Raw genomic sequence first — 72,089 nt, 5'->3', positions numbered from 1 at the left:
GGAAGCAGGAGAGGTGATCTGCACAGCTGGGGCCGATCTCACCTGTGCACCTGGCAGGAGCTGCTTACTGACTGGGGAGCTACAAGACTTCACATTCAGCTGGTTTCCATCACTCACAGACACATTGCCTTCTGGCTTCTTTGCTGGAACTGGAGAAGGTTTTCCTCCCAAAACTTTACTCACAACTGTTTCTTTCTTCATAGAACTGCTGCAGCTTTGACTCGCTGCATTCACTGGACTCACAGCGGCTTTGGGATTAACATTCCCATTAGTAGAAGCCTGAGAGGCTTGTCCCAGTGTAGGCCGGGAAGCCTGGGCCTTGCCAGGGGAGCTTCCCCGCCCAGGGTGGCCCCTCCCTGGGCTTGCTCCAGACATCAGGAGAACCACTGACACACAACCTCACAGCTAGGAGGCAGTATTATAGTAGTTATATTCTTGTACATAGGGGGCAGTGTTATAGTAGTTATATTCTTGTACATAGGGGGCAGTGTTATAGTAGTTATATTCTTGTACATAGGGGGCAGTATTATAGTAGTTATATTCTTGTACATAGGGGCAGTATTATAGTAGTTATATTCTTGTACATAGGAGCAGTATTATTGTAGTTATATTCTTGTATATAGGAGCAGTATTATAGTAGTTATATTCTTGTACATAGGGGGCAGTATTATAGTAGTAATATTCTTGTACATAGGGGGCAGTATTATAGTAGTTATATTCTTGTACATAGGGGGCAGTATTATAGTAGTTTTATAGTAGTTATATTCTTGTACACAGGGGGCAGTATTATAGTAGTTATATTCTTGTACATAGGGGGCAGTATTATAGTAGTTATATTCTTGTACATAGGGGGCAGTATTATAGTAGTTATATTCTTGTACATAGGGGGCAGTGTTATAGTAGTTATATTCTTGTACATAGGGGGCAGTATTATAGTAGTTATATTCTTGTACATAGGGGCAGTATTATAGTAGTTATATTCTTGTACATAGGGGAAGTATTATAGTAGTTATATTCTTGTACATAGGAGCAGTACTATAGTAGTTATATTCTTGCATATAGGAGCAGTATTATAGTAGTTATATTCTTGTACATAGGGGCAGTATTATAGTTATATTCTTGTATATAGGAGCAGTATTATAGTAGTTATATTCTTGTATATAGGAGCAGTATTATAGTAGTTATATTCCTGTATATAGGGGCAGTATTATAGTAGTTATATTCTTGTATATAGGGGCAGTATTATAGTAGTTATATTCTTGTATATAGGAGCAGTATTATAGTAGTTATATTCTTGTACATAGGGGGCAGTATTATAGTAGTAATATTCTTGTACATAGGGGGCAGTATTATAGTAATTATATTCTTGTACATAGGGGGCAGTATTATAGTAGTTTTATAGTAGTTATATTCTTGTACATAGTGGGCAGTATTATAGTAGTTATAGTCTTTTATATAGGGGTAGTATTATAGTAGTTATATTCTTGTATATAGGAGCAGTATTATAGTAGTTATATTCATGTATATAGGAGCAGTATCATAGGAGTTATATTCTTGTACATAGGGGCAGTATTATAGTAGTTATATTCTTGTACATAGGAGCAGTATTATAGCAGTTATATTCTTGTACATAGGGGCAGTATTATAGTAGTTATTTTCTTGTACATAGGGGGCAGTATTATAGTAGTTATCTTCTTGTACATAGGGGGCAGTATTATAGTAGTTATAGTCTTGTACATAGGGGGCATTATTATAGTAGTTATATTCTTGTACATATGGGGCAGTATTATAGTAGTTGTATTCTTGTACATAGGGGCAGTATTATAGTAATTATGTTCTTGTACATTGGGGCAGTATTATAGTAGTTATATTCTTGTATATAGGAGCAGTATTATAGTAGTTATAATCCTGTATATAGGGGCAGTATTATAGTAGTTATATTCTTGTACATAGGGGGCAGTATTATAGTAGTTATATTCTTGTACATAGGAGCGGTATTATAGTAGTTATATTCTTGTACATAGGGGCAGTATTATAGTAGTTATATTCTTGTATATAGGGGCAGTATTATAGTAGCTATATTCTTGTACATAGGGGGCAGTATTATAGTAGTTATAGTCTTGTACATAGGGGCAGTATTATAGTAGTTATGTTCTTGTACATAGGGGGCAGTATTATAGTAGTTCTGTTCTTGTACATAGGAGCAGTATTATAGTAGTTCTATTCTTGTACATAGGGGGCAATATTATAGTAGTTATATTTTTGTATATAGGAGCAGTATTATAGTAGTTATATTCTTGTACATAGGGGCAGTATTATAGTAGTAATATTCTTGAACATAGGAGCAGTATTATGGTAGTTATATTCTTGTACATAGGGAGGCAGTATTATAGTAGTTATATTCTTGAACATAGGAGCAGTATTATGGTAGTTATATTCTTGAACATAGGAGCAGTATTATAGTAGTTATATTCTTGTATATAGGAGCAGTATTATAGTAGTTATACTCTTGTACATAGGAGCAGTATTATAGTAGTTATATTCTTGTACATAGGGAGGCAGTATTATAGTAGTTATATTCTTGAACATAGGAGCAGTATTATGGTAGTTATATTCTTGAACATAGGAGCAGTATTATAGTAGTTATATTCTTGTATATAGGAGCAGTATTATAGTAGTTATACTCTTGTACATAGGAGCAGTATTATAGTAGTTACATTCTTGTACATAGGAGCAGCATTATAGTAGGTATATTCTTGTATATAGGAGCAGTATTATAGTATTTATATTCTTGTACATAGGGGCAGTATTATAGTAGTTATATTCTTGTATATAGGGGGCAGTATTTTAGTAGTTATATATATTCTTGTATATAGGAGCAGTATTATAGTAGTTATATTCTTGTACATAGGGGGCAGTATTATAGTAGTAATATTCTTGTACATAGGGGGCAGTATTATAGTAGTTATATTCTTGTACATAGGGGGCAGTATTATAGTAGTTTTATAGTAGTTATATTCTTGTACACAGGGGGCAGTATTATAGTAGTTATATTCTTGTACATAGGGGGCAGCATTATAGTAGTTATATTCTTGTACATAGGGGGCAGTATTATAGTAGTTATATTCTTGTACATAGGGGGCAGTGTTATAGTAGTTATATTCTTGTACATAGGGGGCAGTATTATAGTAGTTATATTCTTGTACATAGGGGCAGTATTATAGTAGTTATATTCTTGTACATAGGGGAAGTATTATAGTAGTTATATTTTTGTACATAGGAGCAGTATTATAGTAGTTATATTCTTGTACATAGGAGCAGTATTATTGTAGTTATATTCTTGTATATAGGAGCAGTATTATAGTAGTTATATTCTTGTACATAGGGGGCAGTATTATAGTAGTAATATTCTTGTACATAGGGGGCAGTATTATAGTAGTTATATTCTTGTACATAGGGGCAGTATTATAGTAGTTTTATAGTAGTTATATTCTTGTACACAGGGGGCAGTATTATAGTAGTTATATTCTTATACATAGGGGGCAGTATTATGGTAGTTATATTCTTGTACATAGGGGGCAGTATTATAGTAGTTATATTCTTGTACATAGGGGGCAGTATTATAGTAGTTATATTCTTGTACATAGGGGGCAGTGTTAAAGTAGTTATATTCTTGTACATAGGGGGCAGTATTATAGTAGTTATATTCTTGTACATAGGGGCAGTATTATAGTAGTTATATTCTTGTACATAGGGGAAGTATTATAGTAGTTATATTCTTGTACATAGGAGCAGTACTATAGTAGTTATATTCTTGCATATAGGGGCAGTATTATAGTAGTTATATTCTTGTATATAGGAGCAGTATTATAGTAGTTATATTCTTGTACATAGGGGGCAGTATTATAGTAGTAATATTCTTGTACATAGGGGGCAGTATTATAGTAGTTATATTTTTGTACATAGGGGGCAGTATTATAGTAGTTTTATAGTAGTTATATTCTTGTACATAGTGGGCAGTATTATAGTAGTTATAGTCTTTTATATAGGGGTAGTATTATAGTAGTTATATTCTTGTATATAGGAGCAGTATTATAGTAGTTATATTCTTGTATATAGGAGCAGTATCATAGGAGTTATATTCTTGTACATAGGGGCAGTATTATAGTAGTTATATTCTTGTACATAGGAGCAGTATTATAGTAGTTATATTCTTGTACATAGGGGGCAGTATTATAGTAGTTATTTTCTTGTACATAGGGGGCAGTATTATAGTAGTTATCTTCTTGTACATAGGGGGCAGTATTATAGTAGTTATAGTCTTGTACATAGGGGGCATTATTATAGTAGTTATATTCTTGTACATATGGGGCAGTATTATAGTAGTTGTATTCTTGTACATAGGGGCAGTATTATAGTAATTATGTTCTTGTACATTGGGGCAGTATTATAGTATATTCTTGTATATAGGAGCAGTATTATAGTAGTTATAATCCTGTATATAGGGGCAGTATTATAGTAGTTATATTCTTGTACATAGGGGCAGTATTATAGTAGTTATATTCTTGTACATAGGAGCGGTATTATAGTAGTTATATTCTTGTACATAGGGGCAGTATTATAGTAGTTATATTTTTGTATATAGGGGCAGTATTATAGTAGCTATATTCTTGTACATAGGGGGCAGTATTATAGTAGTTATAGTCTTGTACATAGGGGCAGTATTATAGTAGTTATGTTCTTGTACATAGGGGGCAGTATTATAGTAGTTCTATTCTTGTACATAGGAGCAGTATTATAGTAGTTCTATTCTTGTACATAGGGGCAATATTATAATAGTTGTATTTTTGTATATAGGAGCAGTATTATAGTAGTTATATTCTTGTACATAGGGGCAGTATTATAGTAGTTATATTCTTGTTTATAGGAGCAGTATTATAGTAGTTATATTCTTGTACATAGGAGCAGTATTATAGTAGTTATATTCTTGTACATAGGGGGCAGTATTATAATAGTTATACTCTTGTACATAGGGGGTAGTATTATAGTAGTTATATTCTTGTACATAGGGGGAAGTATTATAGTAGTTTTATAGTAGTTATATTCTTGTACACAGGGGGCAGTATTATAGTAGTTATATTCTTGTACATAGGGGGCAGTATTATAGTAGGTATATTCTTGTACATAGGGGGCAGTATTATAATAGTTATACTCTTGTACATAGGGGGCAGTATTATAGTAGTTATATTCTTGTACATAGGGGGCAGTATTATAGTAGTTTTATAGTAGTTATATTCTTGTACACAGGGGGCAGTATTATAGTAGTTATATTCTTGTACATAGGGGGCAATTTTTTTATAAAACCAAACATAAATACAATTATAATAAAACAAAAATCATCCAGCATTACAAAACACAAATCACTTAGGTAATATATACACAAGCACTAAATAAATTAAAGTGTCCACACCTGGGGATGGAAAAAGAAAGTTAGAGAGAGAAAAAAAAAACAAAAAAAAACATATTTCCTAACTGAATTTTACGTTCCTCCATAACGTTATGTTTCCTGGACTCCTTCCAACTTCTTGTGATTTTATCCACCGGAGTTCTGACATAACCTGATTGGCGGCAGTGGTGTGATCGAACTGCTCATTGTGCAGTGACACCCGGGTTCTCATATGCCAGTGATAGTATTTGATGACACTGATTATAATGTACATAGTCTCTCTGTCGATGTTACTACCAGTGGAGGGGACACCATAGATTATGTCTGGATACTTTAGGGTCCGCAGTCTGGGGATTTTTAGATTAGCTGACACTTCCTCCCAGATCTTCCTCCCTCCCCACCAATCACATATAAAGTGCTCCATAGTCTCCTCCTGCTGACAACCAAGGGGACAATTCCGATCAGAGACACACAGATGTTTCAGGTTCCCCCTGACAAAGAGCTGACTATGTAGTGAAAGCCAAGTGATATCGAACAGTTTAGGAGGAAGCCGTTTCCCGTTTAGGAACCTAAATCTGGAGTCACACATAGCGACTCACCAGCGATCCCGACAACGATATCAACGTGTCAGGATCGCTGGTGAGTTGCTATGTGATTTGTTGTGAGCTCATCTGTTCATTCACCTTTAGTGTCCGAGGATCTCCCTCTTCTGGTGAAGGAAGGTAGTGAGGCTGATTTGGATGAAAGAAACCAAACACCTGATTAGGTGGATTGTGACTGGGTAACAGGAACTTCAGACTGGATATAAGGCAGCCGACGCCCTTCTGAGTGGCTGGTGATTTCTCTGCTCGATTCTTGGAGACCAATCTGATTCCTGCTTCCTAAAGATAAGTTTTTGCTCTGCTATTGAACTTATTAGTTTTGGTGTTGTTTACCTTGTTTTGGAGTTCAACCATCCCCGGGCGGGGGTGTGCTGGATTCTTATTCCTTGATCAGTGTTCTCTTTTGCTCTGCTTTCAGAATATTCTGAGTGCTGATATAGGGTTTGAAGTCTAGTGACTTAAGGGTCCTTTTTGCTTATCAGTTGTGTTGGTAATATTTTTAGCAGGGTTTTTTCGGATTGCAGACAGCAGCTTTTCTGTCCTGTCCTTTTTAGTTAGCTTGGGCCCCATCGTTTGCTCATCCTATCTTTCTATCTGTGTTAGTGTTTTCATCTTACTTCACCGTTATTATATGTTGGGGGCTGCCTATTGCTTTGGGGTCTGCTCTGGGGCAGTCAGTTTTTCCCTTTTCTCTCTTTAGGCTTATTTAGATCTCCGGTTGTGACGAGGTGTCTAGGATCGCCATAGGAACACTCCATGGCTATTGCTAGTTGTGTGATAGGGTTAGCGGTCTGCAATCCGCTAGTTTCCAACCTCTCTGATTTTCTGGGCTGAGCTTGCATTTTTGTTTTTTCCTCCTCGGTGACTCAATCATAACAGAATCACCAGCCATACCGCAGATTCTAGGGTACTCAATAGCAGGAAAGAATTGTAAAAAAAAAAAAAAAGTGTCAGAATTTTTTTTTGTGTGTATATTTTTTCCTCTTTTTCTCTGAGGCCGTAGGAGGAATATTTTTTTTTTCTGATGGAGTTTAAGCAATTGTCTGATCATGTGGAGCAGCTTGCTGCTGAAGTGCGAGGAATTTCCGCCTATCTTGCTCATTCACACACTGCTGAACCAAAAATCCCCACTCCTGATGTGTTTTTTGGGGATCGGTCTAAATTTTTGAATTTTAAGAATAATTGTAAATTATTTCTTGCCTTGAAGCCTAACTCAGCGCAGCAGGTTAAAATTGTTATCTCCTTGCTGCGCGGCGATCCCCAGGATTGGGCGTTTTCTTTAGTACCAGATGATCCTATTCTAACAAATGTGGACGCATTTTTTCAGGCCTTGGGGTTGTTGTATGATGAACCTAATGCGATTGATCAAGCTAAAAAGACCCTGTTGGCATTGAGCCAGGGTCAAGATTCTGCAGAACTGTACTGTCAAAAATTCCAAAAGTGGGCGGTCCTCACCACTTGGAATGATGGTGACTTGGCAGCTCTCTTTCGGAAGGGTTTGTCAGAAACCGTAAAAGATACTATGGTGGGATTTCCTGTTCCCTCTGGTCTTGATGATTCTATGTCATTAGCCATTCAGGTTCATCGGCGTTTACGTGAACGTAAAATTACACGGGAAATGCTGCCACCTGTTGAACAAATGTCTAAACCTATGCAATGTGATAGAGTTTTGTCAAGGGCGCAACGTCAGGAGTTTTGAAGACGTAACAAGCTGTGTTTTTTCTGTGGAGATGCCTCTCATGATATTTCTGTCTGCCCTAAACGAGAGAAACATTTTGCACACACATTTGCTGTAGGTGGTGTTCAACCTAAGTTTCTTCTGGCAATTACTCTGATTTGCTCCCTGTCCACATTTTCCGCTAAAGCCTTTGTGGATTCAGGAGCGACCTTGAACCTAATGGATTTGGATTTTGCTAAACGTTGTGGTTTCCCTATGACACCCCTGCGGACGCCTATTCCTTTGAGGGGTATTGATGCTACTCCGTTGGCGAAGAATAAACCTCAGTTTTGGACCCAGGTGGTAATGTGGGTCCCCCCAGACCATCAAGAAAATTGCAGATTTTTGGTGTTGCATAATTTGCATGATACCATCGTTCTGGGGTTTCCCTGGTTGCAAATCCATAATCCAGTTTTGGATTGGAAATCTGTGTCTTTGGTGAGTTGGGGTTGTCGGTGTGCCCTTAATGACGCTCCTGTTTTCTCCACCTCTCCCCAGTCGCATGAGGTTCCTGACTATTTGGCTGATTTTTATGATGTGTTTAGTGAGAGTAAGTCTGCGTCTTTGCCTCCTCATAGAAGTTATGACTGTGCAATTGAGCTGAGTCCGGGGTGTAAATTTCCCAAGGGTCGACTTTTTAATTTATCTGTACCCGAACATGAGGCTATGCGTTCTTATATTAAGGAGTCGTTGGAGAAGGGTCATATTAGACCATCCTCTTCACCCTTGGGTGCTGGATTTTTTTTGTGGCCAAGAAGGATGGTTCATTAAGGCCTTGTATTGACTATCGCTCCCTTAACAAAATTACTGTTAAATATCAGTATCCGTTACCCGTGATTTCTGACCTATTTTCTAGAGTTGAAGGTGCTTGCTGGTTTACCAAGCTTGACCTCAGGGGGCGTATAATCTTATTCGCATTAAGCATGGGGATGAATGGAAGACGGCGTTTAATACTCCGGAGGGACATTTTGAGTACCTGGTGATGCCTTTTGGGCTCACTAACGCCCCTTCTGTCTTCCAGTGCTTCATGAATGATATTTTCCGGGACTTTGTGGATAAGTTTCTGTTCATCTATTTGGATGATATTTTGATCTTTTCCAGGGATTGGGACTCTCATGTGGAACATGTTCGGACTGTGTTCCGGATTTTGAGGGAAAACTCCCTGTATGTTAAGGGATCGAAATGTCTTTTTGGTGTACAGAGGATTTCATTTTTGGGATTTATTTTGTCTCAGTCAACTATTGAAATGGACCCAGCCACGGTATAGGCCATTTATGATTGGGTTCAGCCCACTTCTTTGAAGGCTCTCCAGAAGTTTTTGGGTTTGCTAATTTTTATCGTAAGTTTATAGCCAATTTTTCTGTTATTGCCAAACCATTGACTGATTTGACTAAGAAGGGCGCTGATTTGCTGAATTGGTCTCCAGAGGCTGTTTCTTCTTTTCAGGAGCTGAAGCGGAGGTTCACTTCTCCGGTTTTGCGACAACCCGATGTCTCACTTCCATTTCAGGTGGAGGTGGGTGCTTCAGAGACTGGTGCAGGAACTGTTTTGTCCCAAAAGGATCCTGTAACATCTAAAATGAACCCCTGTGCCTTCTTTTCCCGAAAGTTCTCTCCTTCGGAACGCAACTATGATGTGGGGAATCGAGAACTGTTGGTCATGAAGTGGGCATTTGAGGAGTGGAGACATTGGTTGGAGGGAGCTAGACATCAAGTTGTGGTCCTCACTGACCACAAGAATTTGATCTACCTTGAGTCGGCTAAACGCTTGAATCTGAGACAGGCCAGGTGGGCCTTGTTTTTCACGCGTTTTGATTTTGTGGTCTCCTTTCTTCTGGGCACTAAGAACGTTAAGGCTGATGCCCTCTCGAGGAGTTTTTTGGCTGATTCTCCTATTGTGACCAAGCCTACTACCATCTTAGGTGAGGGGGTGGTTCTTTCTGCCATCTCGCCCAATTTGAGACGTGCTCTGGAGAAGTTTCATGAGGATAAGCCTGAGCGTTGTCCCAGTGGTAGGTTGTATGTTCCTGACCAGTGGAGAAGGAAAGTGATGTCTGAGGTTCATTGCTCCGCGTTGGCAGGTCATCCAGGTATTGGTACTAGAGATTTGGTGAGTTGGTCTTTTTGATGGCCTGCCTTGTCTCGTGATGTCAGAAATTTTGTGCAGTCCTGTGGGACTTGCTCCCGATCTAAGCCTTGTTCTCGTTCTAGTGGGTTGTTGATACCCTTGCCGGTGTCCAGGAGGCCATGGACCCATATTTCAATGGATTTTATTTCTGATCTGCCTGTCTCTCAGAGGATGACTGTTATCTGGGTGATTTGTGATAGATTCTCTAAGATGGTCTGTCTTGTACCACTCCCTAAGTTGCCATCTTCCTCAGAGTTGGTGCCCTTGTTTTTGCAACACGTGGTTCGCTTGCACAGGATTCCTGAGAACATTGTATCGGACAGAGGAGTTCAGTTTGTCTCTAGATTCTGGAGGACCTTTTGTTCCAAGTTGGGAATTCAGTTGTCCTTCTCCTCTGCATTTCACCCTCAGACCAATGGGCAGAAGGAGAGAACAAACCAGACTTTGGAGGCTTATTTGAGATGTGTTATATCTGCTGATCAGGATGATTGGGTCTCATTTTTACCCTTGGCCGAATTTGTTTTAAATAATGGAGCTAGTTCTGCCACTTTGATGTCACCCTTTTTCTGTAACTTTGGGTTTCATCCTCGATTTTCTTCAGGGCAGGTGGAGTCTTCTGCCTGTCCAGGGGTTGACACTGTGGTGGAAAGAATGCAGCAGATTTGGGACCAAGTGGTGGATAAGTTGTCTCTTTCCCAGGAAAAGGCCCAGCGGTTTTCTAACCGGCATAGGACCATTGGTCCCCCGTTTAAGGTGGGTGATATGGTCTGGTTGTCATCAAAGAATATCTCTATGAAGGTGGCTTCTCCAAAGTTTAAATCTAGATTTATTGGACCTTACAAGATTTTGGAGATTATTAATCCGGCCTCTTTTCGGTTGGCTCTTCCTGTCACATTTAAGATTCATAATGTGTTTCATAAGTCCTTGTTGAAGAGGTTTGTTGAACCAGTGGTTCCTATGGCGGCACCTCCTGACACTGTGTTGGTTGAAGGTAACATGGAATATGAGGTAGAGAAGATACTGGATTCCCGTCTGGCTAGACGGAGACTCCAGTATTTGGTTAAGTGGAAGGGTTATAGTCAGGAGGATAATTCCTGGGTCTCTGCCTCTGATATTCATGCCGAAAGATTGGTGCGTGCTTTTCATCGGGCTCATCCTGATCGGCCTGGTGGCTTGGAGGAGGGTTCGGTGACCCCTCCTCAACGGGGAGGTACTGTTGTGAGCTCATCTGTTCATTCACCTTTGTGTCTGAGGATCTCCCTCTTCTGGTGAAGGAAGGTAGTGAGGCTGATTTGGATGAAAGAAACCAAACACCTGATCAGGTGGATTGTGACTGGGTGACAGGAAATTCAGACTGGATATAAGGCAGCCGACTCCCTTCTGAGTGGCTGGTGATTTCTCTGCTGGATTCTTGGAGACCAGTCTGATTCCTGCTTCCCAAAGATAAGTTTTTGCTCTGCTATTGAACTTATTAGTTTTGGTTTTGTTTACCTTGTTTTGGAGTTCAGCCATCCCCGGGCGGGGGTGTGCTGGATTCTTATTCCTTGATCAGTATTCTCTTTTGCTCTGCTTTCAGAATATTCTGAGTGCTGATATAGGGTTTGAAGTCTAGTGACTTCAGGGTCCTTTTTGCTTATCAGTTGTGTTGGTAATATTTTTAGCAGGGTTTTCTCGGATTGCAGACAGCAGCTTTTCTGTCCTGTCCTTTTTAGTTAGCTTGGGCCCCATCGTTTGCTCATTCTATCTTTCTATCTGTGTTAGTGTTTTCATCTTACTTCACCATCATTATATGTTGGGGGCTGCCTATTGCTTTGGGGTTCTGCTCTGGGGCAGTCAGTTTTTCCCTTTTCTCTCTTTAGGCTTATTTAGATCTCCGGTTGTGACGAGGTGTCTAGGATCACCGTAGGAACACTCCACGGCTACTGCTAGATGTGTGATAGGATTAGGGGTCTGCAATCCGCTAGTTTCCAACCTCTCTGATTTTCTGGGCTGAGCTTGCATTTTTGTTTTTTCCGCCTCGGTGACTCAATCATAACAGTGATTGCTGGTGAGCTGTCACACAGACAGCTTCACCAGTGATCAGCACAGCGACGCCGAGCTCGCGGCGTCGCTGTGTTCATTAGTTACCAGCGCGCTGATGCAGGGAACTGGTAACTAACGTACACATCGGGTATCCAAGGGACGTGCGTCCCTTGGATGCCCGATGTGTACGTTAGTTACCAGCAGATCGCTGATCTCCCGCCTGTCACATGCAGCGATGCGTGCTGGCCAGCGGGAGACCAGCGACAAAAGAAATGTCCAGTGGTTTCCTACAGCGATCAGCGATACTGGCAGGGGGGTCGGTCGCTGATCGCTGTCACACACAGCGATCTCGCTGATGAGATCGCTGTTGTGTCACAAAACTTGTGACTCAGCAGCGATCTCGCTAGCGAGATCGCTATATGTGACGGGGCCTTAAGGCTTTCCTGCGGGGGGTGGTGACACAATCTCTCAGGGCCAGGGTAGAGTAGAAAAAAGTCCTACATACACAAGCATACTGGTCTCTTCTCGTACTGCTCTCAATGTAAGACTTCTCCAGTCCCCACCTCCTAACACACTTCAGACCATAGTCCAGATACTGGGGGAGGTGGTCACCTGTCCATCTCCTCCTCTTGAGACTGCCGCCTCGCACCCAAGATTCTGCAAAAGGCAATATCCAATACCTGATACTATTCGCCCACATGGAGCTACTGTTGGAGTCCATGTTTCCAAAATTCACCTTTAGAAACAAGGAGTCAAAGAAAACCCTTGGATTCAACATATCCAGCCCACCCTCTCTCCGCCGTAGGTACGTTATTCCCCTCTTTTTTGGGTTCAACCTATTCCCCAACAAGAGCTGGAATAACAGGCTGAAGAGCCTCACTGAGAAAGATTCTGGCAAAGGGAAAATGACAGAGACATACAAGAAAACGGGGACCAGGTAAGTCTTCAACATTGTGACCATTTCTCTGTAGGTCAGCCTCCAGTTCTTCCATCACTGAACCTTTGCATTTCCGGTTTCCAATTTCTCCTCCCAATTTAGCTTGGCATTATCATCCCTCCCAAATTTAACCCCTAGGATCTAAATATAGGTGGAGGCTTTGGAAAACTGTGGCAGATCAAAGCTGGGCTCAGTATCTGATGTCCACAGAGCTTGACTCTTTTCAAGGTTGACCAGAGACCTGGAGGCCTCTGAGTAGCTTCTGATGGACGCAGATAACATCTGCACCTCTCGAGGATTGGAGATCACCAATGTCACATCATCTGCATAGGCAACAACATTCAGAGGCAGGCAGTGGGGGACCGGCACCCCCTGAAAATTGCACTCCTGCAGTGACCTCAGAATCGGGTCTAGGGCAAAAACATACAGGGGCGGACTCAGTGGGCCAGCCCTGCCTCACCCCCGCCTCAACTCCAAAAGTGTCACCCTGCCAACCATTAATCAGAGGAAAGCTCACCGCTTCTTTGTACAATGTCTTCAGCCAATCCACAAATTGTCCCGGAATACCGTACTTTGACAAAGTGGCCCACAGATAGTCGTGATCAACCCTGTCAAAGGCTTTAGCCTTGTCCAGACTAACAACATATCTCCCACACCGCAGAGCTTTACATCTCTCAAACATCTCCCGTATCGAGATGACCGCTCTAGAGATGTTCCGCCCTTTTACTGTGCCAAACTGAGAGCCTGCCAACAGTGCCGGGGACAAACAGACTAATCTAGAAAATAGGATCTTTGCTAGAATCTTCTTGTCCACATTCAAGAGGGAAATCGGCCTCCAGTTCTTGATGTCGCTCGGTTCTTTACCTTTAGACAGCAGAATTAATGAGGACACTCTCATGGATGGAGGCATCAGGTGATTTTCTAGACAATTTCTATACACATCCACGAGGATTGGAGCCAGGTGGTCTCTGAATTTCTTATAAAATTCTGCCGTTATACCATCTGGACCTGGTGCCTTCTTCAGATATAATTTATCAATAGCCTCCTTAACTTCCTCCACCGTTAATTCTGCTGTCAAAGGAGAGAAGTCCAGATCATTAGTATCAGGCACTGGAGTTTCCTCCAAGAATTGAGCCATCTTATCTTTATCCAAAACTTTCCTCTGAAACAAGTCAGCATAGTAAGATCTCACCACCTCCAGGATACCCTCCCGTGAATCCTGCAATACATCCTGGGAGTCAATGAGACCTGTGACCATTTTTCTGGCCACCCTCTCCCTGCAATTCTCAAAGGGATCAGGGGCCCCTAAGGACCCATAATCCCGTTCAAGAACCAGGGAAGTATACCTGCTGTACTGATACTGCCTTATCTCAGATTTCAGCCGGTCGATCTTCACTTTGTCATCCCCGCCCGCCGAATACAGTGACTCCAATTCTTTGCGCAGTTTTAGGTACTGGCTGTACGTATGCCTCCCTTTATTAACTAACGGTCTCTTTAAGAGGGATCTGATATCCTCCTTGACGTCCTCCCACCAGTCGGTCATGTTGTCATAGAGGTCAACGCTGTCTAGATGAAGCTGGATAAGGGAGTGAACACGGCTCTGAACATAGGCATCATCCAGGAGACTGGAATTGAGCTTCCACAACCCTCTACCAATGTCCGGACGGTTAGAGGTCCCCAAAGAAGCACAAGGCCAGGTGATCAGAGTAAGGGACGACCTTCTCACCCAGGGCGCCGACAGCCTCAGTAGGACTGACAAAAGCAAAATCTATCCTACTGCTCCTGTTGCAACATGAAAATGTGAATTTTGGCTGTCGCCCACCCTGTGTGAAAACGTCAGTCAGTCCTGCCTGCATTATGACGTTATGTAGGACCTTACCGTCCCTGGTCACTGTCCTGCCTGAGGAGCTGTCACCTGATGTCAGAATGGCATTAAAGTCCTCCGCCATCACCACTGGAAGAGAAGTGAAGAGGTAAGGCTTGACGTCATTAAACAGCTGGATCCTGTCAGTCACCGTCTGTGGCCCATAGATGCTAATAAGTCGGAGTCGCCTCCCATGGATAGTGACTTCCAGGACCAGACAACTTCCCATGACCACCTCCGTCATCCTATGCACAGTCACATCATTGGTGTTTAACAGGACAGTGACCCCGGCGCAAGGCTCCACTGCCAGTGACCAGAAAGAAGGACCTGACCGCCATTCCCTCTCAGCCTCTCTCATAAGCCCCAGAGATGTCAGTCGTGTCTCCTGCAGGAAGATGACATCTGTGTCCAGATATGTGAGATGTTCATGCACCGCGTGTCTCGTCCTCCTCAGTTTAATGCTATTCACATTACTCGAGGTCACTGTCAATGAGAACCCCGCCATCACAACACAATATAGATGGAGCAAAGTAACAGCCATCATCATGAGTCAGAGATGTTCTGTCCACCACTGGTGTCCATGTCAGACTCAACCTGAAGGTCCACAGATAAGGGCTTCCGCTTTGGCGGGGGATGGTCCCCTATGTCCCTGTCACACTCAGCATCAACTTTCCTCAACTCTTTCATCATTAGACTCAGATAAAACTCCATACTTGTTGGACACGACCATCACTCCTGCTGAATCCTGAACCTTCTTACTAGCAATCTAGTGTCATATTCTGCCTCAGGTTTACGGGAGGATGTGTTCTTTTTCTTCCTTTTATTATTATTAATGCTCCAGTCATCAGATACAGACAGCGATGCTGAAAGGGGGGCTATCTGAGGCTGATGGACGACCTCCATGTTCCCCTCTGCACCCTGCTTCTCTGGTGCTACCTGAGTGGACTCCTGGTGGGCATCTGAGCTGGTCAACATCTCTCCTGACATTAAATACTCCTCCTCCCCATGTGTCCCTGCCACCACATCCTCATCCTCCTGAGCCTCTGCCCCTGCCATCACTAGCTCATCAGGGAAGACTCTGCAGATATTGTGCCAGGCGTCTGGACAATCCCTGTGAGGGTGGCCCATCCTACCACAGAGGTTGCACCTGACGTCACGGCAGTCTGCAGCGACATGGCCGATTGCCCCACACAGACTGCACTTCACCACAGTACAGGCGTTAGCCAGATGACCTTTCCCACCACATTTGAAGCACTTTCTGGGTTGCCCGGGATAATAACACCTTCCCTTCTCCCTCCCAATTAAGTGGTCAGTGATGTTATCATATTGCCGCAGTTTCACCAAGATCCTCCACCCCATTGTCCAGATACCATCCTCATCTCTGACCTTGGTGAGTCCAGAGACGAGGTCACAGTGTCTCCGCAGCCACACCTCGATGTCCTGTGGAGGAACGGCCTCATTCCAGAAGGTGATATTCACTTTGACTGTGTCCGGCCTGGAAATAGGAACCAACACAAACTTATTCCAGCCCTCAACATCTCTGAACTTGGGGTAATTGGCCCAGAATCTATCCAGGTCAGACATGAGCTTGAAGCTGACCTCGTAGCCCTGCCTGTCCTGAAGATTAGACACTGCCAGTATCTCATTTGCCACAAACCCCATCTGGCCGCAGAGCAGCTCTCTCACCACATACCTGCGTTGTGGCAGATCCTCCTTGGCACCTATGTATTTAAACCGCACCACATTAATGCGCTTGAATGTCTGGCCGGTATACCTGGCGCTGGAAGTGAAGGATGGGGCGCCGCGGCTCCAGGCATTCCTGGGGGGCACCTGCCGGGTCACACTGGGCTGACTGACAGTGAGAGGGCCTGCAGCAGGGGGGGCTGTCACACCTTGTGGACTAGATGGCAAAGGGGGATAATCACACATATCATGCACATTATCATAAGCAGCATCATTATCAGACAGTGCGACGTCCAATACAGAGTGTGAAACCCCTCCAACCCCCGACCCCATGGGCACAGCATCCCCAGCCACAGTCTGTGCTTCAGCCTCAGCCTCGGCCTCATCAGCACAAACAGTCTCACATACACTGTCCTGCTCCTGTGTGGGGCACTCTGGGACCTGTAGTGCCTCAGATGGAGTCTGAAGTGTGTGCTCCTGTTCACACTCGGCTGCCTCAGCCTCATCAGCATGGTCTCACATACACTGTCCTGCTCCTGTGTGGGACATTCTGGGACCTGTGGTGCCTCTGCTGCAGTCTGAAGTGTATGTTCCTGTTCACACTGAGCTGCCTGCTGCTGCAGCTGTTTTCCCTCCTGGATGCAGAAGCGGGCAGCCTGTTAGGCTGTGTTCACACGTTGCGTTTTCTTTCGCGTTTTTCCCACCGATTTACCAAAAAATCCGCTCAAAAAATGCCTAAAAGAAGCTTCCCATTCATTTTAATGCATTTTGCACTTTTTGTGCATATTGATGCGTTTTTTACCGCGAAAAAAAACGCTTTGCGGTAAAAAACGCAGCATGCTCATTAATTTCGTGGTAAATTTCGCATTTCTGGCTATCTTCTATGTGTCTGGGGACTCTCCGGAAAAAATCGCAGCAACAATCATGGTAAAAACGCACAAAAATCTCGGAAAAAACGCACGTTTTCTGGGAAGGAGTTGGGGTTTTATGCAGAAATTTTCTGCATACGTGTGCACATAGCCTAACACTGGTCGTGTCCGCTGCTGGGGGGTCCCGTCCTGAACATCAGTGGTCCTGGCCTCTACAGCACAGTCCTGCTTATAGGAGGCGAACCGCTCGCGGTTCCTGTAGGTCTCTGCCAGGGGCCCCATGCTCTCCAGCACAGACTCAGTGTCCTGCACAACACTCGCCAGCTGTACACCCAGTGTGTTCAGTCTCAGGTCATAGGCCTCATTACTGGCAGGATTAGTGGTCTTTAGGCTATAGATGAAGTCTACCTCCATTTGCAGCACTTTTTTTTGCTGCTGTAACTCACCCAGTTTTCGGACAAGTCCCGGTATCTCATCCGCTAGCTGCAGCTCGGGTGCACGCGCCGGCCCCATAGGTTTAGTCTTGACCACGGGTACAGGGGTTTTGAAGACAGTCTTGTGCGGGTCCACCACGGATGGTTTTGTGGCTCCTTGGCTGAATGCAGGCTCCACAGCAGGTTTATCGCTGCCACCTGATTGCGACCGTGTGCGTCCTGACCGCGCCATACTGCCATGCTGCTGTAGGTTCTCCTGCATTGTTTGTCTTTCCAAAGGCGTCCGTCTCTGCCTGGAAGCAGGAGAGCTGATCTGCCCAGCTGGGGCAAATCTCACCTGTGCACCAGGCAGGAGCTGCTTACTGACTGGGGAGCTACATGACTTCACATTCAGCTGGTTTCCATCACTCACCGACACTTTTCCTTCTTGCTTCTTTGCTGGAACAGGAGGTTTTCCTCCCAAAACTTTACTCAGAGCTTTTTCCTCCTTCATAGAACTGCTGCAGCTTTGACTCACTGCATTCACTGGTCTCACAGTGGCTTTGGGATTAACATTTCCATTGGTAGAAGCCTGGGAGGCTTGTCCCAGTGTAGGCCAGGAAGCCTGGGCCTTGCCTGGGGAGCTTCCCCGCCCAGGGTGGCCCCTCCCCGGGCTTGCTCCAGACATGAGGAGATCCACAAAACACAACCTCACAGCTAGGAGGCAGTATTATAGTAGTTATATTCTTGTACATAGGAGCAGTAGTATAGTAGTTATATTCTTGTACATAGGGGCAGTATTATAGTAGTTATATTCTTGTACATAGGGAGCAGTATTATAGTAGTTATATTCTTGTACATAGGGAGCAGTATTATAGTAGTTATATTCTTGTACATAGGGGCAGTATTATAGTAGTTATATTCTTGTACATAGGGAGCAGTATTATAGTAGTTGTATTCCTGGACATAGGAGCAGTATTATAGTAGTTATATTCTTGTACATAGGGGCAGTATTATAGTAGTTATATTCTTGTACATAGGGGGCAGTATTATAGTAGTTATATTATTGTACATAGGGGGCACTATTATAGTAGTTATATTCCTGGACATAGGAGCAGTATTATAGTAGTTATATTCTTGTACATAGGGTGCAGTATTATAGTAGTTATATTCTTGTACATAGGGGGCAGTATTATAGTAGTTATATTATTGTACATAGGAGCAGTATTATAGTAGTTATATTCCTGGACATAGGAGCAGTATTATAGTAGTTATATTCTTGTACATAGACGCAGTATTATAGTAGTTATATTCTTGTACATAGGGGGCAGTATTATAGTAGTTATATTCTTGCACATAGGAGCAGTATTATAGTAGTTATATTCTTGTACACAGGAGCAGTATTATAGTAGTTATATTCTTGTACATAGGGGGCAGTATTATAGCATTTGGGGGTGCACGCATCACAGAAGCAAAGCGTCACGAAGATAAGCGTTGTGATACAGCAGTTATTACATGGCAGTTAGTCAGGGCAGGAGTCAGGTAACCCACACTCTGCTGTCCCTTCTATCCATGTGTTTTATTCCTATCCTCCTATGTTCTCTTGCAATCCACTTTCACCGACCAATCCCCCCTCCATCACGACTCATATACATCAGCTCCTCTCTCTTTCCTTCTCCCATGTACAGCTCCCATGCACTTCTCACCTTCTTGAAAAACCTCAACCCATCTTGCCCAAACACACTGCACAAACAATCTTCATACAATTCCAAAAACTACTTGCTCTTTATCTTCCTGCTCCTACTAATTTCAGGGAACATCTCCCCCAACCCCGGTCCACCATCCCCCAACCTCAACCCCTACCCTACCTCACATCGAAACCTTAATAATCTTACTAATATTATTTGCACTCCTTCATCTCCTTCTTTTAATTGTGCCCTTTGGAATCCACGGTCTGTATGCAACAAGCTTCCTTTCCTACACAATTACTTTCTGAAAAACTCTATGAATCTGTTGGCCCTCACGGAAACCTGGATTCAGGATTCTGACACTGTCTCTCCTGCTGCCATTTCCCATGGTGGCTTACAATTCTCCCATTCCCCGAGACCGACAAACAGACCTGGTGGTGGAGTCGGCATACTCCTGTCCCCACAATGCACTTTCCAGGTCATCCCCCCAGTTCCATCACTCTCATTCCCTTCTTTTGAAGTCCACACCATCAGGCTCTTTCGTCCCCTCTCCCTCAGAGTAGCGGTCATATACCGGCCCACAGGCTCACCCACCCACTTCCTTGACCACTTTTCAGCCTGGCTGCCGCACTTCATGTCCTCAGAACTACCAACCCTTATTCTGGGAGACTTCAACATCCCCATTAATAGCCCCACTTCCACATCTGCATCCCAGCTTCTATCACTAACCACTTCTCTAGGCCTCTCACAGCTCTCAACCTCTGAAACACACAAAGACGGTAACACCCTGGACCTGGTTTTCGCCCGGCTCTGCTCAATCTCCTACCTAGATGACTCACTGCTTCCCCTCTCTGACCACAACATTCTCTCCTTTACACTCACAAATCCTCGCTCACCCCAGCACCCTCCTACCTACCATTCAGTCAGAAATCTACAAGCCATTAACCCTCACACACTTTCAGACTCCCTACACTCATCATTGTCCCCAATCTCTTCTTTGTCCTGTCCTGATCTAGCTGTACATCACTTCAATGACACTCTTAGAAGCACCCTTGACCAAGTAGCTCCCCTCTCCCTCAGAACCTCCAAACACAGAGTGAAACAGCCCTGGCTCACATCACAAACCCGATTTCTCCAGCGATGCTCTAGGTGTGCTGAACGCTTATGGAGGAAAACACGCACACCAGAAGACTTCATACACTTCAAATTCATGTTAAGGACATATAACTCTGCCCTTCACCTCGCCAAACAGACCTACTTCACCACCCTGATCTCCTCACAATTCAACAACCCCAAGAAACTTTTTGACACCTTTCACTCCCTCCTCAGGCCAAAAGCACAAGCCCCTATCACAGACATTTGTGCTGATGACCTGGCCTCCAACTTTATAGAGAAAATAGACAATATCCGCCAGGAAATCCGCTCCCAATCACCAAGTTCAGTGACTCCCATCCCTCCCTGCATTTCCCCTGGCTCACTCTCCACATTCGATCCCATCACAGAAGAAGAAGTCTCCAGGCTCCTCTCCTCTTCTCATCCGACTACATGCACAACCGACCCTATTCCCTCACATCTCCTCCAGTCTCTCTCTCCAGTCATCACAACTCACCTAACTACAATCTTTAATCTCTTCCTCTCCTCTGGCATTTTCCCCTTCTCCTTCAAACACTATCATTACTCCATTACTAAAGAAACCCACCCTCGACCCATCCTGCACAAACAACTACAGACCAGTCTCCAATCTCCCCTTCATCTCTAAACTCTTGGAGCGCCTGATATACTCCCGCCTTACCCGTTACCTCTCCACTCACTCCCTCCTAGTCCCTTCACAGTCCGGTTTCCGCCCCCTACATTCGACAGAAACTGCACTCATCAAAGTGACCAATGACCTTCTGACAGCAAAACGTAACGGTGACAACTCTCTGCTCATTCTTCTCGACCTTTCTGCAGCTTTCGACACTGTTGACCACCGTCTCCTACTCTCTAGGCTCCAGTCACTAGGCATTAAGGACACTGCTCTCTCCTGGTTCTCCTCCTATCTTTCTGACTGCTCCTTCAGTGTTCTGTTCTCTGGCTCCACTTCATCTCCTCTTCCTCTCACTGTCGGGGTACCTCAGGGCTCAGTCCTTAGCCCCCTTCTCTTCTCTCTCTACACGGCCCCAATTGGACAGACCATCAGAAGATTTGGCTTTCAGTACCATCTTTATGCTGATGACACACAACTATACACATCATCCCCTGACCTTACCCCCGCTGTACTACAGAACGCCACTGACTGTCTGTCTGCAGTCTCCAACATCATGTCTGCTCTCTATCTGAAAGTCAACCTTTCCAAAACTGAACTTCTTCTGCTCCCGCCATCTACTAACCTCCCTAAATCTGACATTTCCCTCTCCGTGGGTGGCACCATAACACCCCGACAGCAGGCGCGCTGTCTGGGCGTTATGTTTGACTCCGATCTCTCCTTCACCTCCCATATACAATCTCTTGCCCGCTCGTGCCGCTTACACCTAAAGAACATCTCTAGAATCCGCCCTTTTCTCACCATGAAAACAACAAAAACCCTCACTGTCTCCCTGATCCACTCCTGCCTGGACTACTGTAACGCTCTATTAATTGGCCTCCCCCTCACTCGACTCTCCCCTCTCCAGTCCATCCTTAATGCAGCAGCCAGGGTTGTCCATCTGGCTAATCATTTCTCTGATGCGTCCACTCTTCGCCAGTCGTTACACTGGCTGCCCATTCATTATAGGATACAATTCAAAGTACTTGTTCTCACCCACAAAGCTATCCACAGTGCGGCACCCCCTTACATCTCCTCCCTCATTTCTGTCTATCGGCCTAACCGACCACTGCGCTCTGCAAATGACTTTCGACTAACCTCTGCCCTAATCCGTACCTCCCACTCCCGACTCCAAGACTTCTCCCGTGCTGCGCCAATCCTCTGGAATGCTTTACCCCAAGATATTAGGACCATCCACAATTTGCATAGTTTTAGGCGCTCACTCAAAACACATTTGTTCAGAGCGGCCTATCACATTCAGTAATCAAAGTCATTTTATGCTTGTGTGTGTGTAGCCCATAAATACATCATTGTAAATACAAACCTGTGCTTTGTATTGCCCCCACCTCATTGTAGATTGTAAGCTCCCACGAGCAGGGTCGTCTTATTTTGCTTTAATTATTGTATTGTTAACGTTATTACTTATGACTGTTGTGTTTGAAACTGTTCAACTGTAAAGCGCTGCGGAATATGTTGGCGCTATATAAATAAAGATTATTATTAAGTAAAGATTATTATTAGTAGTAGTAGTTATAGTCTTGTACATAGGGGGCAGTATTATAGTAGTTATATTCTTGTATATAGGGGGCAGTATTATAGTAGTTATATTCTTGTACATAGGAGCAGTATTATAGTAGATATAATCTTGCACATAGGGGACAGTATTATAGTAGTTATATTCTTGTACATAGGGGCAGTATTATAGTAGTTATATTCTTGTACATAGGGGCAGTATTATAGTAGTTATATTCTTGTACATAGGGGGCAGTATTATAGTATATTCTTGTACATAAGGGGCAGTATTATAGTAGTCATATTCTTGTACATAGGGGGCAGTATTATAGTAGTTATATTCTTGTACATGGGGGGCAGTATTATAGTAGTTATATTCTTGTACATAGGGGCAGTATTATAGTATATTCTTGTACATTGGGACAGTATTATAGTAGTTATATTTGTGTACATAGGGGCAGTATTATAGTAGTTATATTCTTGTACATGGGAGGCAGTATTATAGTAGTTATATTCTTGTACATGGGGGCAGTATTATAGTAGTTATATTCTTGTACATAGGGGCAGTATTATAGTATATTCTTGTACATTGGGACAGTATTATAATAGTTATATTCTTGTACATGGGGGGCAGTATTATAGTAGTTATATTCTTGTACATGGGGGGCAGTATTATGGTAGTTATATTCTTGTACATAGGTGGCAGTATTATAGTAGTTATATTCTTGTACATGGGGGGCAGTATTATAGTAGTTATATTCTTGTACATAGGGGGCAGTATTATAGTATATTCTTGTACATTGGGACAGTATTATAGTAGTTATATTGTACATAGGGGGCAGTATTATAGTAGTTATATTCTTGTACATGGGGGGCAGTATTATAGTAGTTATATTCTTGTACATAGGGGCAGTATTATAGTAGTTATATTCTTGTACATAGGAGCAGTATTATAGTAGTTATATTCTTGTATATAGGGGCAATATTATAGTAGTTATATTCTTGTACATAGGAGCAGTATTATAGTAGTTATATTCTTGTACATGGGGGGCAGTATTATGGTAGTTATATTCTTGTACATAGGTGGCAGTATTATAGTAGTTATATTCTTGTACATGGGGGGCAGTATTATAGTAGTTATATTCTTGTACATAGGGGGCAGTATTATAGTATATTCTTGTACATTGGGACAGTATTATAGTAGTTATATTGTACATAGGGGGCAGTATTATAGTAGCTATATTCTTGTACATAGGGGCAGTATTATAGTAGTTATATTCTTGTACATAGGAGCAGTATTATAGTAGTTATATTCTTGTATATAGGAGCAGTATTATAGTAGTTTTATTCTTGTACATAGGGGCAGTATTATAGTAGTTATATTCTTGTATATAGGAGCAGTATTATAGTAGTTATATTCTTGTACATAGGGGCAGTATTATAGTAGTTATAGTCTTGTACATAACATTACAACTCTTTGAAAAATCTCTTTACTTTTATTTATCTTTTTATTATGGTGTCACATTTATTAGGAGTTGTCTGAGTTTCACTCTTGTGGTAAAACCTGCTGCTCCTGAAGAACTGTTATCCATCCGCAGCTTTCTCATCATTGCATCACGTCACTTGGGAGCCATGTTCTTGAAGTTGGGTTATTAGTAGAAAGTTCGAAACTTATTCCCATATAGGAAAAAAAAAGTGCAGTCGTCAGTAAAATGTCTCATGCATCATATGAAGGATCCGTCACTTATCAAGAACTTGCAATATTTCCAGTTTCTCCAGATTGCTCCTGCCTGACCCAAGCTGCCACCACCTCCACCACCAGACCACGTCACTGCCTACAGATGGGTCCGTGTCGCTCAGAAGGCCCTTGACGTCCACTCTCAGAGCCATTTCTTAGGGAGAACTAAAACCCAAATCTGGTATTATTTCCAGAAAACCACGTTCCACAGTTGTAGCCAGCAGGGGTACACAAAGAGGGAAAAGAAGGGGAAAAGTAGTGATCCGTAGAGGTAGTGGTCCAGCATGGCCCCCGCGATGGCCTGGAGGAAGATCTTGCCAGCATTCCAAGAGAGTCACTGGGTATTCGATCGGCCCCCGGTACAGGAAGATGGTGGCCGGCGTGACCAGGACCAGCAGCCCCGCGTAAAGGAGCCTGGAAACAGAACAGACAAGACCAGGAAAAAAAAGCTGGCAATGTGAAGCGGGTCAGAAGTCTCCTACCCCAGACACCTCCAGAGCTGCACTCACAATTCTGCCGTTAGCCTTTTTTTTACGCTTACATCAGATTTCAGTACTGCAGCTATAACAGTGTAACGACAAAAATACATTAAAAAAAGTGTACAGGAAGCAAAAAAATAAGGATGTGCAGGCTCAGGCAATCCCAGGAGAACAGCAGATGTGTGAATGCAGCTCTGGGTGCAATTGGATCAGGACATTTGGAGATTTATTATTTGCAGCAAGTACTTACTTGGGTCCGACGGGCCGGACGATGGTGAACATTGGCACAATGGTGACGGCCAGGATGAACCCCAGGGAGAAGTTAATGACGGCGATACAGCCAGCTGGACGGCCAGATACAGGAGGGAGATGAAGCTTCAGCGTCATCCAGCCGTGGTCCGAGCCGGCCCCCATCAGGAACCTGCGGACAGAGACAGGGCCGGCTTTATTAGGGAGCGGTACATTTGTCACCAGATTGCTGCTCGGACTCGCTTGTGTAGTAAAATCGCTCCGTGAGATCGAAGGTCCGACAACTAATTTATATGTTGCTTTTATGTTTTACAGGTTTGGAAAAATATGTAAAAATAAATCTATTGAAAGGACTAAAAAGTGGCTTGGTGTCGCCATAGCGCACATATAATTATATATATTTATATATTTTTTATTGCTATTTATTCTATTTTTTGTGCGATGGATGAACAATTTTATTTTTGAAGATCTCCATGTGAGATGAATAATCCTTTACAGGGGTATTCCCATCTCCAAGATCCCATCCCTATATGGAGTAGATGTAATAATGTTAGCAAATACCTCCAATTAGAAATGTAGTATAGTTCTTCTTATGAGCCAAGTCGCTTATCCTATGTGCAGGGCATTGTAGTAGCTTAGGTATCCATGGTTACGACCACTCATATAGTGACAGTTAGCTCTTAGTGGTCGTAACCATGGATACCTAAGCTACTACAATGCCCTGCACATGGGGAAAGCGACAAGGTTTATCAGAAGAACTATACTACATTTCTAATTGGAGGTATTTTGCTAATATTATTACTACACCTACTACATATTGAAGTAGGATCTTGGAGATGGGAATACTCCTTTAAGTTCGGACATTTCCGAGCCTGCTCCGTACATTGGGACCCGGACGGAGCACCAAAGGGTCCCACAGCATCACTGTCTCCAGCTCCGTCCTCGCTCGTCTATATCCGGCTACGCTTAATCCACAGATCCAGAGCGTGAGGACAAAGTCAAGGAACAGATTAAATCCATCATACTCCAAAGCTGCCTTTACAGTTCTGATGGTTCCTTGTAAGCTCTGGATGTGACTGGAGGATGATAACTCAGGATCCATTGGAGAGAAGTACATGATGTAAATTTTGGATAAAACCTGTAAAATGTTGGGGGTAGGAGCTGGCTCCAGTTGCAGCTGGAAGAGATTGGTGCTGGGTATTTTTCCTTGTCATCGATTGTTTTCTTTTCCATTTTCTTCCCATTGTTACCACTAGGGGGCACCATCTACATACTAATGTGCAAAATTTCTGTGGAAGTCAATGCTGTATACATGTGAGCACACCAGCTCCCTCTAGTGGTGGCTAATTATCATTGCACTTTTCTGTTGAAGGGCAAGAGTAGATTCAGTGACTGCAGCCGTCGCCCCGGTAATGTCCGAGCTCAGCGTCAGAGCAATACGGGGGGGGGGGGAGTAAACCAACCATTACCGTACACTCGGCACTGCAGTTTAGGATATTCTGAAGATGAGGATGATGAAGCCGATGGCCGGCATGTAAATCCTGATATATAGAAGTAGGACAGGTGCAGCCGCTCCGACAGGTTGTTCAGTTTGCGGAACATCCCTTCAATAGTCCTGGGAATAAAATGAAAGGAAACAGGTCAGGTCCAGGATTGTTCGGCTTCCCCTAGTGGACGCCTGATGGAGTGCACCGTCACCGCCGCAGTAGAAGAAGCGGGACGTTACTGACCCCCCCATGTGCAGTACTAGAAGCGTGGCGTTACTGACACCCCCATGTGCAGTACTGGAAGCGTGATGTTACTGACCCCCCACGTGTGCAGTACTAGAAGCGTGACGTTACTGACCCCCGTGAGCAGTACTAGAAGCGTGGCGTCACTGACCCGCCTGTGTGCAGTACTGGAAGCGTGACGTTACTGACCCCCCGCGTGTGCAGTACTAGAAGCGTGGCGTCACTGACCCGCCTGTGTGCAGTACTGGAAGCGTGACGTTACTGACCCCCCGCGTGTGCAGTACTAGAAGCGTGGCATCACTGACCCGCCTGTGTGCAGTAGTAGAAGCGTGACGTTACTGACCCCCCGCGTGTGCAGCACTAAAAGCGTGACGTTACTGACCCCTGTGAGCAGTACTAGAAGCGTGGCATCACTGACCCGCCCGTGTGCAGTACTGGAAGTGTGACGTTACTGACCCCCCGCATGTGCAGTACTAGAAGCGTGGCATCACTGACCCGCTCGTGTGCAGTACTGGAAGTGTGACGTTACTGACCCCCCGCATGTGCAGTACTAGAAGCGTGACGTTACTGACCCGTATGCAGTACTAGAAACGTGATTTTACTGATCCCCCCGTGTGCAGTACTAGAAACGTGATTTTACTGATCCCCCCGTGTGCAGTACTAGAAGCATGACGTTACTGACGCCCAGTGTGCAGTACTAGATGTGTTACGTTACTGACCCCCTGTGTGCAGTCACGGACCTCACAGTGATAGGGAGAGGGTTAAATTAACCCTTCACGGTTGATCCAGTTATTTCCAAATTAATCCACAGGGCGTTGCTAGCAACTGGGAATGACCACACGGAGACGGGGTATCTGTATGGGAGGATCGAGACGGATCACTAGTCCCCTTTATTTTAGTCACTACTTTTATAATCTTTTGCTTAATTATGCAAAGTTCTCAACTACCAATAGCATCATTTCACTTTATAAGCCAATAATATTGCAAGAAAACCGGAAACTGCATATATGTCCGTATCCAAACAGCATAGAAAGTAGTATAATGGCATATTCTTCAGAGTTCTACACCCCCGGTTCCATTATCTTGCACCTGATGGGAACAGTCTGGTTTCATGACAGCCTGAACTTTTTCATCCTATTTACAAAAATTTATCTTACAGCAACAAAAATGGAGAAACGAAACCTTCAGAGAAATGGAGAAATGAAACTTCAGCTCTGATTTTAGTTTTAACCCTTCACAACAGGACCACACTGTCCGTCACTTACTCTCCGATGGCGACCATCTCGTATTTGTACTGGCGGAAGCTGTTGATGCCGCGCAGGGTGATGGCTTCGATGTGGTAGCGGAGGAATAGGCCGTGGTTTCCCTGAGGTCGGCCGGAGCTTCAGGACCATGAGCAGCATTGTGTGCAGGTATCCAGGGAAGGTGTCGTAGTCACTGATCAACGAGAGAAGGAACCGGTGTCAGCAGGAGGAAAAGTAAGGAACGCCGCACTCCACCCACACGCCGGGAGGGCGTGGGCCGCACTCTACCCGTACGCCGGGAGAGGGTGGGGTGGGCCGTGGTGTATGTGTTAGTGATGCCTAGAAAGTAGCGCTACATGTGACACTAACGCTGACTGCTGTGTGGTGCACAGCAGCTGGTTCTTCTGGCAGAACGCTAGGAACAGGTTGACCATATCCAGGCTGGGCAGCTGCCAGTTCAGCCCTTCCACGACCACATCAAAGCAGGTGTTGACGTCGCTGCTGATCTCTAGGGAGAAGGCGGCCTGGATGGCTCCCGCTCGTCCCATCATCATCGATGACTATGTCTGTAAGGTGCAGAGAACACACAGTGCGATACTCAGGACAGCCACTAGATGGCAGCAGACGCCAGAAGAATGCAGGGAGCCCACCCAGCACTAGAGGGGCATTCACACTGTCAGACAGGCGCCCCTGCTCTAGAGAGAGGCTCAGGTACACGACAGCTCCTCATACATGACGGGGAATTCAGCATTTACATGTGGACCTGCAGCACTACAGGACCCAGCCAGCCAGATATAAGAGGAAACAATACACAGGGAATGATGGGCTGATTGCTGCGGGTCCATAATAACTAATGTAGGAATGGATCGGGACGCCCGCCCCCATCACATCCCGGGATCAGCGGGGATCGGGGCGAGGTGGCCTCTGCTCCGGGTTTATAAGAAGAGATAACAGTTCTGTAGCTTTCTCCCATATACAGTTGTGGCCAAAAGTATTGACACCCCTGCAATTCTGTCCGATAATACTCAGTTTCTTCCTGAAAATGATTGCAAACACAACTTCTTTGGTATTATCTTCATTTAATTTGTCTTAAATGAAAAAACACAAAAGAGAATGAAGCAAAAAGCAAAACATTGATCATTTCACACAAAACTCCAAAAATGGGCCAGACAAAAGTATTGGCACCCTCAGCCTAATACTTGGTTGCACAACCTTTAGCCAAAATAACTGCGACCAACCGCTACCGGTAACCATCAATGAGTTTCTTACAATGCTCTGCTGGAATTTTAGACCATTCTTCATTGGCAACCTGCTTCAGGTCCCTGATATTTGAAGGGTGCCTTCTCCAAACTGCCATTTTTAGATCTCTCCACAGGTGTTCTATGGGATTCAGGTCTGGACTCATTGCTGGCCACCTTAGAAGTCTCCAGTGCTTTCTCTCAAACCATTTTCTAGTGCTTTTTGAAGTGTGTTTTGGGTCATTGTCCTGCTGGAAGACCCATGACCTCTGAGGGAGACCCAGCTTTCTCACACTGGGCCCTACATTATGCTGCAAAATTTGTTGGTAGTCTTCAGACTTCATAATGCCATGCACACGGTCAAGCAGTCCAGTGCCAGAGGCAGCAATGCAACCCCAAAACATCAGGGAACCTCCGCCATGTTTGACTGTAGGGACCGTGTTCTTTTTTTTGAATGCCTCTTTTTTTCTCCTGTAAACTCTATGTTGATACGTTTGCCCAAAAAGCTCTACTTTTGTCTCATCTGACCAGAGAACATTCTTCCAAAATGTTTTAGGCTTTTTCAGGTAAGTTTTGGCAAACTCTAGCCTGGCTTTTTTATGTCTCGGGGTAAGAATTGGGGTCTTCCTGTGTCTCCTACCATACAGTCCCTTTTCATTCAGATGCCGACGGATAGTACGGGTTGACACTGTTGTACCCTCGGACTGCAGGGCAGCTTGAACTTGTTTGGATGTTAGTCGAGGTTCTTTATCCAACATCCGCACAATCTTGCGTTGGAATCTCTTGTCAGTTTTTCTTTTCGGTCCACATCTAGGGAGGTTAGCCACAGTGCCATGGGCTTTACACTTCTTGATGACAATGCGCACGGTAGACACAGGAACATTCAGGTCTTTGGAGATGGACTTGTAGCCTTGAGATTGCTCATGCTTCCTCACAATTTGGTTTCTCAAGTCCTTAGACAGTTCTTTGGCCTTCTTTCTTTTCTCCATGCTCAATGTGGTACACACAAGGACACAGGACAGAGGTTGAGTCAACTTTAATCCATGTCAACTGGCTGCAAGTGTGATTTAGTTATTGCCAACACCTGTTAGGTGCCACAGGTAAGTTACAGGTGCTGTTAATTACACAAATTAGAGAAGCATCACATGATTTTTTGAACAGTGCCAAAACTTTTGTCCATCCTCTTTTTTATGTTTGGTGTGGAATTATATCCAATTTGGCTTTAGGACAATTCTTTTTGTGTTTTTTCATTTAAGACAAATTAAATGAAGATAATAATACCAAAGAATTTGTGTTTGCAATCATTTTCAGGAAGAAACTGAGTATTATCTGACAGAATTGCAGGGGTGTCAATATTTTTGGCCACAACTGTAAATGTTCTGCGCCATCATCTCCCACTGGTAAGATCTCAGTGCTGTCAGTGAGTGAAAACATTCTGGCTAAAAAGAAAAAAATCCATCCAGACGAGACACCGGTCACAGCTGAGGGTTCGTGACATTGGGTAAACTCTCTGGAGAAGATATTGAGGGGCAGCGGGGGGGGGGCAAGAGGGTCTCCAAAAATGGTCTATGAGTTATAAGAGTCGCATAGGAACATTAGGAACGTCGGGGGACCTCTGTGATTGATCAGGGGTCTCAGAAGACCCCCGGGGCTGCCAGGCATTATAACGCAGCCCCTCTACGGTGGTCTCACCTCAGCCCCACCGCCTGCAGGGGGCGCTGAGCACCAGGGACTCTGTACTGGCGGTGTGGGGGGCCCGATACTGGCGGTGCGGAAGCCCGGTACTGGCGGTGCAGGGGACCCGATACTGGCGGTGCGGGGGGCCCGATACTGGCGGTGCGGAGGGCTCGGTACTGGCGGTGCACTCAGTACTGGCGGTGCAGGGGGCCCGGTACTGGCGGTGCAGGGGGTGCGGGGGGCCCGGTGCTGGCGGTGCGGGGGGCTCGGTGCTGGCGGTGCGGGGGGCTCGGTGCTGGCGGTGTGGGGGGCTCGGTACTGGTGGTGTGGGGGGCTCGGTACTGGCGGTGCAGGGGGTCCGGTACTGGCGGTGCAGGGGGCTCGGTGCTGGCGGTGCGGGGGGCTCGGTACTGGCGGTGTGGGGGGTCCGGTACTGGCGGTGCAGGGGGCTCGGTGCTGGCGGTGCGGGGGGCTCGGTACTGGCGGTGCAGGGGGTCTGGTACTGGCGGTGCGGGGGGTTCGGTACTGGCGGTGCGGGGGGCTCGGTACTGGCGGTGTGGGGGGCTCTGTGCTGGCGGTGCGGGGGGCCTCGGTAGTGGCGGTGCAGGGGGCTCAGTACTAGCGGTGTGGGGGGCTCGGTACTGGCGGTGTGAGGGGCTCGGTACTGGCGGTGCGGGGGGCCTCAGTAGTGGCGGTGCGGGGGGGCTCAGTACTAGCAGCATGGGGGGCTCGATACTGATGATGCGGGGGGCTCGGGAGTGGCGGTGCGGGGGGCCCGCAGGTGCCGGACATGTTGGTGCCTTTCACCATCTGATAACAGAAGTGCAGGATGAGGTTATTCCAGGCGCCGTCCCCTCCGGCCGAACGCAGCCGTATCCCCCCGTATGCACATACGTGGCGCTTCGTGGACTCGTCAGGGAACCGCAGGCTCCGGACAAAGCTCTGGGTGTAACCTCCAGCCCGATCCTGCGCATCGTCCTCTCCAGCCAGGAGACGGGAGAACCCCTGCGAAGAAAGCAGACGAGCGTCAGCGGTCACCCTGCTCCAAGCACTGATGGTTTGTTACAATGTGTCAGTGCAGGTAACAGCCGGGACTGCAGCCCAGGGGGACTGGATGTGACTGGAACAAACCCTCAGCTGTGACTGTCAGCAAGAAGAGATATCGAAAATATAGCAGAGAACATTACATTATGTATTCTCTGTAAACAGCCGGGATGGGAGTCCACTCTGATCTCCCCCAGTCCACACTCTGATCTCCCCCCGGTCCACGCTCTGATCCTCTCCCCCCACAGTCCACACTCTGATCTCCCCCAGTCCACACTCTGATCTCCCCCGGCCCACACTCTGATCTCCCCAGGTCCACACTCTGATCTCCCCCAGCCCAGGCTCTGATCCCTGAGTCGCAGCAGGATGTCGGTGTGTGCTGTGGGCGCAGCTCTGATGCGGTGACCTGTGCGCTGTCAGCAGAGGATCTGGTCACTCACCCGGCTGACTTCTTGTGTGCGGAGAATTCTCGGGCGTAGGACGGCGCTTTCTCCCCGTACACGAACTTCTCGTCCGCCATGGTGGAGCCCATGGAGTTCTCTGATATGTAGGAGCGCAGCGTGAACGGCTGGAAACCCAGGAACCATCCGACCCCGATCAGGGAGCTGATGATGCTGGGGGGAAGCACAGAATTATGAGTGACCCCTGATATAACGAGGACCCTTCATAGAAGGAGACCCCCGACAGACCATCATAGGAAGAGCGGAAAAGCACAATGCTCTGCTCGTCCTCTCTCTCCCCCAGCGCTTCGCTCTCTCTCCCTCCCGAGTTTCGCTCGCGCACTCACCTGAGCGGGGAGTTAGGCCGTGTGATGAGATGTGCCAGCCGCGGTTGCCGGGTCGGAGAGGATGCCCATTGTGCCAGTCTGCTCCCTGTAATAAAACACAAAACTGAAAGAAGCGGAAAAACAATAAGTCCAGAGGAGGCTGGAGAATGACTGCACCATTATAACCGCACATTATAGCACTCAGCGTGCTGGAGTCAAGAGACGCCGATATTACAGCCAGGAGGGATAATAGGAGTATAATACACCAGAGTGGAGGCCGCACATTATAGCACCCAGCGTGCTGGAGTCAGGAGACGCCGGATATTACAGCCAGGAGGGATAATAGTAGTATAATACACCGGAGTGGAGGCCGCACATTATAGCACCCAGCGTGCTGGAGTCAGGAGACGCCGGATATTACAGCCGGGAGGGATAATAGGAGTATAATACACCGGAGTGGAGGCCTCACATTATAGCACCCAGCGTGCTGGAGTCAGGAGACGCCGGATATTACAGCCAGGAGGGATAATAGGAGTATAATACACCGGAGTGGAGGCCGCACATTATAGCACCCAGCGTGCTGGAGTCAGGAGACGCCGGATATTACAGCCAGGAGGGATAATAGATGTATAATACAGAGGAGTGGAGGCCGCACATTATAGCACCCAGCGTGCTGGAGTCAGGAGACGCCGGATATTACAGCCAGGAGGGATAATAGGAGTATAACACACCGGGGTGGAGGCCGCACATTATAGCACCCAGCGTGCTGGAGTCAGGAGACGCCGGATATTACAGCCAGGAGGGATAATAGGAGTATAATACACCGGGGTGGAGGCCGCACATTATAGCACCCAGCGTGCTGGAGTCAGGAGACGCCGGATATTACAGCCAGGAGGGATAATAGGAGTATAATACACCGGAGTGGAGGCCGCACATTATAGCACCCAGCGAGCTGGAGTCAGGAAGAGGAGGAGCCGTGGTCTACTGTGTGCCAGAGGCTAAGCATTTGCAAGCTAAGCTCCTGGGAAAGGAGGACTTTCCTATAAGGACCTTTTCATCTACCCCCTTCCCAGGCAAGAGAGCCCTTCCCTGGGACAGAGTGCCGAGGCTGTGCCCCTGGCTCCCACCCCCCGGCAAGCCAGCTGGGGGTGGGGGGCCTCAACACCATCCGGAGGCCAGGGTGCAGCCAGTCAGTCCCAGGGAGATGGGGAAGAGACGGAGCCAGGAGAGAGGGGGGTCGCAGGACCCAGGAGCCCCAGAACACCGGGCCCCCAGAAGCCGGTACCGTGGCGGCTCCAGAGCAGAGGTGCAGTGGCAGAGCCCCCCAACATCTGGGGCTCCAAAGTTGAGGGAGAGCCATCTACCATCTACGCCTCCCGCATCCATGCGCACCTCTGCGAATATGAGGAGGCTGCCAAACAGCTGAGAAGACTCCGGGAGGAGTTAAGGGGAGCACGAGCGGTGGCTAAGAACCAGCTCCCCGCCTCGAGACGAGCTGAGGTCTCAGCCACGGTGGAGAGGCTGAAGGGGGCTATCAGGGCCTTGGAGGAGATACGAGCGGCTATCCTGAGTGGGAGCGGACCCTTCACAGAGAAACTGAAAAACGAGGACGGATTTAGAGCCATGACCGGTTGGGTCTCCTGGGGGGTCAGGAGGCCTCTGCCAGGTGGAGGATGAAGAGGAGGAGGAGGATGGCGGAACATCTACGCCTTCCCCACCTGAAGGCCTGGTGAGCAACAACACCCAGGTAACATGCAGCGGGGTTGCCCCTGAGCAAGTGGCTCTCCCACCGGACTCCAGTTACTCAGAGGAAAGTGGGAGCGAGGGGGAGGTTGGTGGAAGTGGGGACAGTAGTAGTGAGGGGGGCTGCCTCGTCCTACAACAGGTGAGGCAGATCGAGTCCCCAGAGCGGTTTGGCACACTGCTCTTTGGGGATGAGGTCTGCCCTGAGGACGGGGCAACCGGAAAGAGGAAAAAGAAAAAAAACAAGCGCAAGCCAAAAAACACCGTGGCTGACAAACTTATATTTGTCCCTCTTTCCAGGGCCCCTCTGTCCCGCTGTATAGAGCCCTCTGCCCACCCCGTCTCGGGCCCTGTGGTGGGTCCACAGCGGGGGTGCGGGCAGAGTGATGTGTGCCTGGATCTTACCGTCACATCTGGTGGTGGTGGTGGCGGTGAGGGTTCAGGCAGCGACATGGAGGTCGGTGCTGGTGCCAGTGGTGTAACAGCCACTGGCGATATTGGCAGTAGTGGTGTCCGGGCTCAGTCCCCGGTGGCAGGGAGGGCTGGCCTGGCACTCAGCACGGGTACAGCCAGGGCCGCACCTCCGGCGGTGAGTGCTGGGGTCTCTGGATCCCCCACGCATGGGTCCGTTAAGTCTGGTCCACTTATGGGGGTCCAGAGACCTAGAAAGGGCGTAGAGGCTGCGGTGAAGCAGCAGCTAAAAAAGTGCAAGGGGCTGGTAGCTCCTCTGGCGGCGCCCGTGGCAAGAGCGGGGTCCCCGGCACGTAGACACAAAAAGGGGTCCGTGCTGGGGGCACCGCCGCCGCTGGGCGACGAGGGGGAGTGGCCAGCCCTGCCAGCATCAAGTGGTGGTTTCAGGAAGGCGGTGACTGTCCGCGAGGGGGGCGTGGCCTCCCCAAGTGTTGCCCGGCCTGCAAAGGCTGCGGCATGCGGGGGGCGTGCCCTCCTCGGCCGCTGTCCCGCCCGCTGTGCCCGCATCACCCGGGGGGCGTGGCCTCACAAGGGGTCACTGCTCTGCCCGGGGTGGCTGTGACCGGTGGGGGGGGCGTGGCCTCGGTGGTCGCGGCCCCGCCTGCTGTGCCCGCGTCACCAGGGGGGGGCGTTTCCTCGCAAGGGGTCACTGCTCTGCCCGGGGTGGCTGCGGCTGGCGGGGGGGCGTGGCCTCGGCGGCCCCGCTGCCTCCTGTCCCGCTTACCCCCTCAAGCAGCATGGTGCCCCCAAAAGTCGGTAGGGAGTTGTCGGGGTCCCCAGCCCGCTTACCTCCATCTGGTGGTGCGGGTGGCTCTGGCACTCCCTGGGAAGCCGGCGGGGGCGAACAGCAGAGGGCAGGGTGCGGTGGCAGTGGCCGTCCCTGCCCTCAGTGCAAAGACACCGCTAAAAGGAAAAAAAATAGAGCCAGAGAACCCAGGAGCTGCTGCTGCTCCCAGGCTTGGGCAGGGCGTACTGAGTGCGCTCTGCTCAGAGGTACTTAAAGGGGCAGCAGCACTCCTGGACAAGAGGTGGAGCAGTGCCAGCAGCTCCAAGGAGCAGAGCATTGGCCAGTCAGGGCCCCCAGCAGGAAGGCAGGGGTATTGCAACACCAAGTCTGCTAATGTAAATACTGGTTAATCTGCTTATGTAAATATTGGTTTATCTGGAAGTGAGAGTGGGAGTGAGATAGAAGACATATTTGAGGAGCTGTTTGAGGATAAAAATTGAGATGTGAGCGATATGGATGAGGGAGTGAGTGCGAATGTGGCAGTAAATGCTGGAGTGAGTGCCGGAGAGAGTGGAAATAATAAAAGAGTAAATGGGAGAGTGAATGAGGGTGCGAGCACGAGTGGTGGTGGTGGAGGGAGGGCTGGCCCATCTGGTGGTGGTTCCGGGGGGGACTCCTCGCCTCCGGGCTCCGGGGACGGCGGTTTGCACCCCCGGTTCCTGGAGGCCCTCCAAAGGGGAGAAAGATCGATCATGGTAGAGTGGAGGACAGTGGACTTGTCTTTCTGGATAGAGAGACATGGCCTAGCAGCCTTCCAAAATCAAAGGGAGGGAGGAACTGTCTGGTCTCTCCCCACAGCCGGGCAGGGGCCGCCAAGAAGGAATGTGGTCCGTCTTAGGTGGGGGGGGGGCAATGATGCCATCCACCCAGGAGCAAGGTGGTGGAGCTGCTCCTAAAGATGGGCTTTGGGGCTAATGACATCTTCCCCCTAATACATCCTTCGATGTCAGCTTCGTGCGGCCAGAGGGGCTTGAGCTCTTCTGGTCCAATTACGAGCTGGTGCGAGAAGAGCCCTGGATGGCGAGGCTTCGTCGTTCAGGCGGTGTCTCGCCAAAATGCCATCAAACGAGTGACCGTAATCACATGTAATGTGACACATTACATAATGTGGACATTATGACGTGGCTTTCCCGTTATGGGGAAGTCACCGAGGTCCCAAAAAAGAACAGGGACGAATTCGGTATCTGGTCGGGGGGCTGGACCTTCATGGTAAAGTTGAAGGTTTCCGGCGGCACGGTCACCCACATCCCTTCCTCGGCGTTCCTGGGAAGGGACAGGATCCTGGTCTTCTACCAGGGGCAGCCGAGGGTCTGCCACAAGTGCGGCGACCCCACCCACTTCAGCGCCAACTGCAAAGTGCAGAAGTGCGTGTTGTGTGGTGAGGTAGGTCACCTTGCCGCCTTGTGCAAGGACATTCGCTGCCACCTGTGTGGTGACCTAGGTCACCCGCTCAGCCGCTGCCCTCGCTCTTTCTCCAATGCCGCTACAGGCCCGGTGGGGGGAGACCGTGAGGGGGCAACCCCTGGCGGCGCTTCTTCTGCTGTGGCAGGTGGCGGCGGAGGGGGAAGGGCTGAGGGGTCGGTGAGGAAGGGCAACACTGCTAGGTGCCCCGCGTATCAGCGGAGGCAGGTAAGACGCCATGATGGTAAGGGGCGGGTGGAGCCTCGGGCAACCGGGGTGATGCCCGCACCCCCCCTCTAGGCCGGCGACTAAAGCCTCTGAGGCCCTGGGGGAGAAAACGGTGAGTGAGGAGATCAGGAGTTTGGAGATGGAGGACAAAGCGGCTGACTCAGACAATTCCTCACAATATGAAAGTGTTGATGAGGAGGTCAAAGAGCAGACTACAACATCAGGTGGCAAAAACAAGCGTGCCAACCGTAAATCGAGGGGGAAGAAGGCTGGCAAGTCTTCAAGGTCTCCCCTGCCCCCGACCGTGAGGGTACATACGGAAAGGCCCGCTGACCCCCCTCTGATCAAACTCACCAACCGGTTCAGCGCCCTCGGAGACTCAGATAATGAGCCGCAAGATGAGGATGCTGGGCCGGGGGCAGCATCGGAGGGTCCTTCAGGGTAGGGCGGTGTCCATGATGGCTGAACTCGCCCCGTTGACGCTGGCGTCCATTAACGTCGCCAGCATTAAGTCAGATGCGGCTCGATTCACGGCCTTCGATTTTTTTCTCCCGAATTGAGGCAGAAATTTTGTTTTTGCAAGAGACCAGACTAACGGACATGGGGGCCATACATAAAGCACGGAGGGAGTGGAGGTAACATAGTAACATAGTAACATAGTTATTAAGGTTGAAGGGAGACTTTAAGTGCATCTAGTTCAACCCATATCCTATCCTAACTTGCCCTAACATGTTGATCCAGAGGAAGGCAAAAAAAACCCATGTGGCAACAGTAAGCTTCACATTGGGGAAAAAAATTCCTTCCCGACTCCACATACGGCAATCAGACTAGCTCCCTGGATCAACGCAATATTAAGGAGACTAGTGTATATACCCTGTAATATTATACTTTTCAAGAAAGGCATCCAGTCCCTTCTTAAATTTTAGTAGTGAATCACTCATTACAACATCATATGGCAGAGAGTTCCATAGTCTCACTGCTCTTACAGTAAAGAATCCGCGTCTGTGAGTATGCTTAAACCTTCTTTCCTCCAGACGTAGAGGATGCCCCCTTGTCCCTGTCACAGGTCTAAGAGTAAAAAGATCATTAGAAAGGTCTTTGTATTGTCCCCGCATATATTTATACATTGTAATAAGATCACCCCTAAGCCTTCGATTCTCCAAACTAAATAACCCCAAGTGTAATAACCTGTCTTGGTATTGCAGACCCCCTAGTTCCCTAATAACCTTGGTCGCTCTTCTCTGCACCCGCTCCAGTTCAGCTATGTCTTTCTTATACACCGGAGACCAGAACTGTACACAGTATTCTAAGTGTGGTCGCACTAGTGACTTATATAGAGGTAAAATTATGTTTTCCTCATGAGCATCTATGCCTCTTTTAATGCATCCCATTATTTTATTTGCCTTTGCAGCAGCTGCCTGACACTGGCCACTAAATGTGAGCTTGTCGTCCACCCATACACCCAGGTCTTTTTCAGTGACTGTTTTGCCCAGTGTTTTACAATTAAGCACATAATTATACAACTTGTTCGTTCTACCCAAGTGCATGACCTTACATTTATCCCCATTAAAGCTCATTTGCCATTTATCAGCCCAAGCTTCTAGTTTACATAAATCCTCCTGTAATATAAAATTGTCCTCTTCTGTATTAATTACCCTGCAGAGTTTAGTGTCATCTGCAAGTATTGAAATTCTACTCTCTATGCCCCCTACAAGGTCATTAATAAATATGTTAAAAAGAAGCGGGCCCAAAACTGACCCCTGTGGTACCCCACTGCTAACCGTGACCCAGTCCGAGTGTGCTCCATTAATAACCACCCTTTGTTTCCTATCCCTGAGCCAGCTCTTAAGCCACCTACACATATTTTCCCCTATCCCCATTGTTCTCATTTTATGTATCAACCTTTTGTGTGGCACCGTATCAAAAGCTTTTGAAAAGTCCATGTACACCACGTCCACTGCATTCCCTTGGTCCAGTCCGGAACTTACCTCTTCATAAAAGCTTATCAGATTAGTCTGACAGGAACGGTCTCTTGTAAACCCATGTTGATATTGGGTCATAAGGTTATTCTTCTCCAGATACTCCAGTATAGTATCTCTTAGGAAACCCTCCAGGATTTTACCCATAGTTGAGGTTAAACTTACTGGCCTATAATTTCCAAGTTCAGTTTTTGTCCCCTTTTTGAATATTGGCACCACATTTGCTATACGCCAGTCCTGTGGTACAGACCCTGTTATTATGGAATCTTTAAAGATTAAAAATAGTGGTCTATCTATGACTGTGCTTAATTCCTGCAGTACTCGGGGGTGTATCCCATCCGGGCCCGGGGATTTGTCAATTTTAGTGATTTGTAGACGCCGCCGTACTTCCTGCTGGGTTAAGCAGGTGACATTTAATGGAGAATTTTATCCCTGATCATGTTATCCGTCATGGGATTTTCTTGTGTAAATACTGTTGAAAAAAAGTTATTTAGCATATTGGCTTTTTCCTCATCCTCATCCACCATTTCACCCAGACTATTTTTAAGGGGACCAACACTATCATTTTTTAGTTTCTTACTATTTATGTAGTTAAAGAATATTTTGGGATTATTTTTACTTTCTCTGGCAATGAGTCTCTCTGTCTCAATCTTTGCTGCCTTGATTTGCTTTTTACAGAATTTATTTAATCTTCTGTATTTAGTTAATGTCTCATCACTACCTACTTGCTTTAATTCTCTAAATGCTTTATTTTTATCTCTTATTGCACCCCTTACAGCTCTATTTAGCCATAGTGGTTTCCTCCTATTTCTCGCATGTTTATTCCCATACGGTATATATTGTGCACAGGTCCTATTCAGGAGGATAATAAACGTCTCCCATTTTCTTTGTGTATTTTTATGTCTCAGGATATCGTCCCAGTTAATTGCACCAAGATCATCTCTCATCCATTGGAAATTTGCCTTCCTGAAGTTTAGTGTCCTTGTAACCCCTCTACTACACATCTTATTAAAGGATACATGAAAACTTATTAATTTGTGATCACTATTACCCAAGTGACCCCCAACCCTTACATTTGATATGCGGTCTGGCCTGTTGGTTAATATTAGGTCTAGCAGTGCCCCCCCTCTTGTTGGGTCCTGAACCAGTTGTGAAAGGTAATTGTCTCTCATCGCTGTCAGAAACCTATTACCTTTGCTGGAACTGCAGGTTTCGGTTCCCCAATGTATTTCAGGGTAGTTGAAGTCCCCCATAATAATGACTTCTCCTTGAGTCGCTGCTTCATCTATTTGCTTTATGAGGATATTCTCTGTAGCTTCCATTATTTTTGGAGATTTATAACAAACCCCTATCAGTAATTTATTATTTTTCCCCCCTCCCCTTATCTCTACCCACAGGGACTCTACATTTTCATTAGATTCATACATATTATCACGAAGGATGGGTTTTAAGGATGATTTTACATATAAACACACGCCTCCCCCTCGCTTATTTGTTCGGTCATTTCTGAACAGACTATAGCCCTGTAAATTAACCGCCCAGTCACGGCTCTCATCCAGCCATGTCTCAGATATCCCCACCATGTCATAATTATGTTCCAACAACACTAACTCCAATTCCTCCATTTTGTTGGCGAGACTTCTGGCATTAGTATACATGCACTTTATGTATCTCTCTGTACCTCTATTCTTTCTTAAATTATTAACTGTTCTAACCCCACCCCCCATGCCACCCCCACCCCCAATGTCATTATTTATGCCCAGGTCTCTATCTGCACTGTCTTCCCCTCCTATAAAAGGAATACCCTTCCCCCCCATCCCTAGTTTAAACACTCCTCCAACCTTCTAGCCATTTTCTCCCCCAGCACAGCTGCACCCTCCCCATTGAGGTGCAGCCCGTCCCTAGCGTAGAACCTGTAGCCAACTGAGAAGTCGGCCCAGTTCTGCAGGAACCCAAACCCCTCCTTCCTACACCAATTCCTGAGCCACTTGTTAACCTCCCTAATCTCCTGTTGCCTCTCTGGCGTGGCACGTGGTACAGGAAGTATTTCCGAAAATACCACCTTGGATGTCCTTGCTTTAAGCTTACAGCCTAATTCCCTGAAATCATCTTTAAGGACCTTCCACCTACCTCTAACTTTGTCATTTGTGCCAATGTGCACCATGACCGCTGGATCCTCTCCAGCCCCTCCCAGTAATCTGTCAACCCGATCAGCGATGTGTCGGACGCGAGCGCCAGGTAGGCAGCACACCGTTCGACGATCCCCGTCTTTGTGACAGATTGCCCTATCTGTTCCCCAAATAATTGAGTCTCCCACTACCAGAACCTGTCTGGCCTGCCCTGCTCTCCTATTTCCCCCCTTACTGGAGCAGACACTCCTCCGGCTTTCAGAGGACATGCCTTGCTGCAGCAGTGCTACTCCTGCACTAACACTCCCCTCATCTGCCAACTTAGCAAACTTATTGGGGTGTGCCAGATCAGGACTAGCCTCCCTGGTGCTCTTCCCTCTACCCCGCCTTCTAACTGTCACCCAGCTAGCTGCTTCATTGTCCTGCAGCTCCAACCTAGCATCCCCCCCTCATCTATCCCATTGAGCGTCTGCTCAGTGAGCAGGAGACTCCTTTCCATGTTGTCTATGGATCTCAGTGTTGCCAGCTGCACATTTAGATCCAGTATCTGGGCTTCCAAATGCACAACGTGCTCACATCTCGCACAGCAGTATGCACCCTCAACCGGCTGTTCAAGGATTTCATACATGCGGCAAGACGTGCACTGGATGGCATTGGCAATAGTGGAGCACATCCTAATGGGGATTGCCCCAGACAATAAGATAAGCAAAAATAAATTAAAAAAAAAAAAAAAAAAGTATTAATATAACAGCTATTCAGTAAGACCTCCCTTGGAAACTCCCTGAATCTAAAGTCACAGAATCTCAAGTCACACACTTACCACAGTTCACACTTACGCTCAGGTCACACTCAGCTCGTTCACACTCACTCAGGAAGAAGATTTAAAAGAGTTTTTTGTTTTTTTTTTGTCCCCTTTTACCAGCACACCACCTTGCTGCTCAATGCACTTCCAAAATGAGTTGAGCCCCAACCAGCTGCCCCTTATAAACCCCTAATTACTGTATGAACTCCCACCCTTAATTAACCCCTTGTGAATATAGTTACACCTCAAGATTTAAATGCAATATAGTTTACCCTTACAAACACAGATAGTAAAATAAGAGATTAACCCTGAAGAGAGAAAATATAGGTTAAACAAGCCCCCAAAGCCCCGCAAAAATTGAACAGGTAGAAAGCACTCAGCAACTTACAATTCAGCAACTCACACAGGTATGTGTTAAAGGTTTTCCAAATACCTCTTCACTGAATTTCAAGTCACACACTTACCACAGTTCGCACGTTCACTCAGGTCACACTCAGCTCGTTCACACTCGCTCAGGAAGAAGATTTAAAAGAGTTTTTTTTTTTTTTTCCCCCTTTTACCAGCACACCACCTTGCTGCTCAATGCACTTCCAAAAGGTGCGGGCCTTCATACTGGTCTCTTGCGGCCTTATAAACAGGGAGGAAATGGTTGAGGAGGTAAAAGTGGCTGGGACCCTAGGAGGTAGCGACCATGCTATTTTAGAATTTTGGATTACTAGAGGCGGAAGACCTGTGAAGACTCAGATGTCAAGGTTAGATTTCAGAAAGGCAGATTTTAAGGGATTCAGAAAGAGAATTGGAGGGATCCAATGGCTGGATATCCTTAAAGACAAAAATGTCCAGGAAGGATGGGAAATTTTGAAAAATGAAATTCTCAAAGCACAGTTGTTAACAATTCCGAAAAGAGGGAAGAATAGGAAGCATTTAAGGAAACCAGGATGGATGAACACAGAACTTAAGCACATGCTAAAAAGGAAGAAAAAAATGTTTATAAAATGGAAAGAGGGAGGCATATCTAAAGAAGAATATAATGCTGTCTGCAGAACCTGCAGGGCACAAATCAGATTTGCTAAAGCTGAAAATGAACTGAGGCTTGCAAGAGATGTCAAAAGCAATAATAAAGGATTTTGGGGATATGTCAAAAGTAAAAGAAAAGTCAAAGATGCTATAGGATTTTTACAGGATGAAAATGATGAAATGGTAAGACAGGATGTTGAGAAGGCTGAACTTTTAAATTCCTATTTTGCATCTGTTTTCTCTCAGAAAGGAAATGCAACATCAACTGTTATTCACTGTCCTATTAAGGGAATAGAAGAATCCAGGATATCTATAAACAGAAAGATAGTGAGGAAACACTTAGCTAACCTAAATGAATTCAAGTCTCCAGGTCCAGATGAATTACACCCCAGAGTACTGAAGGAGATAGCAGAAGAAATTTTTGAACCCCTCTCCATAATCTTTGAAAATTCTTGGAGAACAGGAGAAGTGCCAGAAGACTGGAGAAGAGCAAATGTTGTTCCTATCTTCAAAAAGGGGAAGAAGGTGGACCCAGGCAACTATAGGCCGGTGAGTCTGACTTCTATACCAGGAAAGATCTTTGAACAAATTATTAAACAACATGTATGTCAATACCTGGATAAGAATGAAGTGATTAAACAGAGTCAGCATGGGTTTCTAACTAATAAGTCATGTCAGACTAACTTAATTTCCTTCTATGACGGTATCACTGATTGGGTGGATCAAGGAAATGCTGTAGATATAGTATATCTTGACTTCAGCAAAGCATTTGACAAAGTCTCTCATACAATCCTTATTGAAAAAATGACTAAGTATGGAATGGACAAGGCAACTGTTAGGTGGATTTATAACTGGCTTAGTGATCGGACCCAAAGAGTGGTCGTAAATGGCTGTACATCCAGTTGGAAGAATGTCTCAAGTGGGGTACCACAGGGCTCTGTCCTGGGCCCTGTATTGTTCAACATCTTTATCAACGATTTAGATGAAGGAATTGAGGGTAAACTGATTAAATTTGCTGATGACACAAAGCTAGGAGGGATAGCTAATACTAGAGAAGAGAGAGAGAGGATTCAAAAAGATTTAAATAAACTGGAGAAGTGGGCAGCAACTAACAGAATGGTTTTTAACAGGGAGAAATGCAAAGTACTACATCTGGGCAATAAAAATGAAAAAAGCATATATAGAATGGGAGGAATAGGGCTAAGTGACAGCACATGTGAAAAAGACTTGGGTATACTAATAGATCACAGACTGAATATGAGTCAACAGTGTGATGCAGCAGCAAAAAAGGCAAATGCAATTCTAGGATGTATTAACAGAAGCATACAGTCTAGATCACGTGAAGTCATTATTTCCCTCTACTCCTCTTTGGTCAGACCTCATCTGGAATATTGTGTCCAGTTTTGGGCACCACATTTTAAAAAAGACATCAACAAACTGGAGCAAGTTCAGAAAAGAGCGACCAGAATGGTGACCGGTCTGCAAACCCTGTCTTATGAGGAAAGGTTGCAGGATTTGGGAATGTTTAGTTTGCAAAAGAGAAGACTGAGAGGAGACTTAATAGCTGTCTACAAATATCTAAAGGGCTGTCACATTGTAGAAGGATCAACTTTATTCTCATTTGCACAAGGAAAGACTAGAAGCAATGGGATGAAACTGAATGGGAAGAGACACAGATTAGATATTAGAAAAAACTTTTTGACAGTTAGAGTGATCAATGAGTGGAACAGGCTGCCACGAGAAGTGGTGAGTTCTCCTTCAATGGAAGTCTTCAAACAGAGGCTGGACAGACATCTGACTGGGATGATTTAGCGAATCCTGCTTTGAGCAGGGGGTTGGACCAGATGGCCCAGGAGGTCCCTTCCAACTCTACGATTCTATGATTCTATGATTCTATGAGCCATATACCGGGGTGGCGGTCCTTTTTAAGGCCGCTGATGTGGAATGCCGACGGGTTATTGAGTTGGAAATGGGGAGGTGCCTGATCCTAGATGTCTTCATGAGGGGACAAGAGCTTCGGCTCATTAATATCTACGGTCCACAATCCAGGTGGAACCGAAAATGTCTCTTCCTGAGGATCAAGCCTTTTCTTTTTACTAGCCGACAGGTGGTCTTCGGTGGGGACTTCAACACCATTACGAGGTCCTGAGACCGGGGGGTCCCGGAGATCGCCTGGCTTACAGTATGATAGCGTCGCGCTCAATAGCATAGCTAGTGATGCTCGCCTGGTGGATGTCCACATCCGTCACACCCCAGGCCACGGGGGTTTCACCTTTCATAGGGGTAGTAGTAGGTCTAGGATAGATAGGTTTTTTTTTAAGGAGGACGCCATCTTTTCCGCTGTGTCCGCCGTTGAGGTGGAGTTCTCCGACCACTGTTTAATTTTCTTTTCTCTGAATGTTGCAAGGACTCCCCGGATGGGAAGAGGGCTGTGGAAGCTCAATTCGTCCCTGCTGGAAGAAGCGGAGGTGAGACAATTTTTTGAGGATTTTCTTCAGAGCCAGGTACCGCTGTTGGATCTCTGTAGTAGTAAGTCAGAATGGTGGGAGATCTTCAAAAAGCGAGCGGCGGGTTCTTCCGTCAGCTCTCGAATCTCAGAAGTCTGAACAGGCATCGCCTGTACCGGGCTCTGGGGAGGAAACTCGAGCAGCTCGTCTCGACTGGAGGTGACCGTGAGGAAATCTCCAGAGTGAAATCTTTACTCAAGAGGTGCCAGTATGATAGGCACAAATCTTTGGTTTTTGAGAGGGACTTCGGGAAGTACCGCTCGCCCGACCCTTACAGAAACTGTAAGATGTCAGTGAATTGTAAGATGGTGACAGGACTGATCGACAGTACGGGGTCCCTGAACAGATCCAAATCAGGGATCCTGGAGGTGGTCAGGTCCTTCTACTCGCACCTCTTGGAAAAGAAGGATCTGGACCGGGATGGGATGTCGGCTTTCCTGGCTGAAGCCATCCCTGAGCCAGGGGATGATCCCTCTCTTGGTGTTTTGGCAGAAGAAAGCAGGGAAGAGGAAGTGAGACTGGCCATTGATGGGCTCCGGCCCAAGAAATCGCCAGGTCCGGATGGCTTAACATCCAAGTTTTACAAGACCTTTAGGGACTCCTTGATCCCCCTCTGACAGGGGTGTTTAATGAGTGTCTTTCCTCGGGCACTCTTCCTAGTTCAATGAGGAGGTCAGCCCTGATTATTCTGTCAAAGGGTAAGGATCCGTCCCATATCGAGAATTGGCGTCCCATAGCGCTTCTCGATATGGACCGGAAGGTTCTGGCCAAGGTGCTGTTTAATCGGCTGGTGAAATTTGCACCCCGACTCCTTTCAGGGGCCCAGCACTGCTCTGTTCCAGGCCAAAGCACTTTTAGTGCTGTGCTCGGTGTCCGAGAGGCAGTGGAGCAGGGTAGGGCAGGTCACTGGAAGGGGTACTTACTGTCATTAGACCAAGCGAAAGCCTTTGACCGGGTCAACCATGAGTACCTCTGGTCTGTCCTTTTGAGGTACGGTCTGCCTGGGAGGTTTGTCAAATGGTTAGAGATCTTGTACCAAGGGGCTGAGACTTTTCAACTGGTGAACGGTTGGTCGGGTCGCCCTTTTGAGGTGGGTTCGGGGGTCCATCAGGGCTGTCCTCTGAGCCCACTTTTATACGTGTTTGCGATCGATCCCTTCCTGATGAGGGTAGATCGTGGACCGTTGGCGGGAGTCAGGATGGACCAGGCGGGCTCTGGGTCCTCTCTGAGGGTGGTGGCATACGCTGATGATGTCTCCCTCTTCGAGAGGGGAGGCGGATTGGGTCATGTCGGAGGTTGTACGCTACTCGGAGGCATCCGGGTCCATGATCAACCAGGATAAGTGTGAAGGTCTCTGGCTGGGAGGGGGAGATCCTAGTTTTGATCTCCCGGACACCCTTCCAGGGCCCCAGGCCACCGCCAAAATTCTAGGCATCGAATTTGGCCCCGGGGACTACCCCCAGCAAAATTGGGAGGGCAGACTTAAGATCGCCGCCCAAAAGGTGGACCAGTGGAAGCGTTGGTCTTTGACCCTGAGGGGTTGCCCTGGCAAAAGGCTTTCTGCTTCCTTTGTTAATTTACCTGGGCAGCGTGTGTATCTTGCCAGAACCTCTCTGGACACGGGTCTGCAGCCTGTTCTTCCAGTTGTTATGGGGGAATAGGCTCAACCTAATCAAGAGAGAGGTCACAAACCGCACGAGGAGACTAGGTGGGTTGGGTATGGTCAACCCAGTAGTGTTCTTAGTGAACACCTTTCTTAAGGCCAACATTTCCAACCTCTGGCTAGAGAGGGCTCCTCCGTGGGTAGTCTCCTGCAGGGGTTGGCTTTGGCCTTTCTTCCAGGAATGGGAGACCGGTGGGCGAGTGAAGGACCTCTGCATGCCTCATGGGCATCTCCCGGCTTATGCTACCCCGATTCTGAAGGTGATCCGCCGGTGGGGTCTGGGAATGTGGGAAATCAGGACCATGTCGAGGCAATGCCTTGACAGAAGGGTTCTGTTGACCCATTTCCAGAAGCCCCTGACCCTTAAGGATTGCCCAGGCCGAGATCTGGAGGTGGGGCTCGGGCTTTTAAATTCTAAACGGATCCCCTTGAAGTTTTGGGTCTTGGCCTGGCGCTGCTTCCACGGGAGGCTGTATGTAAAGGAGAACTTGAAGTACAGGAGCTCTGATGATCGGGGCTGTCCCCGTGAAGAGTGTGGCGACGTGCTGGAAAGCATGGAGCACTTCCTGCTTCATTGTCCCTTTAATACAGAGGTTTACAACAGGGTGGGTGCTTCCATACGTTGGCCACGGCTGACGTCCCTCTCCTACACCGAGTGGGCCTATGGAGCATTCGGATCCCTGGGTGGCCGAGACCGGGGCACTTTATTCCTAGTCAGTGTAGTGGTTAGGTTCTACACTTGGAATGCACGGTGTCTAGTGTCGACGCGGCGTAAATTCCTCCCAAGGGACGAGGTGGTTAGTAACATCTTGGGTGACATGGTGAGGGTACGTTCTATGGAGTTCGAAAGGTTGGGTGTGAGGAAGGCCTCTTGGCTTTGGAGGGGCCTTTCCTTTTGAAAAACACTCTAGGGAGAGCCAGACCTGTGTGAATGTAGTAGGGACAGCATAAGGTCACTGGGTGTTGAGGGACAGAAGTAGGGGGAGATAGGGACAGGGAGGGACAGGCACTGAGGGATAGATAGTTATAATAAGTTAGGTAGAATAGGGACAGGTTGGGACAGTTTCTTTTTAGGGATAGAAGTAGGGACAGTCTTAGTTCTCGAGGGACAGGATGATTGTGTTAGTGAGGGATGGGGCCTCTAGAACTCCTTTTCCTGGTGGTGGGCTGGTGCATGCCACCTTAGCTTTTTGTTTTAAAAACAGGAAATATAATGGATATTGGGCTAACAGGTGCCAAACTTGGGCCTTGGGTATGCAAAAGCTGTGTTTAGTTTGTATATTAATACGTAAGTAGATGGAATTGTATTGAGAGTTTTGGGTAAAAATGTCTTTTGGTTGTGCATTGGTATAATGGAAAAAAAAACAAAACACTTTTTTTTAGTTAGTGTGTGTGGATGGGGTGTAGTCAGGTTGGGAGGGGGGTGCATGGGGGGTGGTGGATGGATGACCGGATGCCAAGAGGAACAAAGGAGCAGGGCAGGAGAAGTAGACTCTATGGACCCTGGAAATAAAAAAAATAGTGTTCGTTTAGGAATAAAAAGGCCATAAACTTTCGTGGACCTGATTTTGCAGTGAGAAGGCTACAAACTTTTAAGACCTGCGGTGCAAGGTGGTGGAAAAAAGGCTACGAACTTGTTGCCATGTGTGGGAGTGGAAAAAAAAAACAAAAAAATCTTTGCTGTGTAATGGGAGCTGGGGTTTGTTGTCCAAAATGGCAGAGTTCTTTTTTTTTTTCAAGGCAGAGGGCCAGGAAAGGGTTATTTTTTGGGGGTTTGTAAATAGAATCATAGAATCGTAGAATCATAGAATCGTAGAGTTGGAAGGGACCTCCTGGGCCATCTGGTCCAACCCCCTGCTCAAAGCAGGATTCGCTAAATCATCCCAGTTAGATGTCTGTCCAGCCTCTGTTTGAAGACTTCCATTGAAGGAGAACTCACCACTTCTCGTGGCAGCCTGTTCCACTCATTGATCACTCTAACTGTCAAAAAGTTTTTTCTAATATCTAATCTGTGTCTCCTCCCATTCAGCTTCATCCCATTGCTTCTAGTCTTTCCTTGTGCAAATGAGAATAAAGTTGATCCTTCTACAATGTGACAGCCCTTTAGATATTTGTAGACAGCTATTAAGTCTCCTCTCAGTCTTCTCTTTTGCAAACTAAACATTCCCAAATCCTGCAACCTTTCCTCATAAGACAGGGTTTGCAGACCGGTCACCATTCTGGTCGCTCTTTTCTGAACTTGCTCCAGTTTGTTGATGTCTTTTTTAAAATGTGTTGCCCAAAATTGGACACAATATTCCAGATGAGGTCTGACCAAAGAGGAGTAGAGGGAAATAATTACTTCACGTGATCTAGACTGTATGCTTCTGTTAATACATCCTAGAATTGCATTTGTCTTTTTTGCTGCTGCATCACACTGTTGACTCATATTCAGTCTGTGATCTATTAGTATACCCAAGTCTTTTTCACATGTGCTGTCACTTAGCCCTATTCCTCCCATTCTGTATATTTGTTTTTTTCATTTTTATTGCCCAGATGTAGTACTTTGCATTTCTCCCTGTTAAAAACCATTCTGTTAGTTGCTGCCCACTTCTCCAGTTTATTTATATCTTTTTGAATCCTCTCTCTCTCTTCTCTAGTATTAGCTATCCCTCCTAGCTTTGTGTCATCAGCAAATTTAATCAGTTTACCCTCAATTTCTTCATCTAAATCGTTGATAAAGATGTTGAACAATACAGGGCCCAGGACAGAGCCCTGTGGTACCCCACTTGAGACATTCTTCCAACTGGATGTGCAGCCATTTACGACCACTCTTTGGGTCCGATCACTAAGCCAGTTATGAATCCACCTAACAGTTGCCTTGTCCATTCCATACTTAGTCATTTTTTCAATAAGGATTGTATGAGAGACTTTGTCAAATGCTTTGCTGAAGTCAAGATATACTATATCTACAGCATTTCCTTGATCCACCCAATCAGTGCTTCCGTCATAGAAGGAAATTAAATTAGTCTGACATGACTTATTAGTTACAAACCCATGCTGACTCTGTTTAATCACTTCATTCTTATCCAGGTACTGACATATAAGTTGTTTAATAATTTGTTCAAAGATCTTTCCTGGTATAGAAGTCAGACTCACCGGCCTATAGTTGCCTGGGTCCACCTTCTCCCCCTTTTTGAAGATAGGAACAACATTTGCTCTTCTCCAGTCTTCTGGCACTTCTCCTGTTCTCCAAGAATTTTCAAAGATTATGGAGAGGGGTTCAAAAATTTCTTCTGCTATCTCCTTCAGTACTATGGGGTGTAATTCATCTGGACCTGGAGACTTGAATTCATTTAGGTTAGCTAAGTGTTTCCTCACTATCTTTCTGTTTATAGATATCCTGGATTCTTCTATTCCCTTAATAGGACAGTGAATAACAGTTGATGTTACATTTCCTTTCTGAGAGAAAACAGATGCAAAATAGGAATTTAAAAGTTCGGCCTTCTCAACATCCTGTCTTACCATTTCATCATTTTCATCCTGTAAAAATCCTATAGCATCTTTGACTTTTCTTTTACTTTTGACATATCCCCAAAATCCTTTATTATTGCTTTTGACATCTCTTGCAAGCCTCAATTCATTTTCAGCTTTAGATAATCTGATTTGTGCCCTGCAGGTTCTGCAGACAGCATTATATTCTTCTTTAGATATGCCTCCCTCTTTCCATTTTATAAACATTTTTTTCTTCCTTTTTAGCATGTGCTTAAGTTCTGTGTTCATCCATCCTGGTTTCCTTAAATGCTTCCTATTCTTCCCTCTTTTCGGAATTGTTAACAACTGTGCTTTGAGAATTTCATTTTTCAAGATTTCCCATCCTTCCTGGACATTTTTGTCTTTAAGGATATCCAGCCATTGGATCCCTCCAATTCTCTTTCTGAATCCCTTAAAATCTGCCTTTCTGAAACCTAACCTTGACGTCTGAGTCTTCACAGGTCTTCCGCCTCTAGTTATCCAAAATTCTAAAATAGCATGGTCGCTACCTCCTAGGGTCCCAGCCACTTTTACCTCCTCAACCATTTCCTCCCTGTTTATAAGGATTAGATCCAAGGTAGCAGTTCCCCTTGTTTTCTCCTTTACCTTTTGGAAGATAAAGTTGTCAGCAAGAGAGGATAAGAATTTCCTTGACCTGTTAGTTTTGCCTGAGAGAGATTCCCAACAAATGTCTGGATAGTTGAAACCTCCCATGACAACTATGTCATATTTTTTGGAGAACTTGGCCATTTGATGCATAAAGAGTTCATCCATATCTTCAGCTTGCACAGGCGGCCTGTAGTAAATGCCTACAATGGTGTCCTTTCCATTGTTCTGTCCTTGTATTCTTACCCAAACAGTTTCCACAGAACTCCCAGTCTCTGAAGCTTCAATCTCTGTGCAGATATACGCGTTTCTAACATACAATGCGACACCTCCTCCTCGTTTATCAAGTCTGTTTCTTGCAAATAAGTTGTATCCTTCTAGTCTTGTATTCCAATCATGTGTATTGTCCCATATATAGTGTATAGTAAAATAGGTGAAGTATGAATGGGGTATGAATGAAGAGCGGTGAGAGTTATTTATGTTTCTTTGTTTTTTCTTTTAGTAGATTCCTGCTGGAGGTACCTTAGGCTGCAAAAGCCTAGTGGAGGGCAAGGAAAGGATCTGGACTTTCAGTTGATAGCGCATGTTTGCACATTTTTATGTCTGTCTATGTGGGTTTTTCTTCAGTTTATGTATTGTTTTGTTTCTGAATGTATTTTTGATAATTTTATAATAAAAAGGTAATAGGAGTATAATACACCGGAGTGGAGGCCTCACATTATAGCACCCAGCGTGCTGGAGTCAGGAGACGCCGGATATTACAGCCAGGAGGGATAATAGGAGTATAATAGACCAGAGTGGAGGTCGCACATTATAGCACCCAGCGTGCTGGAGTCAGGGGATGCCGGATATTACAGCCAGGAGGGATAATAGGAGTATAATACACCGGAGTGGAGGCCGCACATTATAGCACCCAGCGTGCTGGAGTCAGGAGACGCCGTATATTACAGCCAGGAGGGATAATAGGAGTATAATACACCGGAGTGGAGGCCGCACATTATAGCACCCAGCGTGCTGGAATCCGGAGACGCAGGATATTACAGTCAAGAGGGATAATAGGAGTATAATACACCGGAGTGGAGGTTGCACATTATAGCACCCAGAGTGCTGGAGTCAGGAGACGCCTGATATTACAGCCAGGTGGGATAATAGGAGTATAATACACCGGAGTGGAGGCTGCATATTATAGCACCCAGCGTGCAGGAGTCAGGAGACGCCGGATCTTACAGCCAGGAGGGATAATAGGAGTATAATACACCGGAGAGGAGGCCGCACATTATAGCACCCAGCGTGCTGGAGTCCAGAGACGCTGGATATTACAGCCAGGAGGGATAATAGGAGTATAATACACCGGAGTGCAGGCCGCACATTATAGCACTCAGCGTGCTGGAGTCAGGAGACGCCGGATATTACAGCCGGGAAGGATAATAGGAGTATAATACACCGGAGTGGAGGCCACACATTATAGCACCCAGCGTGCTGGAGTCAGGAGGTGCCTGATATTACAGCCAGGAGGGATAATAGGAGTATAATACACCAGAGTGGAGGCCGCACATTATAGCACCCAGCGTGCTGGAGTCAGGAGGTGCCGGATATTACAGCCAGGAGGGATAATAGGAGTATAATACACCGGTGTGATAAAACTGCTGGGGGGACGGAGGGGGGAAGAGCACAGGGGGCTTATAGGGAACTGTGAGGAGAGGAGGAAGCCGACACAGCAGAGATGGGGTTATGTTATGCTGCACAACAGAAAGGAGCTGAGGCTTTCACCGAGCTGCAGGCACACAGAGACGTCATGGGCAAACTCAGCTCTGCTGCATCTATGTGGTGTAGTGAGGCTGTAGTATATTTGGTGTAAGACATAGTGGTGGTGACATATCTTACGGAGGCAGACGGGCGCACACACGGAGAGGCGGATACGGAGGCAGACGAGCGCACACGCAGAGAGGCGGATACAGAGGCAGACGAGCGCACACGCAGAGAGGCAGATACGGAGGCAGACGAGCGCACACGCGGAGAGGTGGATATGGAGGCAGACGAGCGCACACGCAGAGAGGCGGATACGGAGGCAGACGAGCGCACGCGCAGAGAGGCGGATACGGAGGCATACAAGCTCACACGCAGAGAGGCGGATACGGAGGCAGACGAGCGCACTCTCAGAGAGGCGGATACGGAGGCAGACGAGCGCACACGCAGAGAGGCAGATACGGAGGCATACAAGCTCACACGCAGAGAGGCGGATACGGAGGCAGACGGGTGCACACGCCTAGAGGCGGATACGGGGGCAGACGAGCGCACACGCAGAGAGGCGGATACGGAGGAAGCCGAGCGCACATGCAGAGAGGCGGATACGGAGGCAGCCGAGCGCACACGCAGAGAGGCGGATACGGAGGCAGCCGAGCGCACACAGAGAGGCGGATACGGAGGAAGCCGAGCGCACACGCAGAGAGGCAGATACGGAGGCAGCCGAGCGCACACAGAGAGGCGGATACGGAGGCAGCCGAGCGCACACGCAGAGGCGGATACGGGGGCAGCCGAGCGCACACGCAGAGAGGCGGATACATTTTCTATAGACACACACATCTCTGGCGCCGTCACACGGACACATAGCACTATCCCGACACATTGCAGCCCCCGGGTCACGCACACATCCAGCTCAGCTCCATCTCGCAGCTTGTGTAGGATCGGTGGGCCGAGCTGGGGGGGGTGGTCCCTCTTCTTACCGCGCAGAGACGAAACAGAGTCACGATGAGGCAGATTCTGGGTGCAACAGGTCCAAGTTTATTTTCGCTCGCCGTCCGCCTGACGGCCCTCGCAGCACATCGCCATATCTCTCTCTCTCGGCCCTCCGCATCCAGAGCCGCTTCACACACCGTGTTTCTCGCCTGGGACATATATATACGTCCTGTCCTTTTTGGCCTTTCCTGACGTAGTGACAGCTTCCGACACTGTGGCTGCCCTAAGCCTAATCACCAACAGTCCGTTCACTGGTCCAACGTCGTTCTTTACACGGTGTGCCTATTCCCTTTATCTCGTCTCTGTTGCGGTGAATCTGTCAGGACCACCCCCCTGTTGTTCTCTCTCCTCAGTCCCCCTGGTCTGGATTCACCTCACAGCACACAGACCGTCGCAGTCCTCCTGTCACTGCGGCTCCCCCTGGGGACTGGAACTTTCTGGAACCCTCCCTCAGTATTTATAGCTAACCCGGTTCCTTGAAACTGTCACTGTCACCACGCCCCCCATGACCAACGGTTTCTAAAGCCCTAAGCTGATGTCAAGTCCTTTGCTCACACTCCTCCCTGCCATCTAATGGTCAACCCAAGGTACTGCACGTCCACTACACTTTCCTAGCTGTTTCCCCACTGTAATAACCGACACCTACCTACACTGTGCAAACCTTTCCTTCTTCACTCTGACTAGTCCATCCGTCCGGTCACCTTCCCTACACTCCCCCTTCCTTTGTCCATTGTCGTCCTCGACAATCGTCATCTCTGCCTTCGCCGTTCTGAAGCTACACCTACATTCTGTTGTCGGACCAGCTGTTGAGCCAAAACCCACTATCTGCGGGGGCCGAACCATACTGGGAGCACTATGCTCTGAGCAGCCTACTGCTACTCACCAGCGTGCACGCCACATGACGTCTTTCAAATTGGGCGAGGTACACCCATACTCTCTCTATGGCGTGTACCTTCTCCTACTCTCCCCTACTGTCACCTTCCACTATTCGGTACGCCATGATCAAGGTCTCTTACCTTCCAGATCATTACCAGCGCCCGCCTTCCTCCTTCAGGGGTGTCCGTGGTGTTGGGGACCTGACCTAGGACGGCTGTCTTCCTCACGTCTTCCAACTCATTTTTCCTTTCTTTCAATAACATGTCATGGTCGGCGTCCCGGTCTCCCAGACCTCCTCAACTCTTAGATCCCTACCGGATCTCACACTTTCCTTTGGTCCCGCAGACCTTCCCTTACCCGGACCTGTTGCATATTACCTTGGCATATTATACATTAAACAACTTTATAATAGCACAAGTACCCAATTTTATATATATTTTTTAATTTTATATATATTTTTTTCATTTTCTTTTGCTTCTAAAACCAACATATAACAAAAACATTGCATGTCTTCTTTCTCCCCCCTTCCTTGGACATGGACACTCCCTCTCTTCTAAGTATCCCCGCTCTGTCAGTCTAACAAGTAAACACGAACTATCCTGTAAGAGGAACATAGAAAAACAGACATAAAAATCACAGATAAACATTTTTTTTTTTTTTATCTGACCGCGAACTGTCCTTTTGACCTGCACAACGGTGCAACGAACTCCTGACAGTTCAATCCTCCTACCGGTGGTCAGTAGTAAGGGACCCCACAACCGTGGAGCTCCCAGGATGCAAGAAGTGTCCCTTTCTGCAAGTTAGCATAATCGAGCCATCCTGGGGGTCGTGCAGCCGCCATGCCAGCCTCTCCCCTCTCATGGAGCAGGTTCCAGACTTCCTGCCCCCTGGCCCTCTTCTTCTCTATAACTCCTGCGACCCAAACAGAGGGTCCGGCACGAGCCCTGGAGTCCGGTGGGTGGGACTTAACCGAGGAAGGGCGTGGATCAGAGGCGGCCGATGATTTTTGCGGCTCAGCAGCCGCTGGGGCCAGGTGGCAAATGGGGACAACCGGGTCCTTGGAGGCTGGAATCACAGGGCCCACTAAGTCGGCCGCAGTCGACTCCAGCAGCGGCATAACCGCGGCCTCAGCACAGGCCGCATCCATTACTTTCAATGGAGCCGGAGTAATGGCCGGTTCCAACGACACAGCTGCTATCAGCAGGGGGAACGCAGCAGCGTCTTCTTTGGATGACTTCCACACTGGCGGCACCAGGCGGGGTACCTCAGGGACTTGAGCAGGGGCCTCGCTCAACTCTGCATACACCACCGGGCCCGATGTACCAAGGCCTTCCGGTGCGCAGGGGGCAGCGTGCTGCAGCAGAATGATGAGGGCCGCTGGCGGAGGCACTGGTGGTGCCGGGGGTACTCTCACCTTCCCTGGCGCTGCGGCCTCCATCACATCAATACGCGACTTCACCCGCAGCCTCCGTCCCTCGCTCCACTGTCCCGCGGGTCTCCCCCAAACTCGGGGGCTCCGCTGAGAAGTCCTCTGCTGGTATTGGTGGCGGCCGTTCTCGCTGACTCCGCTCAGGCTCCGCTCCCCAGCTCAGCATCCCGCTGCTCTCCCGTGGCTTTGAGGGCGACTTCTGGCACAGCTCCATCCCCTGCCGCCACTGCCACTCTAGGCGGCCGATGCCCCGACACCTGCAGAGTCTCATACCGTCCGTTGGGCAGCACTCGAATGGCATCAGACAGCCGCAGCCAAGTTTTTCTTCTGTGCCACTCCCTCTGTGAGGTGAGGTGTTGGCAGGCCTCTCCACCCTCCTGTCAGGGTCCAATATATGGAAGCGTCGATCTCCAGGCACATACTGCTTCCTTTTGGGGTACGTTGGAGGGGGTCCCAGTCCATTCTGAACAACTGCAAACACCCGGACCTCTCCTCCGCGCTGAAGCAACACCGCCATACTGCACAGTACCTGGTACCGCCCCGGATCCTCTGCTGGCCACACAGATCCGCCACAGCGCTCCCCATTTGTATTCCACAGGTAGGTAATTTGTAATCCACAGGTAATTGTAATCCAAACAGAGTAGTCCAAGTCCTTTTCCATTCTTTAAGGCAGGCCTGCTGCAGAAGATGATGTATTAGCGGCGGCGATCCTGCCGACTACGCCAAATGTAGGGTCAGTGGGCCGAGCTGGGGGGGTGGTACCTCTTCTTACCGCGCAGAGACGAAACAGAGACACAATGAGGCAGATTCTGGGTGCAACAGGTCCAAGTTTATTTTCGCTCGCTGTCCGCCTGACGGCCCTCGCAGCACATCGCCATATCTCTCTCTCTCGGCCCTCCGCATCCAGAGCCGCTTCACACACCGTGTTTCTCGCCTGGGACATATATATACGTCCTGTCCTTTTTGGCCTTTCCTGACGTAGTGACAGCTTCCGACACTGTGGCTGCCCTAAGCCTAATCACCAACAGTCCGTTCACTGGTCCAACGTCGTTCTTTACACGGTGTGCCTATTCCCTTTATCTCGTCTCTGTTGCGGTGAATCTGTCAGGACCACCCCCCTGTTGTTCTCTCTCCTCAGTCCCCCTGGTCTGGATTCACCTCACATCGCACAGACCGTCGCAGTCCTCCTGTCACTGCGGCTCCCCCTGGGGACTGGAACTTTCTGGAACCCTCCCTCAGTATTTATAGCTAACCCGGTTCCTTGAAACTGTCACTGTAACCCCGCCCCCCATGACCAACGGTTTCTAAAGCCCTAAGCTGATGTCAAGTCCTTTGCTCACACTCCTCCCTGCCATCTAATGGTCAACCCAAGGTACTGCACGTCCACTACACTTTCCTAGCTGTTTCCCCACTGTAATAACCGACACCTACCTACACTGTGCAAACCTTTCCTTCTTCACTCTGACTAGTCCGTCTGTCCGTCAGGTCACCTTCCCTACACTTGCACCGCACACAGCCGCCACATCCTCTCCCGATGCAGGTCTCGGTCAATCACCTCCCGCAGCCGCCGGACAAGGGATCAGCCCGGGCTGTATTGGCCGCAGGTATCAGTGCGCGGGGCCCGGCGGGGAGCAGCCAGGTATTAGTGCGCGGGGCCCGGCGGGGAGCAGCCAGGTATCAGTGCGCGGGGCCCGGCGGGGAGCAGCCAGGTATTAGTGCACGGGGCCCGGCAGGGAGCAGCCAGGTATCAGTGCGCGGGGCCCGGCGGGGTGCAGCCAGGTATCAGTGCGCGGTGCCCGGTGGGGTGCAGCCAGGTATCAGTGTGCGGGGCCCGCCGGGGAGCAGCCAGGTATCAGTGCGCGGGGCCCGGCGGGGAGCAACCAGGTATCAGTGCGCGGGGCCGGCGGGGTGCAGCCAGGTATCAGTGCGCGGGGCCCGGCGGGGTGCAGCCAGGTATCAGTGCGCGGGGCCCGGCGGGGTGCAGCCAGGTATCGGGGTGCAGCCAGGTATCAGTGCGCGGGGCCCGGCGGGGTGCAGCCAGGTATCGGGGTGCAGCCAGGTATCAGTGCGCGGGGCCCGGCGGGGTGCAGTCAGGTATCAATGGGCGGGGCCCGGCGGGGTGCAGCCAGGTATCAGTGCGCGGCGGGGAGCAGCCAGGTATCAGTGTGCGGGGCCTGGCGGGGTGCAGCCAGGTATCAGTGTGCGGAGCCCGGCGGGGTGCAGCCAGGTATCAGTGCGCGGGGCCCGGCGGGGTGCAGCCAGGTATCAGTGTGCGGGGTCCGGCGGGGAGCAGCCAGGTATCAGTGTGCGGGGTCCGGCGGGGTGCAGCCAGGTATCAGTGTGCGGGGCCCGGCGAGGTGCAGCCAGGTATCAGTGCGCGGGGCCCGGCGGGGTGCAGCCACGTATCAGTGTGCAGGGCCGGCGGGGTGCAGCCAGGTATCAGTGCGCGGGGCTGGCGGGGTGCAGCCAGGTATCAGTGCGCGGGGCTGGCGGGACGCAGGCTGGGCAGCAGAGCCCTCCGTGATGTTGTTGAGCTGCATAATCCCAGACACAAGGTGAGTGGGCCCCCCTCCCGATGACTGTAGGGGCCGGATTATCACACAGACCCCGCCCCTCTCTCACCTCCTCCATGTACAGCAGCCACATAACAGCCTGGTCACATGGGCATGACGTCACGGAAGCTCCTGTAGTACACCGTGTAATAGCTTCCAGTTCGTTCTCCTGCCCCTAGGTGTCGCTGTCCACTGTTGGTATAAAAGGAGCGATGTGAAGGGGACGGCGCCATTTCTGATCACAGCTGCGATGTAGTGAGGATGCAGAGGAGGGTAGCTGAGCTGTGTGAGGGCGGGAAACTTGTCTGTGACGCCATTACACAGCAAAGCCGAGATAGCAGACAGCACTCCTTGCTGTGAATGGCGTTAGTGGGAATATGGTGTAGGGTTTTAGTGATGCCATGAGGTGAAATTACCTCACAAAAGATGGTTCCTGTGAAGAAAGTCAGTCAGAGCGGTGTCTGAGCGCTGTATACGGACAGTAATCGTGTCAGGAGATCTGTAGTGCTAGTTTAGGGCTCCACGATAGCAAAAAAGCACAGAATCTCAATTTTCTAAGATTTCCTGTAAAAAGTATGAAGAAATGCGCTGTTATAAATCAGGAAACCGCGGAGATGAGGGGAAAATGCCGCAGAGGAGAAAAAGTGATCGTAAATGATCAATATCAGCATCAAATGATGGCACCGGAGTGACCACACTGAAATAATGAGTAATTACAGAGATCCTCCAGGAGCGAAGGAGGCGACGAGAGGAAATAACAGCGCAAAAGACAGAATAGAGGCAAAAATCAGCAATTTATGGGTAAATTTCATCAAAATACTGAAATAAAGCACGAAAAATACTAAACCTGAATCATAAGTTTATAAATGGCAGAAATAACGGGGATGTGAGAGAAAATGCCGCGCCGAGCTCCATAAAGTGTCTGAAAATCACATTCAGTCTAAATAAGATGGAATGAAGGAACAGACGAGGCAGAAAATGATCTTATAGCTCCGTAATACAAAACATAAACTAAGGAAAACAGCGCAACACTGACGACAGGAACAGGAGGAGAAAACACATTATACAACACAGAAAGAAGGCTAGATGTATTCTGATGCGCACTTTGCCTTCTCCAAGAAGCTAAAAACTAAAAACATTACAGAATATAAGAAGGGAAGAGATTATACAGAAAAAATATAAGTAGCTGTGAAGCGCCCTTATGTCACAAGGCAAATCCTCCAGAAACCTGCAGCAAATAGTGCACCAGCCGTCCGTGTATACGTCCTGCACATTTACTCTATATCTGTATTATACGGCATTACTACTTACACCTTAGGCCTCGATCACACGATGCTTTTTCTCGTACCAGTGTATCCGTACTTTTTGCGGCTATCGCTCGTACCTATAGGGCTGTGTGCACACGTTGCAGATTTGGTGCGTTTTTCGGCCCGCATTTGTGACAAAACCTGGCGCCAGCAAAGTGAATGAGAAGCCTGACGTGTCGTGCACATGTTGAGTATTTTTTGCAGTTCTGGTGCAGAAAATAATCTGCATGTCAATTCTCTGCGGGTTTGCCCCACGTTTTCACCATTCACTTCACTCAAATCAGGCAAAATCCCATGGTTTGGAGTCTCTGGTTGAAAATGTATTTCAGAACCTAAAACACCAGCCTGATGGTGCGGTTCTGGGGTATGAGGTTGTTGTGCAGACATCTCCAAATCAAACGGCCTCATTGAGAAAAGCACATCTGTCTTGTTTGTTTGGTCCCACATTCCATCCTGGAAAATAAAAGATTGGTTGGCTAGTTAGTGGGACAGTGTATATGTTTGCCCACAATATTGGGCAGGACAATGTGTGTTTGGCTGTGGCCACAGGAGGAGCTGGTGCTTGTGGGTGCAGGCTGTGAGCCACAGAAGGAGGTGGTGCTGGTGGATGCAGGCTGTAAGCCACAGGAGGAGGTGGTGCTGGTGGATGCAGGCTGTGACCCACAGGAGGAGGTGGTGCTGGTGGATGCAGGCTGTGCTCCACAGGAGGAGGAGGTGCTGGTTGGTGCAGACTGTGAGCCACAGGAGGAGGTGGTGCTGGTGGGTGCAGGCTGTGAGCCACAGGAGGAGGTGGTGCTGGTGGATGCAGGCTGTGACCCACAGGAGGAGGTGGTGCTGGTGGATGCAGGCTGTGAGCCACAGGAGGAGGTGGTGCTGGTGGATGCAGGCTGTGCTCCACAGGAGGACGTGGTGCTGGTTGGTGCAGACTGTGAGCCACAGGAGGAGGTGGTGCTGGTGGATGCAGGCTGTGAGCCACAGGAGGACGTGGTGCTGGTTGGTGCAGACTGTGAGCCACAGGAGGAGGTGGTGCTGGTGGATGCAGGCTGTGCGCCACAGGAGGGAGGTGGTGCTGGTGGATGCAGGCTGTGGCCACAGGAGGAGGTGGGTGCAGGCTGTGAGCCACAGGAGGAGGTGGTGCTGGTTGGTGCAGGCTGTGAGCCACAGGAGGAGGTGGTGCTGGTGGGTGCAGGCTGTGAGCCACAGGAGGAGGTGGTGCTGGTGGATGCAGGCTGTGACCCACAGGAGGAGGCGGTGCTGGTGGGTGCAGGCTGTGAGCCACAGGAGGAGGTGGTGCTGGTGGGTGCAGGCTGTGAGCCACAGGAGCAGGTGGTGCTGGTGGATGCAGGCTGTGCGCCACAGGAGGGAGGTGGTGCTGGTGGATGCAGGCTGTGGCCACAGGAGGAGGTGGTGCTGGTGGATGCAGGCTGTGAGCCACAGGAGGAGGTGGTGCTCTGCGGCTCTGCATAATAAACTTCTGTGAAGCACTTTGGGGTTCAAATTGCTCACCACACATCTGGATAAGCTCCTTGGGGAATCTAGTCTCCAAAATGGTGTCACGTGGAGGGTTTCTACTGTTTAGGCACATCGGGGCTCTGCAAGCGCAACATGACGCTTGCAGACCATTCCATCAAAGTCTGTATTCCAAACCGGCACTACTTCCCTTTCGAGCCCCGACGTGTGCCCAAACTGGTTCCCCACACATTTGGGGTTCTAGGGTACTCAGGACAAATTGGACAACAAGTTTTGGGGTCCAATTTCTCCTGTTACCCTTGTGAAAATTAAACATTGCTGGCTAAAAATCATTTCTGTGGGAAAAAAATGATTTTTTATTTTCACGGCTCTGCGTTATAAACTTCTGTGAAGCATTTAGGGGTTCAAAGTTCTCACCACACATCTAGATAAGTTCCTTGGAGGGTCTAGTTTCCAAAATGGTGTCACTTGAGGGGGGTTTCCACTGTTTAGGCACATCAAGGGCTCTGCAAACATGACATGGTGTCCGCTAATGATTGTAGCTAATTTTCCATTCAAAAAGTCAAATAGCGCTCCTTCCCTTCCGGGCCCTGCCGTGCGCCCAAACAGTGGTTTATGACCACATATGTGGTATCGGTGTACTCAGGAGAAATTGCCCAACAAATTTTAGGATACAATTTATCCTGTTACCCATGTGAAAATGAAAAAATTGATGCTAAAAGAACATTTTTGTGAAAAAAAAGTACTTTTTCATTTTTATGGATCAATTTGTGAAGCACCTGGGGGTTCAAAGTACTCACTATGCATCTAGATAAGTTCCTTGGGGATCTAGTTTCCAAAATGGGGTCACTTGTGGGGGAGCTCCGATGTTTAGGCACACGGACTCCCCAAACGTGACATGGCAACCACTAAATATTCCAGCATATTTTCCCTTCAAAAAGTCAAATGGCGCTCCTTCCCTTCTGGGCCCTGCCGTGCGCCCAAACAGTGGTTTATGACCACATATGAGGTATCAGTGTACTCAGGAGAAATTGCCCAACAAATTTTACGAACTATTTTATCCTGTTGACCATGTGAAAATGAAAAAATTGATGCTAAAAGAACATTTTTGTTGGAAAAATTAAAGTGTCCATTTTTCCTTCCACGTTGCTTTAGTTCCTGTGAAGCACCTGAAGGGTTAATAAGCTTCTTGAATGTAGTTTTGACTAGCTTGAGGGGAGCAGTTTTTAGCATGTTGTCACTTTTGGGTATGTTCTGCCATATAGACCCCTCAAAGTGACTTCAAATGTCAGGTGGTCGCTAAAAAATGGTTTTGTAAATTTTGTTGTAAAGATGAGAAATCGCTGGTCAACTTTTCCATGGTTCCAATTTCACATGGTTGAGCGCACTTGGGATCTGCCCCCAAGGCCCTGCCCATGCCCAATGTTTGGTCCGTAAACCGCGGCTAGGAGTTAGTCCCGCTTTTGTGTCCAGCAGTGATGGTGGATCTGCTGGACTTCAGGGCGCTGGATGCTTAGGTTTCCTGTCTTTCAGATGGTTCTAGGGCAACAGTGACAACAAGCAAATGCTCGAGCAGCCCTGGATAATCCGCGCCGGCAGGATGATAAGATCCGGCGGAAGATGGAACCTATGAGAAGAGAAGTGAATATAATGTAAGTGATGGGACGCCATCGGACATGATACCACTGTGCGGTCACTGTGGCCGGACGGCAGAGGAATATTATCACACAGAGGTCAGGGGTCATTGTCAGCCATCATACATGTGATAATCCCATCACTGACAGATGACATCTGCTCCACATGAGTGATTCTCACTGATATCACACAACATGGAGCCGATTCTCACACTTACCTCGTCTCTTTTTCCCCTTTTTCCCATTTTCTGTTTTTTCTTCTTCTTTACTCAGATTTGTTGCAGATATTCTTTCAGTCTGAGCTGGAAATTCTGATCAGAAAGTAAAAAACAAAACCTCAGTAATGACATATCCTAATGGGATCTGCTTTGTCTCCTGTATATAGTAGGATTGTTCTAGTCCTGTCTCCTGTAGTCCTGATAATCTGGTATTATATCATAATAGGGCAGAATAAGTCCTATATAATGTACATAATCCCATCTGAGGGGGCATTAGATGTGTCACTGATATAGAGCAGTAAGCGCCCTGTGTGCCGCCATGTGGTGCATCACTGATGAGCGATATTCTACTATAGGAGACAATGTCGCCTTATGATGATGTAGGTTATTGGATCCCACAACGTATCTCACAGAATCCATGAAAAAAGCTCCTGTGCAAAATTAGTGAAATAGAGATGCAGTATGGGCCCATGGGCAACATAAATAACAAAGGAGACCTATTACAGAAAAACCATGTGGAGATATTGGAGCCTTGAAGTCAACATTCACATTGTTGTTGCTGTAGACTTGGACATACCTGATAGTGGGGACGAGGATGGTAAGATGGTAATAGCGTCGTTGTCTCCATCAGATACGGGGACAGATCCTTTCTGCCTGTTAGGAAGAAAAAAACTCATAAATCACAAGTAAACGCATTATAAAAGGGGTTGTCTATAAGAACACCGACTATAAGGCCTAATAGGAGATATGACTGCCATAGTGGGGAAGGTCTTCTGCTCAACGCTACCTTCTACTAAGAGTGTGTGGCATGTAATACTACATCTCTCCTACAGTGTCGGCAGCACGAAAAATGCACGACCGGCCGCAGATATGGGCTGTTATCACCAATGGTTTCTGAAGCCAAATGTACAATGACCGCTAACCATGGGATGGTGGATGCTGCATGTGATATTATGGTATTTATGTCCTATATTTGGTGATGAGCTCCCAGTAATGACCCCATAAGCTACTTACTTTTTTGAAACGTTTGTGCTGGATTTTGGTGCACACTCTGGAGGGGACTCGGGATCCTCCTCATCCTCTGAGTCCAGATGTTTCTTTATCTCAGAATGATCTACAAGACATAGGTAATGAAGTGTTATTAGAGGTTGTCAGTATAACATAGTCACCATTTATACATGAAACATGGAAAACATAAAAACCATGTGGAGATATTTGAGCCTTGGAGACAACATTCACATTGTTGGTGCTGTAGACATGGACATACCTGATAGATGGAACAAGGATGGCAAGAGGAAAGCAGAATCATCACTATCAAATATGAGGACAGATTCTTTCTGCCTGTATGGAAGAAGAAAAACAAGTAAATCACAAGTAAACGCATTATAAAAGGTGTTGTCTCACTATAAGAACACCGACTATAAGGCCTAATAGGACATATGACTACCATAGTGGGGAAGGTCTTCTGCTCAAAACTAACTTTTATAGAGCGGAGCAGAAAACAAGTACCAAGAATATCTGGCATATTATACGACATCTCTCCTACAGTGTTGTGGGCAGCACTAAAAATGCATAACCATCCACAATTATGGGCTGTTATCACCAGAAGTTACTAAGGCCAAATGCACAATGACCGCTAACCAAGGGATGGTGGATGCTGCATGTGATATTATGGTATTTATGTCCTATATTTGGTGATGAGCTCCCAGTATTGACCCCATAATCTACTTACTTTTTTGAAACGTTTGTGCTGGATTTTGGTGCACACTCTGGAGGGGACTCGGGATCCTCCTCATCCTCTGAGTCCAGATGTTTCTTTATCTCAGAATGATCTACAAGACATAGGTAATGAAGTGTTATTAGAGGTTGTCAGTATAACATAGTCACCATTTATACATGAAACATGGAAAACATAAAAACCATGTGGAGATATTTGAGCCTTGGAGACAACATTCACATTGTTGGTGCTGTAGACATGGACATACCTGATAGATGGAACAAGGATGGCAAGAGAAAAGCAGAATCATCACTATCAAATATGAGGACAGATTCTTTCTGCCTGTATGGAAGAAGAAAAACAAGTAAATCACAAGTAAACGCATTATAAAAGGGGTTGTCTCACTATAAGAACACCGACTATAAGGCCTAATAGGACATATGACTGCCATAGTGGGGAAGGTCTTCTGCTCAAAACTAACTTTTATAGAGCGGAGCAGAAAACAAGTACCAAGACTATCTGGCATATTATACGACATCTCTCCTACAGTGTTGTGGGCAGCACTAAAAATGCATAACCATCCATAATTATGGGCTGTTATCATCAGAAGTTACTAAGGCCAAATGCACAATGACCGCTAACCAAGGGATGGTGGATGCTGCATGTGATATTATGGTATTTATGTCCTATATTTGGTGATGAGCTCCCAGTAATGACCCCATAAGCTACTTACTTTTCTGAGACATTTGTGCTAGATTTTGGTGCACACTCTGGTGGGGACTCGGGATCCTCCTTATCCTCTGAGTCCAGATGTTTCTTCATCTCAGAATGATCTAGAAGACATAGGTAATGAAGTGTTATTAGAGGTTGTCAGTATAACATAGTCACCACTTATACATGAAATATGGAAAACATAAGAGATCTATTACAGAAAAACCATGTGGAAATATTGGAGCCTTGAAGTCAACATTCCCATTGTAGGTGCTGTAGACATGGACATACCTGACAGTTGGAACAAGAATGGCAAGAAACAAATAGCGTCGTCGCTCTCAGATATGGGAACAGATTCTTTCTGCCTGTTTGGAAGAAGAAAAACACGTAAATCACAAGTAAACGCATTATAAAAGGGGTTGTCTCACTATAAGAACACCGATTATAAGGCCTAATAGGACATATGACTGCCATAGTGGGGAAGGTCTTCTGCTCAAAACTAACTTTTATCGAGTGGAGTGGAAAACAACTACCATGAATATCTGGCATATAATAATACATCTCTCCTACAGTGTGGGCAGTTCTAAAAATGCATGACTGGCCTCGATCATAGGCTGTTATCACCAGAAGTTACTAAGGCCAAAAGCACATTGACTGCTAACCATGGGATGGTGGATGTTGCATTTGATATTATGATATTTATGTCCTATATTTGGTGTTGTGCACATACATCAGCCTAGAGCTCCCAGTAATAGCCCCATAATCTACTCACATTTCTGAGATATTTGTGCTGGAATCTAGGGTACGATCTAGAGAAGACTTGGGATTCTCATTAATCTTCATTTGGGTAACGGTGGTAAGGAGCTACATGCGAAAGCAATAAGATATTAAATAATTGTATGTCTACCTTCATAGGTCTTTTTATACATATTTGTGATTTATTAATCACATACTTACTTTAGAAAGCCTTTCAGAAGATGTTGTAAAATTTTTGAAGTCAAGGCTCTCATTGTCCTCACTTGTGGCCTTCTCATCCTCTGAGACCAGATGTTTCTTCATATCCCAAAGGTCTGCAAGACATAGGTAACGAAGTGTTATTAGAGATTGTCAGTATAATAGAGTCACCATTTATTAATGGGAACCAATTGTCACAAAATAAGGAAGACGAGACAAATAGACACTTAGTCTAGATGACGCCTCCTTCTACTTACTGGTAAATAAGCTGGTATCCACAAGCTGAGGAACGTACTCTAGCTTTTGACTTAGAAGGGAATCAAAGTCTAAGTCAACAAGAAACGGATGACCCCTGACCTCAAAAGCTCCTCCTGGATAAAGGAAAACAAAAGTGATTCGGACATTGTCAGAGACAGCTTCATATCTGTACAGTTTATCTTAATTAGAACTAATTACACAACTGAGAAGACATGTAGGAAATAGAATGAAAATCTTAGTAGGGAGAACTATAAATGAAGAAGCTGATAGAGAAGTAATGATCCTCATGGACATGAGTGACACATCCTCGGTGTAACAAGGGAATATTGATATTATTGTATCTGTTACCTGTCCCAAGTCTATCCACAGGATTTGCTCTGAGCAGCTGACTGATGAGATCCTGCAGAAGGCTATCCACAGGATTTATACTGAGCAGCTGAGTGATGAGGTTCTGCAGCTGAGTGATGGGGTCCTGATCATCGGATAGAGTAGCTTGATAAGTATCCCAAATTATATCTCCTGTTATATAGAAAGTTACAGAAAATAAATCCTCTGTATTGGACTATAAGGTAAAGCAAAGTAATAACTAAAGCCATGTAACCAGGCAAAGCAATGATGGGATTATTCTACTTACCATCGACAATATTTTCATTCAGCCCAGTTTGGAAATCCCCATCAAATGGTGTATAGCCGTGGACAAATTCATATAATATAATGCCCATTGACCACCAGTCAATAGGTCTTCCGTAGCCTTTCTTCAGGATGACCTCAGGGGCTGTGTACCACGGGGTGCCACACACCTGGAAACCAACAGAAGATAGAGATGAGAATCGATGAAACGATTATTATGACAAGTTCTTGATATAAAAACAGAATTAGTGAAGATAAAATATCAGTGGAAAAGCTCTCTAAAAATGAAGAATGTGGGGAAGAGAAAATAGAGTTATGAGATTTGTACAGAACAAGCTAAGTTCCTGTGTGTAATGCTGACCTCCTCATCCTGGAACTCTCTGGAGATGTCCTCTGCTGATTGCTTGTAGATGTTGGTGTGTGGTATCATGACACCAACTTTTGAAAGTCCAAAGTCACTAATTTTAATATGTCCAGCAGATGTTATCAGGAGGCTGTGAAAGAGAAGATGATTTTAGCTTTATAGACTGTGAGATGATAAGGGACAACTTCCCCCCTTTGTTATACTACAGGTATGCACTTACTTCTCCGGCTTCAGGTCTCTGTGCACCACACCGTAACTATGCAGGTATTCCACAGCAAGGACCGCTTCTGCAAAGTACAAGAGGGCCAACGGGACAGGGAAATGACCCATCATGTTTAGAAGGGTCCGACAGTCTCCACCTACAGAAGAAAGGAAATATGACCGGTGAGGGGTTTATACAGCAGAACACCATGATCTATAAAGAGAAGTGAGCGGAAACATTGGGGCAGGAGAAAATATATAAGGACAGAATGTACAGAATATTAGTCTGAGGTCATAATGAAATTGTCGTCCAAGTAACTTAAGACATAAAGTGATGTCACATCTCGTCTACAGCTGGAGATACTGATGTGCTCAGTGCGGACCGACAGGGAGATCCCACACATCAATGACTTTCCGGGCACCATGGTAATAGATAACCTATAGTAAATGCTCTGTGGGAATGTAACCGTCCATGGGGATAAGTCTTAATGATGTGAGAGGTGATAAGATGTCAGCAGACATGGGCTGAATATAACAGAAGGTACGGGTCCTACCTCCTACATACTCCATGACCATACACAGGTCAGATCTCGTAGGGAAAGAGCAGAGCATGGAGGCCACAAAGGGACAATCTGCGAATGTTAGGATGTCCCGCTCCAGAAAGGCCATGTCCACTCTAATAGGAGTTTTCAGGCTCCTCTTGGTCACTTTCTTCATGGCAAAGGTCTGTTGTGATTCTTTGTGGCGCACTAGGTAGACGGCCCTGGAGAGAAGGAGAATACATGGTTTATAATAAAGCCTTATTAACAGTCTGTATACACAAGTCATTCCATGATCTTTTATACTAATGTTTAATGCCAGCTAGAAATCCACATCAAGAACCCATGAAATAACACTCCATAGATGATGGGAGGTCTGCACCACGCCACGTCTGCCCTCACCAGGTCACAGTGTAGATGAGAGAATCTACCGAAATTCATCATGGGCAGATTCCCTATAACCCACCAGTAGATAGGATTCAGTAAAAATAAAAATTGGTTAAAATTGAAAATGCTCCAATTGTAAGAAGATGGTTTTTGGCTTTCTCCACAACCCGAGGCAGAATAAATGGAGGGGCGGGAAGAAGTTAAAATTTAATTAAACACATTAGACCTCAATCCCTCCCTGTCCATCACTGCAGTGCTCCGTCCTCTGTGCCGGTCTTTGGCTGTTCTCCCTTCTGCTGCTGAGGCCGGTGATCGGACTCACATGGTCATGGTGGGGGGTGGGGGTGCAGATGTCATTACCGTCAGTATCGTGTCACCCCTCACGTGACCGTGTGCAGCCAATCACTCTTATCAGCTCCATAATGGGGCCTCAAAAAATCTAAGATCGATGCGGAGGACAGGGAAGCTGTGGTGGAGGAGGCAGCAGAAGAGCAGAGGAGGTCTAGGACCGGGGAGTGTCGTCTATTATATCATCCCTTTCCTTACAGACTGATTGGTTACAGAACAGTTCGCTCAGCGGTATATAACTGAGCTGAATAGTGACCTGGAGATGTGGACTCCGATCGTTTCCCTATGACAACACTGACTGGCAGAGCACAGAGGCTGAAGCATTGTCATAGGGAACCCTGAGAAATGGGGATTATGGGAACAGAAATCTCACCCAAAAGCTCCTCTGCCGATCAGTTTAGATGTCTCATAGTCGCTCATACGCGGCTCTCCTGCCGGGATCAATGATTTCATCAAGTCCTAAAAAAGAATAAGAAATAATACTAAGATCTAGAAGCTGCAGGAAAACATCTCAGGATGAATCTGTCAGCAGCATAAACCTAGTGACAGATTCCATTTACTATAAATACTATTCTCTAACACCATGGAGTCATCTACGCTTAGAACAGAGCCGTCCCATGGTTATATGGGGATAATACTGGACGGGTCACTCACACCCCATGATCTGGTGATACACAGACACCCCCTGTGGCTCTATAATACTTACACCGGCAGATTCTTGGATTTCCGGGATCCCACAGATTCCACTGTTGGGATTCGCCAGCGATGATAGTACTAAAATAGTGATAAAGTGATGAAGAAATAAAATAAATTAGTCGATATCAATCCTACATACATAATACCGCAACATAAGGGAGAAATAACAAGACGTCTGTAAACGGGAATAATACGGACGTATGGTGCATCCATAGATTAATGTAAGGTAAGTGGTGGCGAACCCCCAATCATCACATGAATGAGGACCCCCCACCCTCTCTGCACACTCCTATATGTAACATGTTCTGACAGGTCCCATTACATGGAGTAGAGAGTGATCTGCCATTATTCCCTGCTGTGTAATATCTGTATATAATAGGGGAACGTCCTACTCCGTCATCCCACCACTCCTATATGTAACATGTGCTGACAGGTCCATTACATGGAGTAGAGAGTGATCTGCCATTATTCCCTGCTGTGTAATATCTGGATATAATAGGGGAACGTCCTACACCGTCATCCCACCACTCCTATATGTAACATGTGCTGACAGGTCCATTACATGGAGTAGAGAGTGATCTGCCATTATTCCCTGCTGTGTAATATCTGTATATAATAGGGGGAACGTCCTACATCATCATCCCACCACTCCTATATGTAACATGTGCTGACAGGTCCATTACATGGAGTAGAGAGTGATCTGCCATTATTCCCTGCTGTGTTATATCTGGGTATAATAGGGGAACGTCCTACACCGTCATCCCACCACTCCTATATGTAACATGTGCTGACAGGTCCATTACATGGAGTAGAGAGTGATCTGCCATTATTCCCTGCTGTGTAATATCTGGATATAATAGGGGAACGTCCTACACCGTCATCCCACCACTCCTATATGTAACATGTGCTGACAGGTCCATTACATGGAGTAGAGAGTGATCTGCCATTATTCCCTGCTGTGCAATATCTGGATATAATAGGGGAACGTCCTACACCATCATCCCACCACTCCTATATGTAACATGTGCTGACAGATCCATTACATGGAGTAGAGAGTGATCTGCCATTATTCCCTGCTGTGCAATATCTGGATATAATAGGGGAACGTCCTACACCATCATCCCACCACTCCTATATGTAACATGTGCTGACCGGTCCATTACATGGAGTAGAGAGTGATCTGCCATTATTCCCTGCTGTGTAATAGCTGGATATAATAGGGGGAACGTCCTACACCATCATCCCACCACTCCTATATGTAACATGTGCTGACAGATCCATTCCATGGAGTAGAGAGTGATCTGCCATTATTCCCTGCTGTGTAATATCTGGGTATAATAGGGGAACGTCCTACACAGTCATCCCACCACTCCTATATGTAACATGTG

The 72,089-nt window shown here is 47.1% G+C and overlaps 1 protein-coding gene and 1 pseudogene across 1 annotated transcript; both read right to left on the bottom strand.

The window, feature by feature from the left end:
• Positions 1–26,612: 26,612 nt before the first annotated feature.
• Positions 26,613–54,345, bottom strand: LOC141094124 (glycosylphosphatidylinositol anchor attachment 1 protein-like; annotated as a pseudogene).
• Positions 54,346–62,447: 8,102 nt separating this feature from the next.
• On the bottom strand, positions 62,448–70,914 carry LOC141094123 (microtubule-associated serine/threonine-protein kinase 3-like). The gene is made up of 16 exons (XM_073579860.1): positions 70,848–70,914; positions 70,712–70,779; positions 70,379–70,464; positions 69,286–69,494; positions 68,751–68,889; positions 68,528–68,660; positions 68,171–68,336; positions 67,885–68,055; positions 67,536–67,715; positions 67,282–67,394; positions 67,097–67,188; positions 66,616–66,689; positions 66,347–66,446; positions 64,474–64,550; positions 63,897–63,989; positions 62,448–63,671 (listed from the first exon to the last, which is right to left on the bottom strand). The coding sequence occupies exons 1-16, from the start codon at positions 70,912–70,914 to the stop codon at positions 63,574–63,576; spliced, it is 1,866 nt and encodes a 621-aa protein (XP_073435961.1). The 3' UTR covers positions 62,448–63,573.
• Between the last annotated feature and the right edge of the window lie 1,175 nt (positions 70,915–72,089).

Source organism: Dendrobates tinctorius, unplaced genomic scaffold (assembly GCF_039654945.1).
Source record: "Dendrobates tinctorius isolate UK_male_01 unplaced genomic scaffold, ASM3965494v1 ptg000063l, whole genome shotgun sequence".
Classification (NCBI taxonomy): domain Eukaryota; kingdom Metazoa; phylum Chordata; class Amphibia; order Anura; family Dendrobatidae; genus Dendrobates; species Dendrobates tinctorius.
The sequence above is the reverse complement of the archived record's forward strand: the minus strand, read 5'-3'. Positions and strand labels throughout refer to the sequence as shown.

Bases quoted from the DNA above. Each gene is read 5' to 3' on its own strand.
- LOC141094123 (XM_073579860.1), bottom strand. From the start codon at position 70,914: ATGGATGCACCATACGTCCGTATTATTCCCGTTTACAGACGTCTTGTT. The intron at 70,465-70,711 runs GTAAGTATTATA...ATTCTTTTTTAG, and splicing joins AAATCCAAGAATCTGCCGGT to GACTTGATGAAATCATTGAT. The intron at 63,990-64,473 runs GTATGTCCAAGT...CTTTCTGATCAG, and splicing joins ATCCTCGTCCCCACTATCAG to AATTTCCAGCTCAGACTGAA.